General features: G+C 35.9%; 1 protein-coding gene and 2 non-coding genes across 3 annotated transcripts; 1 reads left to right on the top strand and 2 right to left on the bottom strand.

Annotated features, from left to right (window-relative positions):
* Window positions 1–24,270: 24,270 nt before the first annotated feature.
* Window positions 24,271–24,377, bottom strand: LOC121173504 (small nucleolar RNA R71). Its single transcript, XR_005888531.1, has one exon. It is a non-coding gene; the product is annotated as a small nucleolar RNA R71 (small nucleolar RNA).
* Window positions 24,378–37,477: 13,100 nt separating this feature from the next.
* LOC112999483 (small nucleolar RNA R71) lies at window positions 37,478–37,584 on the top strand. Its single transcript, XR_003264669.1, has one exon. It is a non-coding gene; the product is annotated as a small nucleolar RNA R71 (small nucleolar RNA).
* A 14,795-nt stretch (window positions 37,585–52,379) lies between these two features.
* On the bottom strand, window positions 52,380–55,444 carry LOC100170724 (BURP domain-containing protein). Its single transcript, NM_001251387.1, is given in 4 exon segments — window positions 52,380–53,080; window positions 53,761–54,194; window positions 55,001–55,109; window positions 55,329–55,444. Coding segments are annotated over 4 exon segments (1,104 nt in total). The 5' UTR covers window positions 55,368–55,444; the 3' UTR covers window positions 52,380–52,558.
* Window positions 55,445–72,089: the final 16,645 nt, after the last annotated feature.

Raw genomic sequence — 72,089 nt, 5'->3', positions numbered from 1 at the left:
TTAAAAGTTATGTCCAAGAAAACTTTCAAAGACGATTATTTGCTACTAACTGTCTTTGAATGTCATGTCTACCAAAGCTTTTAAAGACGGCTATTTGGTATTAACCGTCTTTGAAAGTCATGTCTGCCAAAGTTTTTTAAGACGGTTATTTGTTATTTACCGTCTTCAAACGCGTTAGAAAGCAAATTTATATGGACTGCATGTATTAATATTAATTATTAATCCCTACTTTTTTCCTTTATGTTATATGCACTTAAATATCAAAAAAATAATATAAATAAGAAATATTGGATTGGATATTTTATTCATGTTACAAAATGACATTAAAGCATGTTTACAAAATAAAATAAATGCATGTATAAATTGGTAAAAATTATGAATAAGATCTTCTATCCTTTTCTGTGGACCTAGTAATATAAATTGGTAAAAATTATGAAAAGGAATAACATATAACCTAAATTACAAGAACACTAAAGAAAGAGGTGATAAGCATACACATATGACCAGTATAATATCCACATATAGCATTCATAGACCAACTTCTAAACGGTCACAAGAAATTAGCATCTATAGTAGGTCATACCAAGCCAAAAAGACATAGTATCCTCCAAACATGACAAGCATAAACACGGATGCAATGAGAATTCATCCATTTTTTGAGTAGGACAGGTTTATAGCAAGTTTCCTACAAGTTAAGCAGCGCATTTTATAAAAATATAGCAATTATAAGTTCCAAATAGCACACACATAATGTTAAATGTAGTAGCCCATTTTCATTTTAACAAAATTACAGCATATAATTATATAACACAAATCAGCAGTCTGTATATAAAATTGCTCCACTTATCAAGCCAAAATCTACTTAAATTTTTAGGTACAACATGTAGCACCAGTTTGGATGGCTTTGACTGAGACAACTATATAATTGAAACTACATTGTGATGGATAAAATGTCAACACACACTTGGACTGTTCATTACTTGTATGAGCTTCTACCAACATTTCAATCGAGCAAATGCCGCTTTCTTTTTCTAGAACATCATGATGTCTAATGCCATAGGCACAATGTGGAATTTATTAAGGAAGACTACCCTTTTTTACTTTCCAACCAGTGTTGATAAAAGTTAAATGCTCTAACTGGTTCCTCCAATTTGCAGTACTTATTAAAAAGAATCTGAACTAGAACATGATCATTCAACAAACCAGATTTTAGTATTTTGGCATAGAGCTCTTCTACCTCTTTCATCTTACCTCTAATACAGAACCCCCTAACAAGTTCAATATAAGTTATTAAATCTAGTTCACACGCCCTCTACACCATCTCATTATGTAATTGAAGCGCAAAATCAGGTCGTCCTATTTACAGGCACCCCTAATCCAAAATCACAAGAATGTAACATGAAATTTCCTAATGAAAACAAAGTTTGAACAACTCAAATTCAAATTTACATAACTTTGGCAAATCTGAACAAACCTTTGAAAACATTCATACATCCAATCAGCAGAATTCGCTGAAGACAAAATTTAGATTGAGATTCTTGAAGAATCTAGGGCGTAAATTCAGTAATCAATTGGAACCAGGTCAATAACAAGCTAGCAACTCTTAGGCAGCACCTACTGAAGTGTTGTTCTGCACAATCAGCAAGAGGAACGATGTTTTAGAAAGGCACAAGTAAAATAATAGGATTTTTCAAAACCAACCACATTAGATGATATTTCTTTGACAAAGAGCAATGTTTGTTATCACTTCAAACAATATTTGAGTTATCAGAAACAACAATCCCTACATTACTTGAAACAAAACAAAACTATATTTCCTTAGTTTTATTTTGAATAAATTGAATATTTGCGTTATCACTTGTTCTCTGTTTGCCTATACGTAGAACTGCAGTGCTACATTGGAGACAGGACAATTTAATAATATAAATAGCAACATGGATCAACATTTGAAGGAGCTTATGAAGAACTTGTTTGAACTTATTATAAAAATAGCTTATAACTTCCATAAGAGCTTTTTAACTTATTTCAAGTAAGCTTGTTAGTGTAGCTTATAAAAAAATAATTTAACTTATTCCCATAAGGTTTCAAATCAAATTTATGGCATAAACCCTTGTCTGATAAGAGCTTAATTGAAGTGTATATTCAATTGCAACTTTAGCAACATGGATTAAATTGAATTTAACATAAATGAATAAAAAAAGAAAGAAAGAATTTGCTTTCCCAAAACACTACCTGAGAGATATATTCCTTAACCCTGTCGCTCATGGGTCCATCTAAAGCTCTCTCGGCAAGCTCATAATATATAGTATTGCCTTAAGGACCATTAACTTTGTCTTTCTGTAAATACCTATAAAGAAAAATATGAACGAAGAATCACTTCATTGCTTCTCACTAGCAATTGGAGGTGCCACAAAATGCAAACAATTTTGTAATTTTAAATCCATCACATTAAAAAACTCTTACCTTTGCTGAACAAGAAGTTCCAATGCTTGCTTAACATTTCCAAGGACAAGATGACTTGCCTCAGTTTCACCCAAACCCATCCTCCTCATTTGACTCCATAGATTTTCTACAATAGTCTCACCAGGATTTCCATTGTGTTAAAAAGACAGGATTAGAATTGCACTTGAAACTTTCAGTGAAGTTTTAAGCCAATAACAAGCAAAATGTAAAATGCTAAAGCTTTTTATTTATGACATTTGTCAAGAGACCTTAAAGAAGTACCATTGACTTCCATAAGTTTACTAGGTACATATGCATATATGTACATATATAATTTTAGCATCATGACACTAAATTAGCAATCATATCTTCTAGAATTTTGCCACCAGCAAGATATACAATACTAATTGTCACAAAAGTGAATCAAGATAGATGCGCAGTATTAACATCCACAACATATTTTTCATATACATTAGGAGGAAGTTGACTTATGAGAATATATGATTTCGAATCCGCAACACCTGAAAACAACAACTAAAATATTGTTGGAAAATCTTAGGAATACAAACATATTTGAACAACAAAAGAGTAATTCAGTCTATATTTATTTGTTTCCTCTTAATGTATATGCACAACACTTTTAAAGATAGAAAAAAACAATGTTAAATGAACCCTGAGGATTTTGTAGTCTTTATGGGTTCCTAGGTAAAAGTATTACAAAGGAAAAGTTCTTCAAAGTTTAAATGATACTAAACATACTACCAACTCAACCACAAAGCCAGATCAATCATCAATTTTGAACTCATTGGACATACTAGAGTGTAGGATGATTATAAAGGTAGGAAACAGAGTTTTAAAAAATAGTCTGCGACAATGATTTTTGCCACAGCATCAAGTTTTTTAGGGTGTCTACAACTGCAATGCCACTGCAATGGTGGTCACAGGTGTCTGCAATATCAAGAAAGGCGACACAATTTGTACTTGACAATAATATACAGGTGACCCAATTAAAATTAACAACGGCTATGTACAATTACCTTTTCCTGGATGCCTCAATTGAGTCTGAACCTGGTAAAGGCTCACTTTCCAGACTGTATCCATCATCATTAGAAGCATCATATCTTCCATAGAGCATTCAATGAAATATTGAAGCGATAGGGTCAATGATCGTTCTACAAGGTAGCAAAAAGATAAAAAAAATAGTTTGTTAAAATGTAGAAAGACAATACTACAACTAGTCACTTATTTTTTATGCAAATTAAAAGCTGAAATTACCTTAAAAATTCTAGGAAAAATGTGGAGAAATCAAAATCTTAACCCATGTCACCTCTATGTTTAGTTTCTGGTTTCCTCTTCCTATTTTTAAGATAAATCCAACTTATATACATGGCATATATAATGGTTGGAAGATATGTTGTAGCCTCTAGTGTCCAAAAGCTAATACCAATGGAAAGCAATAGAGTCATAGATGGCAATCACTTAAGAAATGTAGGTGGTAAAAAATTTATGGCATTTGCATATAAACCTATTGTCGCTAATAAGTGACGATAAGAGTATCAAACCTTTGTTTTTATCTTAATGAAAGGAAGCTCTTGATCTGGTATAATTTGCTTGATGCCAACCAAATATAGGAGGAAGATCATTGTAGCTAAGGACCTAAATTGTAGTTATCTTTTGTTGCTCTTGTAGCAAGTGCCATGTGATATTTTGGACCACCCAGTTCCATTCCCCACTTGACTTCAGTTTCCTAAACAACAAACACAAAATGGTTATAAAAGGTGAGAACAACATTGGTCCATGTAACATAAATATCAACTTACATGGGTCTCAAAATGCATGAAGCTTCACATGTTTTTCCATGTAACTTCAAATTTCCTGCAAAAAGAAGATTGGACCCACAAAAAAGCAAAACATGCTCATAATGGAAGTTTGTATTGCAAGTACAATGGAATTTTTTAACACATTTGGTGTAGGGACAAGGAAAGACAGAATTTCATAAATATATTCCCAAATAAATACAAGCCAATCTTTATACATTTGTCTCTGTAATGTTCACAATAACCAACAAATTCATAAAAATGCAATGTCCTATGTCAACTACGGCTTTCTACATTGATTGCTTTGAACTATAAGAAAATATGTTGCCCATTTCTCGCGAACCGTTGTAATTGTTTCCATGTCTAATGACGTTCCATCAACAAACCACTACAAAATAGGAAGAATACAAATGGTGTATTTAACGTACATGTAAAATCAATCAAAATATTACTTAAATAGTAATTTAAAGTTGTTGAAGCAAACATACCATGCTCCAATCATTCTTTAAATAAAGATTCTGATTTGTGGGACTGTTTTGTCATTAAACTATAATGTTCAAATACCAATTTAACATTAACTTGTATTTTTTCGAGAACTAATTTAATTTTAAGTTGTAAAGTTTAAGGACTAATTTTTTATTAAGTTGTATGCGGAATGTAATTATCACATTTTTTATACATTTAAGGGTTAAATTAGAATTTTTATTTTTTAAGAGACTAAAATGTTATCCATTTACACATTATCAAAATAATTATTTGTCCAAGATATAAATTACATGGTCAATACACCAATTAGAAAAGGAATAATGAATACTATCCTATTTACTCTTAAACCTAGTCCTAAATATGACCTTGATCAAATCTAAAACTCCAATGAAATCAAAAGAAACATTTTAGAACACAATATTGTTGCAAATCCTCCAAGTAGATCAAATCACTATGTTAACCATCTTCTATTGTAAAGATGATAATGTTTCATTACCAAATTGGTTTGCTAGTGGTTTTTGCTTTTTGAATTGTACAAAATTGTTAAAATCATACAAGCAAGGGGGAAATAACGAGTGAATTGTGAGAGCAAAAGTTTTGGAATTTTATGAGATAATAACATAAAGGACACTGGAAAGTATGTTTCTTACCAATTTTATAATGACAATGTACATGTCCATTTAACACTACTACATAGTTCAGCTTTGCAACAGAAAAAGATAAGTGTTTATTCACATCAGTGAAATTACTAGAATTGGATATTTATTATAAAAAAAATAGAATTTGATATTTGGATTTTTGCCACGGTTTAAAGCCTTTTCAGCAACTAACCCACAACTGCTGCATGAATTTAAAAAATGGATTTTTGTTCTCTGTTTTGTTATATCAATTACACAAATATGCATGGTTGAGAAAGGCATACAAGGACGTCATTAAGCTCAATGAACAAACTGATAAATTGTTTATAGTTTACAAAGTGAGGAAATTGTGTTACTTTACCATGATAAATATGTAGTTTTTTATTTAATATTTTTTACTAAATATATTAAGGGAATATCAATTAAAATGTTTTAGGAAGGTATGTAACAAAACTAAAATATATATATTGACATGCATATCCATTGACATCTATATATGATTCGAATTTTTTTTAGATCATTGATTAGTTTTTCACAAGACGAGTTTCTTACTTACAATGCTAGTTTTTTTATTCTTTCCAAATCTGAAATGAACATTGCAATAAACTATTGGATTTAGAGATCTCATATAGCAAACTTGAGGACAGGGAGATAAAGAGACAAATGGCATAACAAGGACCATTTTTTGGATCACATTAATTAAAGATCAAATAATTGAGTTGGGTACTGTCGGACCAATCATGGTAAACAAACTTTAAAAGAAAAGGAAAAATATGAAACAAAAAAAGGATTAAAAGATACATATTCATACACACCATCTCCTTTTTTTGCCCCCTTAAACTAAGTGCAAAATTGATTATACATTTTTGGTGCAGAAACAACACTATCCTAAACTTGTTTAGCCTTGGGCTAAAGTCTTTTACTAACCTCTATTATCAGGAACCACATTGATTAAAATAAGGAACAATGACTTTTTTTGGTAAACTATGGATTTTATCAGACTTCATAAAAATTTAAGATTTTTAGGTAAGCTTTTAGTTTTGGGTGCTACTCCACAAGTTCAACAAGACAACATCTTCTATTCATCACTAGCTTCATCTCCTATAAATCTTAAACATCCACCATTTTTTTATCCGTTAAAACATCCACATTTATGTTCACACTTCACAGCCTCTAGAAGGAAAAAAAAAAATAGAACTTGCGGCTTTTTCCCCCCAGCAAAAATAGCAATATACCATCTATTTTCTCAAATAATATTCAGAAACAAGAGAGCAAAAAGCAAAAGACTTATTTTCCATTTTAAAAAGAAAAATAAAGAAGTGACACTTTTAATCAATTTATAGAGAAATAAAATCAGGATCTTTGGGAACTCAATTTAGCTCCTCTTCGTTTTATCCAAAGAAAAAAAGATAATTAAAACTAGACCTTCAGTTTTCACTTCACATGATACAATACAATTGAAATCTGGTGAAAAAATATACCTTATAATATGTCTTCAAATTTCTAATAAACTATATGTAATTATACTGGTGAACAAGAAGTTTGAGTTACTCGTCAGAAATGCATATCATCTCAATTCTCAACTAACATACAACTATAAATCAGCAAAGGAAACAAATGACATTAGCATATACAACAATCATCACCCCAACAGTGGTTAATCACAGTAGCAGTGGATAATCCAGGCAAACTTTAGTTGCACTGTTAGGGGTTCAAATCCTAGACTCACCACTACAGGGAAGACACCTAACCCCCACCCTTGGCTTAAGGGTTAATCCCACAACATTGTTAGTGAGTATTCCCAGCCAACAACCAAAAGAGTACATAACAAATTGTCAAGTAGTAACACTTGAACATGAAAACACTAAATGCCAGAAAATATGCATAGGAACATATTACTAATGTAACACTCTACTAACAGAAAGTCACATACATATGCTGCAACTTTTCATACCCCTTTAACACAACCCTTCCTATTTGAGAAACCATATCAACCCGCAATTTCTCATTTTTCGGGTTTACTAATAAACCAAAAGTGAGGCCATGTACTTTTACCAGCAACATACGTTAGTCCTGTGGTCTCCTTAAACAAGATTTTATATTCGAGTCTTGTGAATGAAAAAACATGATTGGGAAGAGAAATTCAATTAAAGGAGACCAATTGGATTACTTGATGGAAATTAATCATCAGCAAAATTGGTGGATATTCCATATCATAATGACAAAAAAAATCTTTTAATTTTCTTTTTCTGTACAAACTTTTTAGCTGTTAAAGCTTGTTCATCTAGCTCTCTTATCACATTATATAGAGTCACAGCAAGAATAATATTTTTGTTACTTATCCTTTGACCTTGGTTCTAGACTATCCTACAGAGATTAAATGGTAAACTAGAGTTGTGGATAGAAGCTTTGAAAACACATGGTTTCTCATATAGAATGCCAATTCCAATCAATTTCAGTGGCTTCTTGAAATGTGATGTAGAATGATAGGCCTACAGTACTCCCCTAGGGTAGAGTATTCCTTGGATCAGATTTCAAATACTCTATGAGGAAAAACAAAATCTCAGTATTGTTATTATGCAGAAAGTTTTGAATAACGTAAGACATCTAAGAGGTATTATTAAGCTATAACCCAAAAATAATGAAAACCCTAGATAATCCTAATCAAATATAATATTCCTAAAAAAATGTAAAATCAAATAGGAAATCTTAACATTATAATATATTTTCCTATGAATGCATAACTTGTCCATAAATGTAATAAACCTGTCCAAAATATTATCTCATGTCAAAACTTTCTTTTCTGCTTAATATGATATTTTGTTAATTTTCCTCATAAACATGAAATTTTCATTTGAATAGCTTGTAGAGAACAAATGTCTATAAAAATGGAAGCATAACAAGGTTGTTTAAGGTTTCAGGATGAATGCATTTAGAATTTAGTGTTTGTTCCTCAAATTTTTTAACTAATTTCTCTGCAGGTTGTTGGAACGGATATTAATCCAAGACTACAAACTTTTCTATATTGGTAAGCTATTTTAATCTCACCGTTCTGAATCCCTTCATATAGATACATGTTATGAAGTAAAATGGTCAACTAAGAATATCTATATGCAGTGCCAAACGACTTAAGCATATAGAACCGACATGAACCAGACAAAAATAAGAAATAGCCACTGACCCGTTTGCAGCCTAGTCAACAAGGTATCAGCTTGTTCACCAACAACTCATTAATGACGTACGCACGTCTTCCCTGCAACCACCAATAGCAAACATCAACAGTAAAAAAACTTTTATGAAACCCGTGACCTCTCTTCAACAGTACACAAACCTTATTCACTGGGTTTCTAAGAAGCTTAACCTAAAAGAAGCTTAAAATAAGCTTAACCTAACAAAGTTAGTAACTCACTAACCTCGTTTCTTCCAAATGAGACCAATCTCTTTCTTCACGAAGCCAGTTCGAGCCAGGAAGTTGGAGCCGTGGAGTCGACCTCCTCCACTTAAATGGAAGAAGAACAGGGTAGGGTGTTACTGTCAAAGAGGTTAAATGGAAGGTGTACGGGGCACTTGAATGTCAAAGAGGCTAGGGTTCATAACAATGAACAGGCTAGGGGTGCAAATATGTGAAAGAGGCTAGCTAGGGTTCATAACCAAAGAAAAGAACAAGAAGGTGAACACGCGCGGTTTAATTTGCTTTTTTTACAATTACGACGGTTTTTTTACTAAAAACCCGCGTAAATTTTATAACACATAACATTCTAAGGCGGTTTAGAAAGTGCATCGTAAAATGCAATTTCTTTCACAATAATTACAAAATTTCCACCATACTACTTTCTAAAGCGGTTCCCTGTACAAAGGCTTTTTTTTAGTAGTGAAAGTTTTCTGAAAGCAAACTTGTGTGTTTAAGTGTGTCAATACACGCACAAGAGAATACAAGTTGATAAGCTTAGAAGCAAAGTAGAAACACTTTAAGTTTACACTGGTTCACTCAATTTGAGTTACATTTAGCTCTCTTTCACAATCCAGTGAAGGATTCTACTAACTAAAACTTGATTACAAACAAGTATTCTATCATGTCACTCTTGGCTACAACAGTATTTTCAAGGCCACTTTTGGCGTGTCCTTAAACTCCTCCTGAATTTAAGAACACCCAACTATTGTTTAACACTAAATCATTTATGACTTTCACAAACAACATAGGTTTGATAATGAATACATAAATTCAAAAACTCTCAAATAATTGATAGACACTTAAGTGCGAATACAATCAAATGACTTTGCTAAGCAAAGAATGACACTCTTAGGCACAAGAATATATCATCCAATGTATTGGCAGAGTTTCAGAACTTCAATGTATCTTTTGCTTGTTTTCTCTTCTCGTCATGATTGAAGAGCTTGAGTTTCCTTTTATAGACTTTAGTGAAGAGACCTGTTACGGGATTTGAGCCTACCTTGAAGTGACCATTATCTTACAGCTGGTTGCATTGTGTTGCTTCTTGAGAAGAGAGAAATAGTACAAACAAATGCATTCTGCAGTTTGTACTATAACCGTTTTGAAGAATATTCTCTTTTATTCTAACCTTGCATACTTAAAATTCACATGTTATAAATTCAAATAGGAGAGTGAATTTGTAGTTGTCGCAACCTACCCTTCGGCGGGAGGGCGACGCGAGACTCGCGGGATGCGTGTTCCACGAAAGGAATACGTGCGGAGTCGCCACCAACGTTTATTTGAGGAAAACGTCGGAAAAACCGGAAAAGACGCGATCTACGAACTTTTTAGTGAAAGGTTCGGGAGTTGTATTTACGCACGGGGAAGGTATTAGCACCCCACACGCCCGTCCCAAGGGACGGCAGCCTTTAATCGAATGTGCAAACATGACTTTGATTTTTATGTTCCCTTTTATGTTCTTATATCCTTTATACCCTTTTTATATTTTCTCTTTTTGTGGTCGACAAGGGTGTTTCCCTTTGCTCCTACGTATTCCTCAATTTGGGATGAGAAAATCAGACCTACGTAGTTCTTTCTTATCAAGTGATTCTTTTTTACTTTAAGAGGTGATCATTTTAAGGCGTTGGACCTTAAAAATGATCCATTTTACTTAGTGAGAAAATGAAATGACAAACTTCAAAAGCCTATTTTTGTGGACGAGCTTGACTAGGCGAATTGATTTTAGCCTTTAGTTTCACTTTAGTTATTAATCAATTCGATTAAGAATGAGAAATCCCAAAGAGAAAACGTCCGATTGATTTTCCGCTTTATTTTACTAAAAGATGTCTTTTTGATTTTTATATTATTTTTTACCTCTTTTTGATTTCCAACGTGGTTACGGCACGACCGAACGGTCGGAATTTATTTTAACCGAAGTTAATGGATAATACAATTCAAACGTTCGGTGGAAATTTATTTTATTTTTAAGTTAAACGAGAAATGACTTAAGTAAAATGGCTTAAGCACGTCAACAGGGGGTATAAAAAGTAAACAAAACGAGAATAAAAAATGCACGAAACACAATGTGGACCACTACGGGCACATAGAATGAATCGAAAAGCTTGGTTCGAGGTACTTACCCGTTGAAGATCGAAGAACGATGAAGAACGAAATGAAGAACGTCGAAGAACGGTTGAAATCTTTGCGAAATTCCTCACGGAAAACGTTACGGAAACGTTTCGGAAGCGCCTTGGCTTAGATTTTCTTCACGGAAACAATTTTTCCAAGCAAATTCGAAAGAGAGAGAAGTGCCTAAGGGGCTGTCCCCTTCCTTCTTGCCTTCCTCCCCTATTTATAGCAAAATAGGGGAGGTGGTTGCTGCCCAGCTCGCCCAGGCGAGCTCAGCTCGCCCAGGCGAGCAGGGTTGCTTCCTCCAGAAGCAACCGCCTTCTGGAGGAATATTCCGGAGGGCCCAAGTGGGCCTGGGTGCTATTTGCACCCCCATTTTTACTAAGTACACCCCCCTCTGCTGTTTTTTGGTGATTCTTTTTTCGTAAAGTTACGGAAACTTACGAATTTCGTAACGATACTTGTTTTCTTTCCGTAATGTTACGGAACCTTGCGGATTACATAATCATCCCCTTTTTGACTTACGGAATGTTACGGAACCTCACTTAATTATGCAACGATGCTTCCATTTGATTTCCGGTGTGTCACGGAAACTTACAGATTGTGCATCAATATTTTTTTGGTTTTTCGGCATGTCCTGGAATTTCACAAATTGCCTAATGATGGGTGCCAAGCACCTCACGAGGACCAAAGAATGGTCGCACGTCATCGAGCAAAGGTCCCCGGACGAAATTAGGGTATGACAGTAGTAATGTTGGACATCACTTATGCTTAATTTAAAGTGATTTGTGTAAGTGAACAAGTCCTTTGGATGCATATAGAAGGACACAGTGTATATGTAATTCCCTGCAAATTACGACTCATATTATAGAAAGTTCTATTTGTGTGAATTCACTTTGTGTAGATTACATTGTGCAAAATTACATTATGCAAGATTAGATAGTGTGAATTCACTTTGTGTAGATTTACTTTGTGCGTGATTAATTGTGATTACCCTTGAGCTATGTAATTAGCACCATTACCCATGTTCATTAGCTAGAGATTTACTTCAATAGGTAAAAGAAAATTTTCCTTTTATGTCTAAATCCTACTTTAGCCCTTTATAGTAAAAAATTCAAAAGTGAAACCTCCTAAAAAAGGCTTGTTGTTTCTTGTATACGGTGTGATTACCCTTGTAAATTGTTGTTGTTTCTTATATTTGGTGTGGGAAAACATGTTTGAGATGTTTGGGATCCTATTTGTGTTGATTTGGAAGTCATTGAAAGTGAAAAGCTCCTTTTTTGAAATCCTGCAAACTCATGGTGCTCAATGTAACGCTCACCTCATCATTATAATATCACTACTCTAAAATGAGAAATTTCAATTTTAAATAAAGTTCTATTAATTTGATTATGAAAATAGTAGTAAATTTTTCACGATATACATTCACCAAATAACGCATAAATATATATATATATATATATATATATATATATATATATATATATATATATATATGTATGTATGTATGTATGTATAGACAAATAGGAAGTAAGAATGATGCAGTATGATGGATAAATAAGATGCAGTTTTCAAAAACAGTTATCAAGGACACACCTTTGCAGGCTTACAAATCCCAGGTTTTTATAAACAAAGAAACCGAAGCGGCAGCAGAGCCGCACAAGATTGGAAAACAGGGAGAAGGGAGATGATAGAAAACTTCAAATTTACTTGAATTCAAAATGAAAGAAGGGCTTACAAAGTGGTCCTAAGCAGAGCACCTCTCTCTAAAACTTCATAAATGGCTATATGAAAGGGTGCCTCACATTATGGACGAGGACTCCTTTTATAGCCGAAAATTTTACTGTTTGCTACAATATTGATTGCTTAACCGGAACTATTACAAAAAACAAACAACCGGTTATTTGACTGATAATACAAATAACAAAATACAAGTGGTTATGTGACCGCTAATACAATTAAAACTTTTAAACATCATTTAAAGAGATACCAAAACAATCATCTTCGTTTTGGTAGAAAAGGGTCTTCCTCTTCTTCAGATGAACTTGCCTCTTCCTTCTTTGACGAAGAGCATTCTTCTTCTTCCTTTTGTAGCATTTGAAGAACTTCTTTAAGACTCTTGGCCAAACTCTCTTTTGATTTAGAGTCGGCTAGAAATGCAGCTAATTAGGACTTCTGGTTGAGGAAGACTGAAGTCTCTGGGTCAGCCACTTTGAGAAATTCTGGATGGGATTGAAACCAAAGCTTAACTTGTTCTGTGTCAGCCTTGGATGAATCAAATTGAGTCCACCACTTCAAAAAGGCATGCCTCTATAGGGATGGGAATTGGTTTGTTTTTTCAGTCTTACTATAGCGATATTGCCATGAAAAAAATCCTTGAGAAAGCAAAACATCAAAAATATTTAAGGTCTGGTGGAATTCGTGATTCTTGGGAATTAAATTGTTTTTTAAATTGAGCAAATCCTTGTTGAACCTGCTCTGGGAAAATCTCCGGAATTGGACCAATGAAATCCCACCATTGTAAGAACCAATTTGGGAAGTTATAGACTGTGTTGGTCTTAAAATATATGAGTCACGAATGCTTATAGAGGGTGTTCTGATGCCATAATACTTTGGTCCAAGAATCAACATAATCCCAATAGGTATAACCTACAGGATCAAAAGGCACCAATAATTCCCTTTGTTTAAGTCTGAGCCAAAATGTCTTGGCTGAAGAACTTTTAATATTTGAATTTTTGAGTGAGTGTTCAACGATTGATCTTTTGGGTCCTTGAAATTAGGGGTGGGTAAGCGGGCTGGCCCGTCTCGCATAAGGCCCACTCGCTTAAGCCCGTATTGGCAGCGGACCGGGCCAGCCCATCCCGCATTCTTACACGAACCAAATAAATTGGTCTGCCCTCGCCCCGCGGACCCCGCAGGTCAAACGAGCCGATTCGCAGGCCTAGTTTTAAAAGAATTTCAATTTCAATAAAAATACAACACAATCAAATTAAGTTCAATACAAATCTAAATAAAATCTTTACAATTAGTCAATTACATCAATAAAATAAATAATGTCTTAACAAAAGAAAATCCAAGCAATAAATCTAAATTATGAAACTTAACAATCTCCAACAACAAATGATTCCATATTTGAAGCAATAAAATCCTAATGCGGACAACTGATCGAGGCCGTACCCAAATCAAATAAACATTAAAAATGCAGTATCTAGGAAGTGATCCTAGGTCGTCTCCCAACAAGCAATGGTCAACCAACGTTCATAATAGATAGTGATAAAATAGTAACGACTTGGGGGGGGGGGGTTGTTTGTTTTTGTAATTTAAACAGCAAGCAAATTTTAATTGGAAAATAACAGAATTAAAACATGTTGTTTCCCCTTGATTCACAAGCAAGTCTCTTATCCTAGGTTACAAGGATTTATCCCTAACCAGTTCAACCACTTAATCCAACCCTAAATTAAATTACTAAGCAAAAATTAACATAAGGCTATCATTATGTGATTAAGCAACACATACACCAATTAATCATGAACGAAACTGATCATTAAGCATGAACGTAAAATTAAGCACAGAGACAATTAATCAAGCACTAAGCATGCATGGATTAATAGCAACAAATACAGAGTAATTGGTGAAGAGGAAAAACTGATCAGAATTCAATAGTAATAACAAAACCTCAAAGAGAGTTGTGCTTGATCCTCAAGAGAAAACAACGCTGGAGACTTAGCCTTCCATTAATCAGTAGAAAACGAAATTGTAGATTGAAGCAAAACGAAATTGCAGAAAAGAATTTTATTCTACGTGAACAGTGGCATGAACAGTAAAAATGGAATTCAAAACCTAAATTATTCTCCTCTCCAAAAAACTCCTAAACTAAAACCTGGTGCTGTTATATAGGTCTCAGCCCCAAAGCTTACAAATCTTTTTAAGTCCAAGCCCATAAATAAAATAAAATCTGGACAAGATAAGATAAGATTGATGAAATAAAATCTAGAAATAAAATCTAGATGAAATAAAATCTGGATAAGATAAGATTTGATAAAATAAAATTGTTGCTCTCTTCAAGTCCAAGCCCAATTCCGATTCAAGCCCAATTGCTTATAATTCTCCTGAAATTAAATTAAAAACACAAAATTAGTCAAGTAGGCCCAAATGATAAAACTGCATAATTAATTTGACAATTAAGGCTAATCAGTAATTAAAATGGTGACAAAAAGGTTAAGAAATAGGAGAAAATAATGACACATCAAATCCCCCACACTTAGCCTTTTGCACTCCTGGGCAAAATCAAAAAGCAAAGCAAGGAACAAATCTAGAGACGTTAAAGAGAAACAAACAAACACAAAATAATTACATATTTCTCAATGAATCTCAAGGAATGAAAGGAATGGGCAACATCCAACACGTAGAGAGTTAAAGAATCAAGACAGTCATGAAAATCATCCAAGCATCTCAAACATGGCAAGATAGTCAATCAGCTCAAAGAATGAAAAGTGATAAAGCCTCACAAGATATGCACTATATCTCTCAAGTGTCTAGGCTACTGTTTACTCTCAGAGACCCATGAAAACAAACACCACATAGACTTGGCAAGACTCTAAAATTGACAACCACATCACAAACACATGCACATGAGGATCAAAAGGTCTTTTAAGGTTGTAATGGGGCCAAGGAAAGGTAGAGGAAAGTATGGGATAAGTAGCTAAAACCCAAAGGAATAGAGGAGCAATGGGGAATAAGTGGAAGTAAGAAAAAGTAGTAAACCCCAAAACCAAAATTAAAAATTAAGCATAAAAAGTAAACCCAAAACAAAATCAACCAAGTCCTCAAACCAATCCAAGTCTTCAAACCAAGACCTCATTTATTCAACTTCATTCTTTTTTTTTTTTTTTTTTTTTGTTTTTTTTGAACGTGAACAGTAGCATTGAAAGCATTTGAAAATAAAGCAACAATTAGGCAATATATGTATATACATCAAGCATGGCCAACAAAAACATATCATCCAATGAAACATACCCCCCCCACACTTATTCCCAAAACAATTCCAAAGCTCCAAAATTCCTTAAGGGTAGGGTGAGATCTGGTTTTTCACTTAAGGCTTGTAATGAGCTTCAAAACAAAGAAAGGGGAACATAGGCTCAAAGGGGCTATCAAGGAATTAATTCAAGGTAGGCTCATTTGGCTAGAGGCTTATAAAACAAAATGCCTAAATCATCTCCCAACATGCATGTGAAGCAAGAAGTATGACAAAGTCAAGCCAAGGCTATTGTGCAAGCAATCAATGGGGCAAAACACACCGAATAAAATAGATGATGATGGCTCAAATTCTCACCAAGGGTAAATCTATCACTTCCAATTTGAACTTTCAAAACTAACTTGACATGCAGAGAAAAACAAGGATTTCAATTCACAAAATGCCAAGAAACTCCTATTTCAAAAAAATTTACCCATTACCTGTACATAACCTATAATTCAAAGAGAAACATGCAATGTTGTACAAAAACATAAAACCAAAATAACAAAATTAACCTAGAAAACCTCAAAATTAAACTAGAAAACTCAACAAAATTAATCTAGAATACCCAACAAAATCAACAAAATTAAAGAACAATCTCCCCCCCCCCCCCCATATTGTCCTCAATGTAGCACAATCACAAGATCAAGATCAATCAAAACAATCAATAAAATTGGACAAGTGCAATAAAAGTAAAGAAGGAGACAGAAAACAAAAACTCCCTAAGTCATGGCGGAAGAGAAGTAGGGTGAAGTAAGGAGGTCTCCTCCACCACTACATCCACTAAGGAGGGATTTGTGAGGAATGGTTTCAGCCGGTGTCCATTGACCTTGAAGCTCTTATCTGTGGATTCACTTTTGATCTCAACTGTACCATAAGGAAAAACATTAGTCACCACAAAAGGACCAATCCACTTTGACCTCAACTTACCACTCATAGTCTGAGCCTAGAGTTATACAATAAAACTTTCTGTCCAACCACGAAGTCCTTCTTAGCTATCAAGCTGTCATGGAACTTCTTGGTCTTGTCCTTGTAGAATTTGGAATTCTCATAGGCTTTAAACGGATCTCGTCTAGCTCACTTAGTTGCAACTTCCTTTCCTCTCCAGCCTAATCAATAGAGAAGTTGCAGGTCTTTACAGCCTAGTAGGCTTTGTGCTCTATCTCTACAGGAAGATGGCATGTCTTGCCAAAGACAACCCGATAAGGCGACATTTCTATGGGTGCTTTGTAGGCAGTCCTATGCGCCCAAAGAGCATCATCCAACCTAGTGCTCCAATCCTTTTTGTTCGGCTGCACAATCTTCTATAAGATCCTTTTTATCTCCCTGTTTGAAATCTCAGCCTGCCTATTAGTTTGGGGTGGTAAGGTGTGGAAATTCTGTGCACACCCCATACTTTTTGAGCAAGGCATACATGGATCTGTTACAAAAATGGGTGCCTTGATCACTAACGATGGCTCTAGGGACTCCAAATCTGCAAAACAGATTAGATCTAACAAAATCCACAACAACCTTAGCATCGTTAGTTCTGGTGGGTTTGGCTTCCACCCATTTTGAAACATAATCAACAACAAGGAGAATATAAACAAAACCAAAAGAGACAGGGAAAGGCCCCATAGAATCTATACCCCAGACATCAAACACTTCACAGAATAACATGGGTTGTTAAGGCATCTGTTGTCTCCATGAAAGTGAGCCGCCTGCTCTCTGACAAGGCTCACAAGTGCTACAAATTCTCCATGCATCCTTGAAGATGGTGGGCCAATAGAAACCGCAGTCAAGTACCTTGCGAGTTGTCCTCTATATGCCATGATGGCCACCTAGTGCGGAAGAATGACAGAATTGCAGGACCGAGTCGATGTCATGGTCTAGAATGCATCTCCTAATAACCTGGTCACTGCACAACTTTCACAAATAGGGGTAATCCCAAATATAATGCTTAGCATCGCTCTTAATTTTATCATTTTGAGCTTTATATGCTAAGGGAGGAAAAATAGAAGCAACCAAATAATTCACAATATTAGCAAACCAAGGAGTGGGGAAGGAATCAAAAATACTATACAGAATGTACAAGTGGTCATCCGGAAAATCATCCTGAATGGGTGAGTCCTCAGACGCACGCTCCATCCTACTCAGGTGGTCAGCCACAAGGTTCTGTGCACCGCTCCGATCACAGATCTCCAAATCAAACTCTTGGAGCCAAAGCATCCACCTTATCAATCTAGGCTTTGATTCAACCTTCTTCAACAGGTACTTCAGAGCTGCATGGTCAGTATAAACAATAACACGAGTACCAAGTAAATATGAACGAAATTTCTCAAGAGCAAAAACTATCGCTAATAACCAAATTTGATCGAGGTCGTACCCGAATCAAATAAACATTAAAAATGCAGTACCTAGGAAGTGATCCTAGGTCGTCTCCCAACAAGCAATGGTCAACCAACGTTCATAATAGATAGTGATAAAACAATAATGAATTGGGGGAGGGGGGTTGTTTGTTTTTGAAATTTAAACAGCAAGCAAATTTTAATTGGAAAATAACAGAATTAAAACATGTTGTTTCCCCTTGATTCACAAGCAAGTCTCTTAACATAAATCTGTCATTATGTGATTAAGCAACACATATACCAATTAATCATGAACGAAACTGATCATTAAGCATGAACGTAAATTAAGTGCAGAGACAATTAATCAAGCACTAAGCATGCATGGATTAACAGCAACAAATACAGAGTAATTGGTGAAGAGCAAAAACTGATCAGAATTCAATAGTAATAACAAAACCTCAAAGAGAGTTGTGCTTGATCCTCAAGAGAAAACAACGCTGGAGACTTAGCCTTCCATTAATCAGTAGAAAACGAAATTGTAGAGTGAAGCATAAACAAAATTGTAGAAAATGAATTTTATTCTATGTGAACATTGCGCATGAACAGTAAAAAAAACTGGAATTGCAAAACCCTAAAATTATTCTCCTCTCCAAAAAGACTCCTAAAAAAATGGAATTGCAAAACCCTAAAATTATTCTCCTCAGCCCCAAAGCTTACAAATTTATTTTAAGTCCAAGCCCATAAACGAAATAAAATAAAATTTGGACAAGATAAGATAAGATTGGATGAAATAAAATCTGGATGAATTAAAATCTAGATGAAATAAAATCTGGATAAGATAAGATTTGATAAAATAAAATTGTCTGCTCTCTTCAAGTCCAAGCCCAATTTTGAATTTATAATTCTCCTGAAATTAAATTAAAAACACAAAATTAGTCAAGTAGGGCCAAATGATAAAACTGCATAATTAATTTGACAATTAAGGCTAATCAGTAATTAAAATGGTGACAAAAAGGGTTAAGAAATAGGAGAAAATAATGACACATCAGCAACCCCCGAACCCTGCGGGCCAAACCCACATAGTCTGTGAGTTAAGTAGGACGGGTCCAAAAATATGGCATAACCATGGACTGTTGAAAAAAATTGGTCTGTTACCCGTGCGGACCACGGGCCCCGCAGGCTAGTCCATGGACCTGGGCCCGTTTACCCACCCCAACTTGAAATGTTTGATAGACACTGAGTCTGAGTCTATCAAAATAAGTTCATAGAAGGTTCTGGTCTTGTTGACGGCAGTTGGTTTGAAATGAAGACTTGACAGGATTGCCTTGGCAATCGCCTTAAATGGGTTTTTGTCCCAAAATTCAGGTTCCATCTGCAAAACAGTTGAAAATTTATTTTTGTAAACATAACTATTAGTCTGCTTGGTGGATGGTGTTTGGATTTGGACAAGGGTTTGTTTCCTATTGGAATTAAGAATGGTTTTGGAAATTTTTTATCCTGGATGATGTTCTGAAGGTTTGTTTCAGAATCATCATATGATTCTGAGGCAATATCAGCCCAGGTTTTCTTGATCAACATTGGGATTTTAGTCAGACCTATTTCTTAGAGGGCCTGAAGTGTTTTGATTGACCAAGCATAGTCAGTCGATGTTTGTTTGGCGGTTTCCGATTTGGGAGGTTCCTGAGCGAATGACTCAGGTTTGACTGAGATGATTTGGGTCGACGACCCTTCTTTTTTAATTTTCTGGGTAGAAGACCTAAGCTGGATTGGTGAGTCAGAAGAGTTTGTTTTTGTGTTTGGCTCTGTTAGAGCCAACTTGAGACTTCTACTTGGATTCCAACCACCCCTTAGGGAGGTCCCCGTTGCCTTAGGGGGCATTGCCACTTTTCTGTAAGAATTCATGGGTAAGGTTGTCCGGTAGAGAGTTTGAGGTGCCCTTGATATACTCTATATCAAAATAAAAAACGCTTAAAATTGCTTGCCATCTTGCAAAAAATTGTTTTGAGGCAAGGTTTTTAACATCTTTTTATGAAATATCTTTGGCTGATTTACAATCAACCCTAATTAAAAACTTTTGATTTAATAAATCTGATTGAAATTTGGAAATGCACAAAAAAATTGCTAAAACTTCTTTTTTAACATTTGAATAATTTAATTGTGCTGGATTCCAATGCTTTGATGTGTATGCAATGACATGCTCTTGGCTATTGACTCTTTGTTTAAGGATGTCACCATAACCTATGACAGATGCATCCATTTCGACAATTTTGAATGCCTGTGGAATAAGGAGATACAAACATTTTATTGATTGGACTTTGAGTTTGATATCTTTGACTGTTTGAGTATGGAGGTCAGACCACGAAGGCGGATTTTTCTTCAGCCAATCATGTAATGGTTTGACGATGTTGTTTAAGTAAGGGACAAACTCTCCTACATAATTTAGACAACTGAGGAATCTTTGTAACTGGGTTTTGTCTAAGATTTGGTTGGGGAATTTGCTGGAAAATTCTATTGGAATGATTGTACCTTGATATATGTTATGACCAAGGAACCGGATTCAAGTTTGGAAAAGATTTATCTTTGATTTGGAGACTGCCAAACCATTTTGTTTGATGATATGAATGAAAGTCTGAATGTGTTAGAAGTGTTGGTCAATGTTTTAGGAAAAGATTAAAACATCATCTATGTAGATATACATATATATATATATATATATATATATATATATATATTAAACCACTATATTTCATTCACATGTCAAGGTATAATTTAGTTTTTACACGTATCTAAACCTGAAATTTACATGCCCAATCAAAAAATCAAGGAACCAACTAAGGAAGAGTTTGATAACAAAACACAACTCTCCCAAGACAAAATCCAAGGTTATCACATCGGCTTGGAGGCTCCAACAAAAGACCTCCCTCCAAAGACAACTACTACTACTCATTTGCTCCCACAAACAAAAGTTCGAGATCATCACAGACACCAACTACACGATACAAAATGCAAGGGTGAGTGTATTGTAAAAGATTAACGAATATCAGATGACAATGACTAGAAATAAAACAATAACAAATAATCACAATTATCAATAACCTATCAGTTCAACATACACTTAACAAACTAGTCATCAACTTTTCAACAATTCAAATCAATTATGCTCGAAATGATGCATGCACCTGACTCAAATCTAAAATGCAATGTGGTACCATTCGAAAGAAAATAGTCTAAGCGTGTCCCCATGACACTCTCACATAGGAGAACTTGACAACAACTATTGAGGTCACCAAATCATGCACAGGCTGCTCCCCCCCCCCCCCCCCCCCCCCCCCCCCCCCCCCACCTCCCATGTTGATCAACATGAGTGATGCAATCTTAGCCCCCCAAGGGCATTGGATAGAAGACTATAAGAAGATTCGGCTGGAGATGCAAGAGAAGGCCTTAGAGTTCTCATGAGCCTTAGGGTAGATTTCGGGCCCATAGGCTAAGTGATGTGCCATTATTTTCTCCTATTTCTTAACCTTTTTTGCACCATTTTAAGTACTGATTAATCTTAATTGTCAAATTAATTAAGCAGTTTTATTATTTGGGCCCATTCAGCTAATTTGATGTTTTTAATCTAATTTCAAGAATTAATGAAGCATTGGGCTTGAATCCAGAATTGGGCTTGGACTTGAAGAGGGTAGACTATTTTATTCTACAAAATTAGATCTTATCTTATCTTTATCTTATCTAGATATTATTCAGATTTGATCTCATCTAGATATTATTTAATCTAGATCTTATCTTATCTTATCTAGATTTGAATTTAATTTATTTATGGGCTTGGATTTAAAACAGATTTGTAAGCTTTGGGGCTGGAAAACTATATAACAACACCAAGGTTCAAGTTTAGGTTCTCTCTCTTCTCTCCCTCTCTTCTCTTTCTCCTTTTTTTTTGTTTTTGCAATTCTAGTTCCAACTTTTCATTTTAGCAATAAAATTTTGTTCTTCAATCTATAATTTCGTTCTCTACTGATTAATGGAAGGCTAAGTCCCCAGTGTTGTTTTCTCTTGAGGATCAAGTACAGTTCTCTTTGAGGTTCTATTATTACTGTTAAATTTTGTTCAGTTTTTCCTCTTCACTAATTACTCTGAATTTGTTGCTATTAATTCATGCATTCTTAGTGCTTGATTAATTGTCTCTGCGCTTAATTTACGTTCATGCTTAATGATCGTTTATGAGTAATTGGTGTATGTGTTGCTTAATCACATAATGAATATCTTATGTTAAATTTCGCTTAGTAATTTAATTTAGGGTTGGATTAAGTGGTTAAACTGATAAAGGATAAATTCTCACAACCTAGGATAAAAGACTTGCTTGTGAATCAAGGGGAAGCAACATATTTTAATTCTGATATTTTCTAATTCAATTTTACTCGCTGTTTAATTTACAAAAGCAAACACCCCCCCTCCCCCTAATTTGTTACTATTTTCTACTATCTGTTATGAACATTTGGTTTATCATTGCTCGTTGGGAGATGACCTAGGATCACTTCCTAGTTACTACATTTTAATGTTTATTTGATTTTGGTACGGCCTCGATCAAATTTGGCGCCGTTGCCGGGGAGCAGTGTCCAAAGGTTCATAATAACTAGTGTCGTGTTAGTGTTTAATTCTTTCGTGTTTTATGTTTAATTGTTAGTGTTGTGTTAGTGTTGTTTAGTGTCTTGGTATTTTGTTTAGTGTGTGTTCTGTTTTAGTTTTTCTGTTTAGCGCTTCTCCTGTTTCAGTTTTGGGTGTTTTGCTATGAAAAGTGTTTTGCGAAGGATTTAGCGACCATTTTTGCTTGCGGAAAAACAGAGTAGTAGTGGAAATCATGTAGCCACGGATTTTAGCGACCACCCTTGCTGAATTATTTGGGATTTTTTTGTTTTAGTAGCTAGAGTTCTTATTTTTGGCTGAATTTTTTTGTGGTAACATCTTTTAATCCATATTTTGTGGGAAAAATAGCTAGAGCCTTTAGTTTCGTCAGATTTGAAAGTTCCAAAAAAGTAGCAAATTTTATTTTTGTCAAAACTTCAAATGGCCATAACTTTTGCTCCGGGTATCAGAATGACTATTATTATATATGTATTTTGGGTAGAAAAAAATTTCCCATGCCGTGATTATCCACCACAGGCCGGCTGAGGTCTCCTTCTTCCCAAAATTGCAATTCTGTCAAAAGTTTTTTATTTTCCAAGTATTATTTTCTTATTTTTCTTAACTTATCATTTTTAGCTTATATAGTTAGACTTCGAATTTTCATTTGAAATTTTTTGTGCTATCTTCTCATCATTTTATAAGGTTGCTCACAAAATATCAAGTCATTTGTATATCATTTAATGGTGGTTGTAGTTCAAACCTACATTGTTACTTGCATAAGAAGGCAACTAGTTTTGCATGCTGAATGTAGTGTATGACTAGAGGCAATCCATCTGACTTACAACCCTTTGATCCTGACATAGATAGGACATTTCATAGATTAGTTAGACAACATTTAGTACCTTTTGAGCATCCTGAGCATTCTGTTATTGGTGACTTTGAGCATTATAATTTTGAACATTCAAATTTTGCACATTCTGAGAACATGGCACAACCTCCACCCCGTGAGAGGACTCTAAGGGAAATGGCTGCACCTGATTTCACCTACAAAAGCTTGTGCATCCAATACCCTGATGAGGATGTCCCATATGTTCTTAAAACTGGACTGATCCATTTGCTTCCAAAGTTTCATGGCCTTGCAGGTGAAGACCCACACAAGCATCTGAAAGAATTCCATATTGTCTGCTCCACCATGAAACCACCAGATGTCCAGGAGGATCATATATTTCTGAAGGCCTTTCCACATTCTTTAGAGGGAGTGGGAAAGGACTGGCTATATTACCTTGCTCCAAGGTTTATCACGAGCTGGGATGACCTCAAGAGAGTATTCTTAGAAAAAATTTTCCCTGCTTCCAGGACCACGACCATCAGAAAGGATATTTCAGGCATTAGGCAGCTCAGTGGAGAGAGCCTATATGAATACTGGGAGAGATTTAAAAAATTATGTGCCAGTTGCCCTCACCACCAGATTTCAGAGCAGCTTCTTCTCCAATATTGGAGAGAAGTATGATAGATGCTGTCAGTGGTGGAGCACTTGGAGACATGACCCCTGCTGAAGCCAGAAATTTAATTGAGAAGATGGCTTCCAACTCCCAGCAATTTAGTGCCAGAAGTGATGCTATTGTCATTAGAGGAGTGCATGAAGTAGCCATGAATTCATCTTCATCAGCTGAGACTAAGAAGCTTGAAGGTAAACTAGATGCCTTGGTTAACGTGGTAACCCAACTGGCCGTGAATCAAAAATCTGCACCTCTCGCCAGACTCTGTGGTTTATGCTCCTCTGCCGACCACCACACAAACCTTTGCCCTTCTATGCAACAATCTGAAGCAATTGAACAACCTGAAGCTTATGCTACAAACATCTACAACAGACCTCCTCAACCTCAGCAGCAAAATCAGCCACAACAGAATAATTATGACCTCTCCAACAACAAGTACAATCCCGGGTGGAGGAATCATCCCAACCTTAGATGGTCGAATCCTTCACAACAGCAGTAACAACAACCTTATTTTCAAAATGTTGCTGGCCCTAGCATACCATACGTTCCTCCACCAATACAGCAGCAACAACAGCCCCAGAAATAGCAAACAGTTGAGGCCCCTCGGCAACCTTCCCATGAAGAACTTATGAGGCAAATGACTATGCAAAACATGCAGTTTCAACAAGAGACTAGAGCCTCCATTTAGAGCTTAACTAATCAGATGGGACAGTTGGCTACTCAGTTAAATCAACAACAGTCCCAGAATTCTGATAGATTACCTTCTCAATCTATCCAGAATCCCAAAAATGTGAGTGCCATTACATTGAGGTCAGGAAAGCAGTGTCAGGGACCTCAACCAGTAGCATCTTCTTCATCTGCCAATGAACCTGCCTAACCTCACTCTACTCCAAAAACAGATGATGACAAAAATTTAAAGAGTAAGTTACCTAACAATTTCTATGCATGTGAATCTAAAGAAAAGCAGTATATCCCTCTTCCATTCCCTCCAAGAGCAATTTCCAACAAAAAAATGGAAGAGGCAGAGAAGGAGATCTTGGAAACATTTAGGAAAGTAGAGGTAAACATACCTCTACTGGATGCTATAAAGCAAATTCCAAGATATGCTAAATTCTTGAAGGATTTGTGCACTAATAAGCAGAAGCTTAAAGGAAGTGAAAGAATTAGTATGGGCAGAAATGTCTCCGCATTGATTGGTAAATCTGTTCCCCAAATCCCTGAAAAATGTAAAGATCCAGGTACATTCAGCATACCTTGTATTATAGGGAACAATAAGTTTGACAATGCCATGCTAGATTTAGGAGCTTCTATTAGCATTATGCCTCTATCTATTTTTAATTCTCTATCTCTAGGTCCTTTGCAGTCAACTGATGTGGTAATTCATTTAGCTAATAGAAGTGTTGCCTATCCTGCTGGTTTCATAGAGGATGTCTTAGTTAGAGTTGGTGAGCTGATTTTCCCTGTTGATTTTTATATTTTGAATATGGAGGAAGGATTTTCTCAAGGATCAGTTCCCATCATTCTAGCCAGACCTGTTATGAAAACTACTAGAACTAAGATAGATGTTTATGCAGGCACACTATCTATGGAGTTTGGTGATATAACTGTTCATTTTAATATTCTTGATGCTATGAAACACCCATCTGAAGATCTTTCTGTATTTCGTGTTGAAATAATTGACCATATTGTTGATGAATACATGATTGATCTTCATTCTAATCTGCATGCATGTCACTCTTCATGCATTGAATCTGAATTTGTACTTGATCATATGTCTGAATTTGATGCTGAGAATGAATCTGAATTTGATATTGATTACATGTCTGGTGATGTTTTACCTCTTGAGATTGATTTTCTAGAGTCAGATAGAACTAACCATGTTTCAGGAAGTACACATACCTCTGACTTTCTTTATGAGGTACAGGCTGAGAAACCATCTCTTTCTACCATTATCCAGCTGCCCACACCAGAATTGAAGCCTCTGCCATCAAATTTAAAATATGCTTATTTGGATGATAGCAAAAGTTTCCCAGTAATTATATCTGCCTCCCTTGCTGATGAGCAAGAGGAGAAGTTGTTATCAGTTCTCAAGAAGCATAATAAGGCTATAGGATGGACCCTGGCGGACATTCCTGGTATTAGTCCATCCACATGTATGCATCGAATAAATTTAGAGGATGGGGCTAAACCAGTAAGACAGCCACAAAGAAGACTCAACCCAGTGATTCTTGATGTAGTGAAGAAAGAGGTAACCAAGCTTTTGCAAGCTGGCATCATTTATCCTATCTCCGATAGCCAATGGGTGAGTCCCGTCCAGGTAGTTCCAAAGAAAACCGGCCTCACCGTGATCAAAAATGAGAAGAAGGAGCTGATTCCTACTCGGGTGCAGAACAGTTGGAGAGTATGCATCGACTATAGGAGGTTGAACCAGGTTACCAAAAAGGACCATTTTCCACTGCCATTCATTGACCAGATGCTTGAACGCCTGGCAGGTAAATCTCACTATTGTTTCCTTGATGGTTTTCCTGGTTATATGCAAATCACTATTGCTCCTGAGGATCAGGAAAAGACCACATTCACCTGCCCCTTCGGCACTTTTGCCTATAGAAGGATGCCTTTTGGCCTGTGCAATGCCCCTGGTACCTTCCAGCGGTGCATGATTAGTATTTTCAGTGATTTTTTAGAAAATTGCGTAGAGGTGTTTATGGATGATTTCATTGTATATGGATCCTCTTTTGATGTTTGTTTGGACAGTTTGGAAAAAGTTTTTAATAGATGCACTGAAACTAACCTTGTTCTAAATTTTGAAAAATGTCATTCTATGGTTAAGCAAGGTATAGTTTTAGGCCACATTATTTCCAATAAGGGCATTAAAGTAGATCCTGCAAAAATTTCTGTTATTTCACAATTGCCATACCCCTCTTGCGTGTGAGAGGTGCGATCTTTTCTTGGTCATGCAGGATTCTACAGGCACTTTATAAGAGATTTTAGCAAAGTAGCCCTTCCACTATCCAACTTGTTGCAAAAGGAGGTGGAGTTTGACTTTAATGATAAATGCAAAGAGGCTTTTGATTGCCTCAAGTGTGCGGTGACTACCACGTCTATCATTCAGCCACCTGATTGGATAGTCCCATTTGAGCTAATGCGCGATGCATCCAATTACACATTGGGGGTTGTCCTTGCTCAAATGATCTCCTTACTTCAGCTTACTTCTTTTTCACCATGACTTAGGGAGTTTTTCTTTTCCTATCTCCTTCTTTACTTTTACTACATTTGTTCGATTCTATTTGATGGTTTAAATTGCTTTTAATCTTTTAATTATGCTACATTGAGGACAATATGTTGTTTAAGTATGGGGGGAAGTGTTCTTGGGTTTTGGTTTCGCTAGTTTTGTTAGTTTTGTTTGTGTTAAATTTATTAGTTTTGTTAGTTTTGTTGGGTTTCTAATTTAATATTTTAGGTCAATTTTGTTTGCATGTACAACTTTGCATATTTTTCTTTGAATTATAGGATATGTTCAAGAAATGGGTAATTGTTCTGAAAATAAAAGTCTCTTGACATTTTGTGATTTGAAATCCTTATTTTTCCTCTACATGTCATGATAGTTTTGAAAGCTCAATTTGAAAGTGATAAGTTTACCTTTGTGAGAATTTGAGCCATCCATCATCATAATCTTTTGGTGTGTTTTGCCCCATTGATTGCTTGCACAATAGCCTTGGCTTGATTCTTGTTGATGCTTCCTAATTCACATGCATATTTGGAAATGATTTAGGCAATTTTGTTCTTATAAGCTTGTAGCCAAATGGACTTACCTTGAATTAATTCCTTTGATAGCCCCTTTGAGCCTATGTTCCCCTTTTTTTGTTTTGAAGCTCATTACAAGCCTTAAGTGAAAAACCATGATATCCCCTTACCCTTAAGGAATTTGGGAGTTTGGGAATTTTTTTGGGAATAAGTGTTTTTGTGGGGGGGGGGGGGGTATGTTTCATTGGAAGATATGATTTTTTGGCCATGCTTAATGTTTTATTTTGGCCATGCTTGATGTATATATATATTGTCTGGTTCTTGCTTTAATCTTCAATTTCGTACTGTTCAATCAAAAAAAATTATCAAAAAAAAATTTAAGTTGCTGCAAATTCGTACTATTCAAAAAAAAAAGAAAAAAAAGGAAAAAAAAAAAAGAAGTGAAGTTGAATAAATAAGGTCTTGATATGAGAACTTGATTTGGGAGCCTTGGTTGATTTTGTTGATATTAGAGGGTTTGGGTTTACTACTTGTGCTTAATTTCCACTTATTCCCCATTGCTCCTCTATTCCTTTGGGATTTAGCTACTTATTCCATATTTTTCCCTACCTTGTCCTTGTCCCCATTACAACCTTTAAAGACCTTTTGATCCTCATGTGCATGTGTTTGTCAAGTTGTTTGTCAATTTTATAATTTTTCCAAGTCTATGTAGTGTTTGTTTTCATGGGTGCTTCGTGAGTAAACAGTAGCCTAGACACTTGAGAGATAGAGTGTATATCTTGTGAGGCTTTATGACTTTTCATTATTGAGCTAATTAACTATTTTGCCATGATTGGGTTGCTTGGATGATTTTCACGAATGTCTTGACTCTTTGGATCTCTTCATGTTAGATGTTACCCATTCCTTGATGTTCATTTAGAAATATGTAAATGTTTTGTTTGTCTCTCTTTGATATCCTTGGATTTTGTTCTTTATTTCATTTTGCCCAGGAGTGCAATAGGCTAAGTATGGGGGGTTTTGATGTGCCATTATTTTCTCCTATTTCTTAACCCTTTTTGCACCATTTTAAGTACTGATTAATCTTAATTGTCAAATTAATTAGGCAGTTTTATTATTTGGGCCCATTTAGCTAATTTGATGTTTTTAGTCTAATTTCAGGAATTAATGAAGCATTGGGCTTGAATCCATAATTGGGCTTGGACTTGAAGAGGACAAACTATTTTATTCTACAAAATTAGATCTTATCTTATCTTTATCTTATCTAGATACTATTCAGATTTGTTCTCATCTAGATATTATTTAATCTAGATTTTATCTTATCTTATCTAGATTTGAATTTAATTTATTTATGGGCTTGGATTTAAAACAGATTTGTAAGCTTTGGGGCTGGAAAACTATATAACAGCACCAAGGTTCTGACTTTTCGTTTTAGCAATAAAATTTTGTTCTTCAATCTATAATTTCGTTCTCTATTGATTAATGGAAGGCTAAGTCCTCAGCGTTGTCTTCTCTTGGGGATCAAGTACAATACTCTTTGAGGTTCTACTATTATTGTTAAATTTTGTTCAGTTTTTCCTCTTCACTAATTACTCTGAATTTGTTGCTATTAATTCATGCATGCTTAGTGCTTGATTAATTGTCTCTGCGCTTAATTTACATTCATGCTTAATGATCGTTTATGAGTGATCGAGGCCGTACCCGAATCAAATAAACATGAAAATGCAGTAACTAGGAAGTGATCCTAGGTCGTTTCCCAACGAGCAGTGACAAACCAAATGTTCATAATATACTTGCAGTAACAGTAACAGTAACGATTGGGGGGGTTTGTTTGTTTTGTGATTAAAGAGCAGAACAAGTAAACTGGAATACGAAACTACTAATATTAAAAACGGGTTGTTTCCTCTGATTCAGAAGCCATTCTCTTATCCTGGGTTATGGAGAATTCGTCCCTAACAGTCAACCACTTAATCCAACCCTATTTCAACTTACTAAGCGAAAATCAACTTAGGGTTTTCAATACGTGATTAGGCACCACATACACCAGTTAGCCCTTCATCCATTAAGCATGAACGCAAGTTAGGCTCAGAGGCAATTAATCGAACACGAAGCGTGCACCGATTAATATTCACGAATTTGGGATACTGGTGAAGGGAGAACTGCCAGGAAACCACATTACAAGCGAAACCTCAAAGAGAGTTGGGCTTCGTCCTCAAAAGGAAACAACACCAGAAAATCTAGCCTTCCATGGATTCAAACAGAAAACGCAATTGAAACATGAAGCAGAAACGTAAATGAACGGAAACGTAAATGAACAGAAACGTAAATGAGAGTAGAAGAAGAAGCAAGAACGAAATTGTAATTAGAAGCAGAAAACGTAAAATTGCATTACGAACTCCGAAGCATCAAAACAGAAAAACGAAAACCCTAAAACAAAGCTCTGAATAATGAATAGCATAACAGAATGCCTTGCACGAATCCCAAGGCTACTATTTAAAAAGAGTCACTCAAAGTCACTGGGCCCTATTTACAATACTCTGGCCCAAAACGAAATAAACACTGAACAACATAAAATAAAATTGCGAAATTTCCTAATTAGAAATTAACTAAGGTAAGCGTTGCTTTATTTGCCCTCTTCAAGTCCATAACCAAAATCCGGATTAAGCCCAATGTTTCATTAATTCCTGAAATTAAATTAAAAACATCAAATTAGCTAAATGAGCCCAAATAATAAAATTGTCTGATTAATTGACAATTAAGACCAATCAGTAATTAAAATGGTGCAAAAAGGGTTTAGAAAATAGAAGAAAATGATGGCACATCAAAACCCCCCATACGTAGCCTTTTGCACTCCTGGGCAAAATGAAACAAAGAACAAAATCCAAGGATATCAAAGGGAGACAAAGAAAAACATTCACATATTTCTCAATGAACATCAAGGAATGAAAGGAATGGGTAACATCTAACATAAGGAGATCCAAAAAGTCAAGACATTCATGAAAATCTTACAAGCAACCCAATCATGGCAAAATAGTTAATCAGCTCAAGAATGAAAAGTGATAAAGCCTCACAAGATATACACTCTATCTCTCAAGTGTTTAGGCTACTATTTACCCTCAAAGCACCCATGAAAGCAAACACCACATAAACTTGGCAAGATTCTAAAATTGACAATCAACCCATAAACACAAGCACATGAGGATCAAAAGGTCTTTTAAGGTTGTAATGGGGCCAAGGACAAGGTATGGAAAAATATGGAATAAGTGGCTAAATCCCAAAGGGATAGAGGAGCAATGGGGAATAAGTGCATATTAAGAAAAATAAGAAAATAAAAAGAAGTAAAGATAAAATTTGAACATAAAGAGTATAACCAAGAGTTTCATCATTCTTGTGCCATTTAAGATCTTATTCACTCAACTTTATTGCTTTTCTTTTTCTCTTTTTTTTTTCTTTTTTTCGATTTTTTTTTTTTACTCTATAGCCTTTGAGAAACAACATTTCATTCAGCATGTCCAACATTTAACCAATATGCAGTGTACATCAAGTATGGCCCAAAATACATCATGAAGCATAGCCAACAAAACAAGTTATCCAATGAAACAACCCCCCCCCCCCCCCCCCCCCCCCTCCACACTTATTCCCAAAACAATTCCAAAGCTCCAAAATTCCTTAAGGATATGGTGATATCATGGTTTTTCACTTAAGGCTTGTAGTGAGCTTCAAAACAAGGAAAGGGAAACAAGGCTCAAAAGGGCTATCAAAGGAATTAATTCAAGGTAAGTTCATTTGGCTAGAAGCTTATAAGAACAAAATTGCCTCAATCATTTCCAAATATGCATGTGAATTAGGACGCATCAACAAGAATCAAGCCAAGGCTATTGTGCAAGCAATCAATGGGGCAAAACACACCAAATGATTATGATGATGGATGGCTCAAATTCTCACAAAGGTAAACTCATCACTTTCAAATTGAGCTTTCAAAACTATCATGACATGTAGAGAAGAATCAAGGATTTCAAGTCACAAAATGTCAAGAACTTTTATTTTCAAAACAATTACCCATTTCTTGAACATATCCTATAATTCAAAGAAAAACATGCAAAGTCGTACATGCACACAAAATGGACCCAAAATATTAAACTAAAAATCCGACGAAACTAACAACATTAACAAATTAACACGACTAACAAATTAACAAAACCAACAAAACTAGCAAAACCAAAGAACACTCCCCCCCATACTTAAACAACACATTGTCCTCAATGTAGCACAATTAAAAGATTAAAAACAATTAAATCATCAAAGAGAATCGGACAAGTGTAATAAAAGCAAGGAAGGAGATAGGAAAAGAAAAACTCCCTAAGTCATGGTGGAGGAAGAGTAGGGTGGAGTAAAGAAGTCTCTACCACCACTACGTCCACTAAAGAAGGGTTCGTGAGGAATGGCTTAAGTCGATGTCCGTTGACCTTGAAGCTCTTGTTTGTGGAGTCGCTTTTGATCTCAACTGTACCATAAGGAAAAACATTAGTAACAACAAAAGGACCAATCCACTTAGACCTCAACTTACCACTCATGAGTCCAAGCCTAGAATTATACAATAACACTTTTTGCCCAACCACGAAGTCTTTTTTAACTATCATGCTATCATGGAACTTCTTGGTCTTTTCTTTGTAGAACTTGGCATTCTCGTAGGCTTCTAGGCGGATTTCATCTAAGTCACTCAGTTGCAACTTTCTTTCCTCACCAGCTTGATCCATAGAGAAGTTGCAAGTCTTCACTGCCCAGTAAGCTTTGTGCTCAATTTCCACTGGAAGTTGACATGCCTTTCCAAAGACAACCCGATAAGGAGACATTCCTATGGGTGCTTTGTAGGCAGTCCGATGTGCCCAGAGAGCATCATCAAGCCTGGTACTCCAATCTTTCCTGCTTGGCTGCACAATCTTCTCTAAAATTCGCTTGATTTCTCGGTTAGAAATTTCTTCCTGTCCATTGGTCTGGGGGTGGTATGGTGTGGATACCCTGTGTACCACCCCGTACTTTTTAAGCAGGGCATGCATTGTCATGTTGCAAAAATGGGTTCCTTGATCACTAACAATTGCTTTAGGTACTCCAAACCTGCAAAACAGATTAGACCTGACAAAGTCTGCGACAACTTTAGCATCATTAGTTCTAGTGGGCTTCGCTTCCACCCATTTTGAAACATAGTCAACTGCAAGGAGAATGTAAACATAACCAAAAGAGACAGGAAAAGGACCCATGAAATCTATACCCCAGACATCAAACACCTCACAGAATAGCATAGGTTGCTGAGGCATTTGTTGTCGCCATGTAAGTGTATTTCCTGCTCTCTAACACTGCTCACAAGTGCTGCAGATCTTCCACGCATCTTTAAAGATGGTGGGCCAATAAAAACCACAATCAAGCACTTTGCGAGCTGTCCTTTGAACACCCAGATGACCTCCCGGTGCGGAAGAATGACAGAACTGCAGGACTGAGTCAGTCTCATGATCTGGAATGCACCGTCTAATGACCTGATCACTGCATAATTTCCACAAGTAGGGGTCATCCAAAATAAAATGCTTAGCATCACTTTTAATTTTATCTTTTTGGGCCTTAGATGCTAAGGGAGGAAAAACAGAAGCAACTAAATAGTTGACAATATTAGCAAACCAGGGAGTAGAAAGAGAGTCAGAAATATTGTACAGTATATACAAATGATCATCCGGGAAATCATCCCGAATAGGTGAATCTGCATCAGATATACGTTCAATCCGACTCAAATGATCAACAACTAGATTTTGTGCTCTGCTCCTATCACGGATCTCTAAGTCAAACTCTTGGAGCCAGAGCATCCATCGGATCAACCTAGGCTTAGAATCAGCCTTCTTCAACAAGTACTTTAGAGCTGCATGGTCAGTATAAACAATAATGCGGGTACCAAGCAAATAAGATCGAAATTTTTCAAGAGCAAAAACTATGGCTAGAAGCTCTTTCTCAGTAGTAGTATAATTCGCTTGGGCAGCATCTAAAGTCCTAGAAGCATAATATATCACCCTGGGCAATTTATCAATTTTCTGAGCAAGGACAGCCCCCAATGCATAATTTGATGCATCACACATAAGCTCAAAAGGGGTTGTCCAATCGGGTGCCTGGATGATGGGGGTGGTAGTCAACGCTCTTTTGAGGCAATCAAAAGCCTCTTTGCATCTGTCATTAAAGTCAAACTCCATCTCCTTTTGCAACAAGTTGGATAGTGGAAGGGCTACTTTGCTAAAATCCCTTATAAAGCGCCTGTAGAATCCTGCATGACCAAGAAAAGATCGCACCTCTCGCACACAAGAGGGGTTAAGGCAATTGTGAAATAACAGAAATTTTTGCAGGATCTACTTCAATACCCTTATTGAAAATAATGTGGCCTAAAACTATACCTTGCTCAACCATAAAATGACATTTTTCAAAATTTAGAACAAGGTTAGTTTCAATGCATCTATTCAAAACCTTTTCCAAACTATTCAAACAACCATCAAAAGAGGATCCATATACAGTGAAATCATCCATAAACACCTCTATGCAATTTTCTAAAAAATCACTGAAAATACTAATCATGCACCGCTGGAAGGTACCAGGGGCATTGCACAAGCCGAAAGGCATCCTCCTGTAGGCAAAAGTGCCGAAGGGGCAGGTGAATGTGGTCTTTTCCTGATCCTCAGGAGCAATAGTAATTTGCATATAACCAGAAAAACCATCAAGGAAACAGTAGTGGGATTTACCTGCTAGGCGTTCAAGCATCTGGTCAATGAATGGCAGGGGAAAATGGTCCTTTTTGGTAACCTGGTTCAGCCTCCTATAGTCAATGCAGACTCTCCAACTGTTCTGCACCCGAGTAGGAATCAGCTCCTCCTTCTCATTTCTAATCACTGTGAGGCCAGTCTTTTTCGGGACTACCTGGACGGGACTCACCCATTGGCTGTCGGAGATAGGATAAATGATTCCAGCTTGCAAAAGCTTGGTTATTTCCTTCTTCACTACATCAAGAATCACCGGGTTGAGTCTTCTCTGTGGCTGTCTTACTGGTTTAGCTCCATCCTCTAAATTTATTCGATGCATACATGTGGATGGGCTAATACCCGGAATGTCCGCCAGGGTCCAGCCTATAGCCTTCTTATGCTTCTTGAGAACTGACAACAACTTTTCCTCTTGCTCATCAGCAAGGGAGGCAGATATAATCACTGGAAAACTCTTGCTATCATCCAAGTAAGCGTATTTTAAATTTGATGGCAGAGGCTTCAATTCTGGTGTGGTCGGCTGGACAGTGGTAGAAGGAGATGGTTTCTCAGCCTTTACCTCATAAAGAAAGTCAGAGGTATGTGTACTTCCTGAAACATGGTTAGTCCTATCTGACTCTATAAAATCAATCTCGAGAGGTAAAACACCACCACCAGACATGCAATCAATATCACTCTCAGATTCACTCTCAGCATCAAATTCAGACATATGATCAAGTACAATTTCAGACTCAATGCATGAAGAGTGAGAGGCATGCAGATTAGAATAAAGATCAGTCATGTATTCATCAACAACATGGTCAATTATTTTAGCACGAAATACAGAAAGATCTTCAGATGGGTATTTCATAGCATCCAGAATATTAAAATGAACAGTTATGTCACCAAATTCCATAGACAGTGTGCCTGCATAAACATCTATCTTAGTTCTAGCAGTTTTCATAAAGGGTCTGCCTAGAATGATGGGAACTGATCCTTGAGAAAATCCATCTTCCATATTCAAGATATAAAAATCAACAGGGAAAATCAGTTCACCAACTCTAACTAAGACATCTTCTATGAAACCAACAGGATAGGCAACACTTCTATTAGCAAAATGAATTACCACATCAGTTGACTGCAAGGGACCTAGAGATAGAGAATTAAAATCGATAGAGGCATAACACTCACAGAGGCTCCTAAATCTAGCATGGCATTGTCAAACTTATTATTCCCTATAATACAAGGTATGCTGAATGTACCTGGATCTTTGCATTTTTCAGGAATTTGAGGAACAGATTTACCAATCAGTGCGGAGACATTTCTGCCCATGCTAATTTGTTCACTTCCTTTAAGCTTCCGCTTATTAGTGCACAACTCCTTCAAGAATTTGGCATATCTTGGAATTTGCTTTATTGCATCCAACAGAGGTATGTTTACCTCTACTTTTCTAAACGTTTCCAAGATCTCTTTCTCTGCCTCTTCCATTTTTTTGTTGGAAATTGCTCTTGGAGGGAATGGAAGAGGGGGAATGTGCTGCTTCTGCAAATCAGAATTACCTGTGGAAGAAGATTCACCTGCACAGAAATTGTTAGGTAAATTTTTGTCATCACCTTTTTCTGGAGTATAGTGAAGTTTGGCAGGTTCATTTGCAGATGAGGAAGGTGCTACGGGTTGAGGTCCTTGACACTGCTTTCCCGACCTCAATGAAATGGCACTGACATTTTTGGGATTTTGGACAGCTTGAGAAGGCAGCTTGTCAGAATTCTGGGACTGTTGTTGATTCAATTGGGTAGCCAATTGTCCCATCTAATTGGTTAAGCTCTGAATGGAGGCTCTGGTCTCTTGCTGAAACTGCATGTTCTGCATAGTCATTTGCCTCACAAGTTCTTCGAGGGAAGGTTGTGGAGGGGCCTCAACTGTTGGCTGTTTCTGGGGTTGTTGCTGTTGTTGGATTGGTGGAGGAATGTATGGTCTGCTTGGGCCAGCAGCATTTTGGAAGGAAGGAGCAGGCTGCTGTTGTTGTTGCTGAGGGCTGGACCATCTGAGGTTAGGGTGATTCCTCCATCCAGGGTTATATTTGTTGCTGGAGAGGTCATAATTGTTCTGCTGTGGTTGATTTTGCTGCAGAGGTTGAGGAGGTCTATTGTAAATATTTACAGCATAAGCTTCAGGCTGCTCAATTGCTCCAGGTTGCTGCATGGAGGGGCAAAGGTCTGTATGGTGGTCAGCAGAGGAACACAAACCACAAACCCTTGCAACAGGTACAAATTTCTGATTCAAGGCCAGCTGGGTTACCAAGTTAACCAATGCATCCAGTTTGCCTTCAAGCTTCTTAGTTTCAGATGATGCAGATGGGTTTGTAGCTACCTCATGCACTCCTCTAATGACTATGGCATCATTTCTAGCGCTAAACTGCTGGGAGTTGGAAGCCATCTTCTCAATTAAATTTCTAGCTTCAACAGGAGTCATGTCTCCAAGGGCTCCACCACTGGCAGCATCTATCATACTTCTCTCCATATTACTGAGTCCTTCATAAAAATATTGGAGAAGAAGCTGTTCTGAAATCTGATGGTGGGGGCAACTGGCACATAGTTTCTTAAATCTCTCCCAGTACTCATACAGGCTCTCTCCACTGAGTTGTCTAATACCTGAGATATCCTTCCTGATGGCTGTGGTCCTGGAAGCAGGGAAAAATTTTTCTAAGAATACTCTCTTAAGGTCATCCCAGCTCGTGATGGACCTTGGAGCAAGGTAATACAACCAGTCATTTGCCACTCCTTCTAATGAATGAGGAAAAGCCTTCAGAAATATGTGATCCTCTTGGACATCTGGGGGTTTTATGGTGGAACAGACAATATGAAATTCCTTCAAATGTTTGTGCGGGTCTTCACCTGCAAGGCCATGAAACTTTGGAAGCAAATGAATCAGTCCAGTTTTAAGAACATATGGGACATCCTCATCGGGGTATTGGATGCACAAGCTTTTGTAGGTGAAATCAGGTGCAGCCATTTCCCTTAGAGTCCTCTCACGGGGTGGAGGTTGTGCCATGTTCTTAGAATGTGCAAAATCAGAATGCTCAAAATTATAATGCTCAAGATCAGGATGTTCAAAATCACCAATAACAGAATACACATATTCACCAGTAATGGAATGCTCAGAATGATCAAAAGGTATAAAATGATGCCTAACTAATATATGAAATGTCCTATCTATCTCAGGATCAAAGGGTTGTAAGTCAGATGGATTGCCTCTAGTCATACACTACATTCAGCATGCACACAACTAGTTGCCTTATCATGTAAATAAAGGTGTAGGTTTGAACTACAGCTACCCTTAAATGATATCCAAATGACTTGAAATTTTGTGAGCAACCTTATAAAATGATGGGAAGATAGCACAAAAAATTTCAGACAAAAATTCAAAGTCTAACTATGAAAGCTAAAAATGGTAAGTTAAGAAAAATAAGTGAATAAAACTAGAAAAATAAAAAACTTTTGACAGAATCGCTTTTTTTGGATGATGGAGACCTCAGCCAGCCTACGGCAGGCTGCCACGGTGTAGGAAATTTTTTTCTACACCAAATGCATATATAATAATTGCGATTCTGATAACCGGAGCAAAAGTTATGGCCGTTTGAAGTTTTGACAAACACAAAATTTGCTAGTTTTTTGGAACTTTCAAATCTGACCAAACTAAAGGCTCTAGCTATTTTTCTCACAAAATATGGATTAAAAGAAGTTACCACAAAAAAATTCAGCCAAAAATAACAACCCTAGCTACTAAAACAAAAAATCTCAAATAATTCAGCATGGGTGGTCGCTAAAATCCGTCTCTAATTGATTTCTACTACTACTCTGTTTTTGCCGCAAGCACAATCTTCACAGCAAAACACCCAAGACTGAAACAGGGGAAACGCTTAATGGGAAAACTAAAACAGAACACACATTAAACAAAATACCAGGACACCAAACAACACTAACACACATACTAACACAATACTAACAATTAAACATAAAACACGAAAGGATTAAACACACAACACTAGCTAGCTATTATGAACCTTTGGACACTGCTCCCCAGCAACGGCACCAAATTTGATCAAGGCCGTACCCGAATCAAATAAACATGAAAATGCAATAACTAGGAAGTGATCCTAGGTCGTTTCCCAACGAGCAGTGACAAACCAAATGTTCATAATATACTTGCAGTAACAGTAACAGTAACGATTGGGGGGGTTTGTTTGTTTTGTGATTAAAGAGCAGAACAAGTAAACTGGAATACGAAACTACTAATATTAAAAACAGGTTGTTTCCTCTGATTCAGAAGCCATTCTCTTATCCTGGGTTATGGAGAATTCGTCCCTAACAGTCAACCACTTAATCCAACCCTATTTCAACTTACTAAGCGAAAATCAACTTAGGGTTTTCAATACGTGATTAGGCACCACATACACCAGTTAGCCCTTCGTCCATTAAGCATGAACGCAAGTTAGGCTTAGAGGCAATTAATCGAACACGAAGCGTGCACCGATTAATATTCACGAATTTGGGATACTGGTGAAGGGAGAACTGCCAGGAAACCACATTACAAGCGAAACCTCAAAGAGAGTTGGGCTTCGTCCTCAAAAGGAAACAACACCAGAAAATCTAGCCTTCCATGGATTCAAACAGAAAACGCAATTGAAACATGAAGCAGAAACGTAAATGAATGGAAACGTAAATGAGAGTAGAAGAAGAAGCAAGAACGAAATTGTAATTAGAAGCAGAAAACGTAAAATTTCATTACGAACTCCGAAGCATCAAAACAGAAAAACGAAAACCCTAAAACAAAGCTCTGAATAATGAATACCATAACAGAATGCCTTGCACGAATCCCAAGGCTACTATTTAAAAAGAGTCACTCAAAGTCACTGGGCCCTATTTACAATACTCTGGCCCAAAACGAAATAAACACTGAACAACATAAAATAAAATTGCGAAATTTCCTAATTAGAAATTAACTAAGGTAAGCGTTGCTTTATTTGCCCTCTTCAAGTCCATAACCAAAATCTGGATTAAGCCCAATGTTTCATTAATTCCTGAAATTAGATTAAAAACATCAAATTAGCTAAATGAGCCCAAATAATAAAATTGCCTGATTAATTGACAATTAAGACCAATCAGTAATTAAAATGGTGCAAAAAGGGTTTAGAAAATAGAAGAAATTGGTGTATGTGTTGCTTAATCACATAATGAATGCCTTATGTTAAATTTCGCTTAGTAATTTAATTTAGGGTTCGATTAAGTGGTTAAACTGATAAAGGATAAATTCTCGCAACCTAGGATAAGAGACTTGCTTGTGAATCAAGGGGAAGTAACTTATTTTAATTCTGATATTTTCTAATTCAATTTTACTCGCTGTTTAATTTACAAAAGCAAACAACCCCCCCCCCCCCATTTGTTACTATTTCCTATTATCTGTTATGAACATTTGGTTTATCATTGCTCGTTGGGAGACGACCTAGGATCTCTTCCTAGTTACTACATTTTAATGTTTATTTTATTCGGGTACGGCCTCGATCACTAAGTATGAGCCCACTTATCTTTGTACATATTAGATTAAGGTTTCATTATTTTTGGACCTTGTATTTAGGGCTCCATAATGTAGGTAGGGTACCCTAAAAATGTAGGATTTTTCAGCCCTTGTATTTTAGGGCACCTACACTAGTTTTTGTATTAGGGGTAGTTTTGTAATTTTGCATGCATTAAGTAAATATTTGATGTGTGCGTTGGAAAATAAATTTAATTGAATTGGGAGAAGCCCAATCCAATTAAATTTTAGAGGGGGGGTGAGCATTTGCTTGCTACACCCCATTGTCACATCATATAGTCACACTTTGTGCATGTCCTTCATGCTTTACATGCCTCATGACACCTAAGCACACTTAGTGGAGAATCTTTGACTTGATCTTGGATTAGTGGGCTAAACCATAGCTAAAATTCACTAATCATAATTAGAGAAATTTTGGCTCCATAAATTCAATTTCAAATTCAAGTAAAATTTGAATAGAAATTCAAATTTTCCTCCAATTTTGTGTGACACTTAGGCTATAAATAGAGGCCATGTGTGTGCATTTTTGGGAACATTGATCATTTGAGAATTAAACTTCAAATTTCAGACCTCTTTTGAGGCACAAAATTGTGTGCTCCTTCTCTCCCTCTCCCTCCATTCATCTTCTCCTACCTTCAAGCCCTTATCCATGGCTTCCTATCGTGGTGAATATCTTCTAGACTCATCTTCTCCGTGAAGTGGTGTCTCCTCTCAACTCTTCTTCTTCTCCATTCCACTGACATTAAAATTCAAGAAGCAAAGGACTCCATTGATGAAGAAGATCCAAGGACTCCAAGCTCCAATGGAGCTACATCATGTTTCCCTCCCCCTTGAAAAGGATTTGACCTCAAATCCAGAGGTTCTTGAAACTCAGGGATTCTTTCCTCAACACCTATAACAAGAATTAAAACATATGTATTAGTGATGTTGGGTATGTTAGAGTAGGGTAAGGACTGAAAATCCCTTTCCTGACCATCTTCCCATGAGAGAACATAGTTCCTCACCAACTCAATGAGTGGTGCTACAAGTATAGAAAAATATGGGACAAACCTTTTGTAAAATTTTGTTAAGTCATTGAAGGCCCAAATTTCCCTTATACTTGGTGGAGTAGGCCACTTAGGAATAACCTTTATTCTTGTAGGGTCCATGGGAAGCCCTTGATCACTATTTAAAAAGTTAAGGAAAGTAATGGAATAAAACATACCTTTTTCTTTATTTTCATGTTGATCATTCCTACAAAAAATTACGACAAACCTAAGGTGTCCCATATGAGCACCTAGGTTTGTATTGAAACTAAAAATAAGAACAAACCTACCTAATGAGTCTCTATGTACACAAATCATGAAGATGTTGGGTGCATGAGTGATTTTACAAAAGAGGGTTGCACCACTCAACATATTCATCATACCATCTATCATAGGGATTTAGTGCCTCATAATACCTATTTTGGGCACCAACAAAGCGCAAGGATTTAAGCTCTTATGAACAAAACCCTCATTAAACAACTCCTTTACTTGAGGAATAATCTCAAGCTCAAGAGGTATGGTTGTGCTAAGGGATGTTTCCCTTAATAGGAGAAGATAGAAAGATTGTTTAAGAATGAGTTCTCTTTTGATATCACATTTTGTTGCAATCTTCTTGGAGGAATCCTTTTCCTCTTTTTCCTTCCCCTTGGCCTTTGTAGACAAGGCCTTACTATCCTTATTTTTCTTTTGGTTTTCTAGTTTTTCTTCCTCATCCCTCTTATCTTTCATAGTTAGTTGATCTTTGGCCACCTGTGAAGGTGTTTGAGGATGCAATACAAATTTAGTGCCAAGATGGGTGAGGGTAACCTCATTAGTTAGGCCATTGTAAATGATATTCCTGTCGAATTGTCATGGCCTTCCTAAAAGAATATGCCCTGCCTCCATGGGAACTATATCACAATTAACTTCATCCTTATATGTCGCAATGGAGAAAGGTACCTTCACTTGTCAGTTAACTATCATTCCCCCTTGTTCATTGATCCATTGAAGTTTATAAGGTTTTGGGTGCGAAATGAGAGTGAAATTCAACTTAGAAACTAATCTTGTGCTACAACAATTGCAACAAGATCCACTATCCACAATGAGAGAACAAGTTTTATCTAAAATTTTACATATTGTATGAAAGATGTTCTCTCTTTGGGATTGAGATAGATCATAAGATTGACCTCCAAGGAGCCTTCTAACCATTAGGAGGTCACCTTCTTTATGGGGGTAGACTTCCTCACTAGACTCTTCACCCCTTACTTCATCTTCACTTCCACTAGAGGAAGAGGAAGAACTAGTCTCCTCTTGACTACTATAAATGTCTTGACCCCTCATAATCATTGTTTTCTTTGTGGGGCATTGAGAGGCAATGTGACCTCTTGATATGATCCTGACTAGGAGCGGATTGCTTGATACAGGCTACAGAAAATTGGATGATGCCATTTTCAGTGAAGGAAGATAAGTCGGGTAGATGCCACAAGGATTACCTTGATAAGTCTGAGATTGGTTCAACAAGGAACCCAGAGAGAAGCTCTCACCAAATTTTATGAAAATGCAAAAAGTTTTTTTTATTGAAAACAAAAACCAATACTTATAGTGTATTTGAACAAAAAGATAAAAATAGACATGGGCCTTCAAAACAGTTTGGGCCAAAAAAATTATAAATAAAAAAATAGAACATATTTATTATGGGCCTTCAAATTAATCTAGGCCTTCAGCAACAATTAATAGTCTTTATAGTGTCTCTGCCTCTGGGCCTTCATCCTTCTCCACTCGAGGGCTTTGTCCTTCTCCACTTGGGCCTTCGTCCTTCTCCACTTAGGCCTTTAGCCTGTATTTGGCCAGTTTCAGAATTCTCATCAGCTCTCCCAAGACATTTGAAGCATTTAATGTTGCTAGTCCTTTCTTGGGAACTAGTCTTAGGGGTTAATTTCTCTATGGTCTTACCCTTATCTTCCTTGGGTTTTGAAGGTGCAGCCCCCAAAATTCCTTGGGCTTGGTCCTTCCTTGGATAAGAGTGAAAGCCATAAGATTTTGAAGAAGGCTTTCTTTTATGTTGTTGCTCCACTCTTATACTAAGTTGGACTAGCTCATTTAGGTCCCTATATGGAACGAGTTCAACCTTATCCCTCACTTCCATATTAAGCCCACTAAGGAACCTAGCTATGCTTGTTCTTTCCTCCTCCCTAAGTCCAACTCTTAAAAGGAGTAGTTAATTTTTTGTCTATATTCTTCAATACTCCCTTGTCTAAGCCTTTGGAGCTTGTCCATAAGCTCCCTTTCATAGTAGGAGGGAATGTAACTCTTCCTAAGGGCACTCTTAAGATCATTCCAATACTCTACTAGAGGATCCCCATGAATCCTTCATTCCCTAACAAGGGAAGTCCACCAATAGAGGGCATACCCTTGAAAGCTAAGGGTAGCCAATGGAACTTTTCTCTCTTCGCTAATATGATGGCAAGCAAAGAGTTGTTCAACCTTCATTTCCCAATCTAAGTAGACCTCAACATTATCTTTTCCATGGAAATATGGGAGGCTAATGGTAACCTCTTGAGGCCTTCTATCCTTTTCTCTTCTTTGGGAGTGATGTTTAGTATGTGAACTATGGTGCCCTTTATAATAGTTGCTAAGTTCTTCACTTAAACTCTTGCAAGAGTCATGGCTACTATAGGAGGCATGTTTTTCTCTTTTCATTTCTTTCATTATTTTTCTTCTTTCTTCCTCTCTTATTTTCTCTCTTTCATCTTGACTTATTTCTTCCACTCTTTTTTTTCCTTTTTCTTTTCTCTCTTGTTTTTCTTTCCATAACTTAAGGGATCTCAACTCATCTAATATCTTATACAAGGGGTCCTTAGGAGTAAAACCCTCACCATTAACACTAGATGAAGAATAAAGACTCATGTTGGTTCCTAAGTTGTGGTTCTTTCTTGTTGGGGGTTTGAAAACAAAAGGTAAAAGAAACTATGGTTGAAACTAGCCAAAATAAACACTAAAAGAGGTGTGAAAGATAAGGTAAAAACTAATTGGTAAAAGGCAAGCTATCTAGGCGGTTTGACAAGGAAAGGTAAATGAAATAAGCTATGAAAGTAAGCAAGAAATGTAAACTAGGTGAATCCTAAGAGTGTTTGGATGACCACATTTAAGGTTCTCAACAAAATACTCATAATCCTAAGGGAAAAATTTCCTAAAATTATTACACACAAATTGAAGTAGGGTGACCTATTGGAGGCTCCCAACTTATTTCCAATGAAAGTCCTTTTTGTTACAAAATTTGAAAGCAATGAAAGTAAGTAAATTGTCAATTACAAAATTACAAAAAGGTCCTCAATTTTGGTGGTTGTTCTCTCTTTGGTGATTCACTCAATTTGGAGTGCTTCTTAGTCCAATAGCTCTTAAGGTGGCTTTCCCCTTGCTTCTTGACTCAAATTCTTCAAGGGATAGCACCAATCCTTCTTTCCAATTCCCGATATGGCAATTCACAAACAAGGAAACAAAGAGACAAGATATAACCAAAGACCAAAAAAATGAAATGAAACCTAAACCAATATAGTTTTAACAAGACAAATTTTCCAGGATTATTCAACAATTAAAGCAATGAAAAGCACATAAAAGCAAGCTAGGACTCAAAGAGAAACTTAGAATGGCTCTAGAGTAGAGTAAAAAAAACTATAAAAAAAGACTCAAGAAACCTCTAGTTTTGGAACTTTTTTTCACACTAATTTTCAATTGACATTTCAGAACTAAGATTGGTATAAATTAACTACCAATTATAGAACAAATTTCAAGCCAAAACAACAAGCACACTTCCCTTTCACTTTTTTTTCCTGGACACTGATTTTTTTGACACCTTGTGTGATTTTTATTATTTTTTCCTTTAATTTAAATCGGTTGGTTCTTTTTTTATTATTTTGGTCCAGATGTCTAGAAAATTTAGTAAAAATTTCAGCTCAAAACACGTAGTTACCAATTCTCAGTAGTTTATACAAGTTCGTATGTTCAAGCTACCAGCACCAGCGATTTCAACCTAGAAATCAAGAGTAGTGTTTATGTTGCTTAAGGCTTGGATAGTTATCATTTGTGTTTGCTTATGCTTAAGAGAGCTTAAGACTTATTTGATTCACAAATCCAGCCACAACTCAGCACCAGTAATTTATACAAGTTCATATGTTCAAGCTGTCAGCACCAGCGATTTCAACTACTTCTAGGAATTGATTTAGAACATGTTATGAACTAAATAACATGCATGAATTAGACTCAAAATTCAAAAGATAGGCTAAGAATGATAAGAATACAAGAACAAATGTATCTAGAATTCAATCACCAAAGTAAAAATTCAACACAAGCTTAGAACATAATGTGACAATTATTATGACTAAACATGACTCTAAGACAATAAGGATTAAGTGATTTACACTTAGATTTTTGTGTTTTTTTTACTAATCAATATTTTGGAAGAAAATTTAGATCTAAAGGTTCAGCACAAGAAGATTATGACTGAAAAATGATAGAACCTAAAATCAACACAAAAACATGATTCAAGAGTAGATCTATAAAATTTGAACCATAGAAATGCAAGAACAAGTGTAGATCTACGATTTTATTGGTTTATTTTTTTTTTTTTTTTGAATCTACTCTAAACAGCACCAAACCATAAGATAATGGAGGATATACATGGAGAATAAGATTAATAACAAGGAATTAAAGTGAATTGACCGGAAAAAAAGATAGAGGAAGAAAAAGAACATCACCGAGATGAAGATGCTCTGATACCACATGATGTAGCTCTATTGGAGCTTGGAGTCCTTGGATCTTCTTCATCAATGGAGTCCTTTGCTTCTTGAATTTTAATGGCAGCGGAATGGAGAAGAAGAGTTGAGAGGAGATGTCACTTCAAGGAGAAGATGAGTCTAGAAGAAGCTCACCACCATAGGAAGCCGTGGATAAGAGCTTAAAGGTAGGAGAAGATGAATGGAGGGAGAGGGAGAGAAGGAGCACAAAATTTTATGCCTCAAAAGAGGTCTGAACTTTGAAGTTTAATTCTCAAATGATCAAAGTTCCCAAAAATGCACACACATGGCCTCTATTTATAGCCTAAGTGTCACACAAAATTGGAGGGAAATTTAAATTTCTATTCAAATTTTACTTGAATTTGAAATTGAATTTGTGGAGCCAAATTTTCACTAATTACGATTAGTTAATTTTAGCTATGGTTCAACCCACTAATCCAAGATCAAGTCAAAGATTCTCCACTAAGTGTGCTTAGGTGTCATGAGGCATGTAAAACATGAAGGACATGCACAAAGTGTGACTATATGATGTGACAATGGGGTGTAGCAAGAAAATTCTCACCTCCCCCTCTAAAATTTAATTAGATTGGGCTTATACCAATTAAATTAAATTTATTTTCCAATGCACACATCAAATATTCACTTAATGCATGTGAAATTACAAAACTACCCCTGATACAAAAACTAGTCTAGGTGCCCTAAAATACAAGGGCTGGAAAATCCTACATTTCTAGGGTACCCTACCTACATTATGGAGCCCTAAATACAAGGCCCAAAAATAATGAAACCTTAATCTAATATGTACAAAGATAAGTGGGCTCATACTTAGCCCATGGGCCCGAAATCTACCTTAAGGCTCATGAGAACCCTAAGGCCTTCTCTTGCATCTCTGGCTCAATCTTCTTGTAGTCTTCTATCCAATTCCCTTGGAGGGGTAGGATTGCATCAATGAGTCTCAAGGAAGTTCCAAACCGAGTGAAATACCCCCAAGCACCAGGATTTTTCCTCATGAAGAACCACATGTACTTACTAACAAGTTTACACTCTTTTGGGATATTCAGACAGGGTCACTACACCCTCATGTACATACACAACATGCATTCATCTCAATGACATCATAAACATCAACATCATCTCATCTCAATGTCATCAACATCACAAGCAATCACATTCCACATAAATACATATAAACTAATGCCTAAGATTCACATTCTGTAGGTATTCGGACAACATAAATCACATATAATAATAATTCGTAATATAACTAGACTAGTATTTTAGGGAAAATTCTAAATTAAAGAACAAAACTATAGTATACAAAGCAAACTCTTAAGCCTATTTAAAATTTAATAAATGAAGTAGTACAGAGGACATATATAAAAATTTGTGCATAGCCTCTTCTGTAGTTAAGACTTTTTTTCAAAAATTTCAATCAATACAACAACATCATTCACAACTATATTCATCAAATAAATATATCACATCCCATCAATTTAAAACACAATTTGTCCTTGAAAACTAGCACGCAACAGGGACAAACATACAACCCCATAATTGGGTCCCCAAACCCTAACTATGGCATCGAAAGCTATAAAAAAGCCATTAACACCCTTCACCTATCTATGTCTCCTCGTTATCTCCTTGTAGCGTAGTTTTGAGATCTCTTAGGTTCACATCTGTTGGTCCAAGCTTGGATCTCTATATACCAAAACGAAGACAATTTCTTATAGTTTTCAAAGACAAGGTCAATTTTAACATTCAAGGTCAAATACCCATTCAATTTTAAATGGGGCTAAAATGGTGTTTTTGGGGTCCACATCAAAGAGACATCATTTTGAAATTCCAATCATGCCAATGTGATCGGGGTTCAACAAAGGTCACAAAAATGAAATCAGTTTTATAAAAAGTAACTTTTACAACATCTCATTTTCAAGGTTTTTTCAAAGGAAATGTAAAAACATCCAATAATGGTAACCAAATCACAAGTGATACAATGATAGGCTTAATCTAACTAGGAGAAGGCATAGAAATCGTGGTTACCTTGAAGAAACCGCAAAGGGGGGGTCGGGGATCCATTCTCTATCAAATCCACAAGTTAGGTTTTGAAGGTTCTGCTTTGATTAAAGGGTTCCACTCCTTGCGGTGGTCGGGCGACAAGTGGTGGTGGCTCATGGTGGTCACCGATGGCCGTAGGTGGAGGAGGAGGGGGGTTTAGGGGTTAGGTGAGTGTTTGGGGAGAAGAGGGGTACAAAAATCATGTTTTTCTCTTTGTTGGATGTATTTCTAACCTGCAAGACTTGCCTAGGAGAAATTTCACTCGCCTACGTGAGCTGGCCCAACTTAAACTCGCATAAGGTTGCCATTAAGCGAGACATTCGCGCTAAGGGCAATTTCTCCTTTGACTGGAATTGCATTTAGCAAGCTGGTGTCGCTAAGCGAATTATTTCATTTGGATTGAAATGCATTTAGCAAGCTGGTGTTGCTAAGCGAGCCGCTCAACAAATCTCGAAGGTGCTCCAATTCAACTCCTTGTAGCTTCCTCCTTCCTTGCCTTTGATAAGTAGTCCATCCTTGATTCTCTTAGCCATCTCTTCTTGTAGAAGCTTGGCTTTGGACCTTGTCATTGGACCCTTCAACTCATGAAATCCTTATAGGTCCTTATGCTCTTTGGATAGCCCTCTATCAATAACATCAACACCAAGCAGTTGCATAAGGATAATTCACACAACACTTCAACTAATCCAAATTAATCAAGTAATCAAATAATACAAGAAATACATGAAACATCTATTTTTAGTTATCTAAATTTCAGGGCATTACACTTAACAAAGAGCTACTTGCGCTTAAGCAAAATGACCTGGAAGGAAAAATGGGTTGGTGGTTTTCAAGCTTAAGCATGGTTAGAACCAAGATTAAGCGTAGGCTGAACCAAACTTAAACGAGATGACCTACAAAGGAAGTTGAGCTATTGGATTTCAAGCTTAAGCGTGGGTTGAGCCAAGCTTAAGGGTAGGTCGAGCCAAGCCTAAGCATGGAACCTTGTAGAATGTGTATGAATGACTTTCAAATGATTTTCAATTGAAATTTTCTTAGTGTATGAGAACCTTGAGAAGCATAAACAGGTTTTAATATTAGGTTAGGAGAATCTACTTTTACTAAGTATCTATTAATTGAGAGTTGAATTGATTTAAGTATGAATTTCTTGCACCTTAATTGTTATTATTGAATTGTTATTGGCTGAATTGGAAACCGAGAGGACTTGTGATCCACAAGAAAATTGTATGATGACTTTGAAAATTATTGGTGTGGCTAAGGATTATGAAATTCTTGAGGGGGGAACAAATGGACTCAACGCATGAGTTCATTTCTAGATATTAGAATTCAACCCTCATGAACAATGAATAAAGACTTAACAAGAGTGTGAATCTAATGAATCATTTGGACTTAGTAAGCATTAGATACCTTTGCACATTGGAGTACATTATTTTGAAGTAGACATAGAATGAGCCTTAAGCCCTTTGCTTGGAGAACATGAATTATGATGAACCCTATATAATGTTGAGAGAAGAAAAAATTGCATAAAACTTAATAAAATGTGAAACATGGGGTGAGTTTATGCATCTCAAGGTGCCAACTTGGCAATCCTAACAAATGCGAGCCATAACCGTGTTGGTAAGAATCTTGTCATTACTTTGTGACAAGGGGTGCATTCCCAATAGTCATCCAACTTAAATTGTACAAGACCACTGAGTTCTGAAAGTTCTAATGGTAGTAGGTTTGTAATGTGATAATTTAAGAATCTATTAGAAACGTGAATAAGATTACGAGTTAGACTGAGAGGATCACTTCGTGGTGGTTAGTATGTATTTTTATGACCGTAAGATCATTTGTTTGTAGTTTTAGAGGAGATGGGTGATTCACTCCATAAGTCCTTTGTTTTTAAGAGAAAGATGGAGAATTTGATGCCAACAATGAAGATCGGATGGAAAAGCTAAGATGAACACCAAATGGGTTATTATACTTGTTCGAGAAGAAGAAGGATTTGCTGATGATGCCTTCTAAGTTATTAAGTGGTATATAAGGGTTAGATTTTGTTTGAGTCATTGCTCTTGTTAGTGCTTAGCTCTACGGAGTTTTAAAAGATTGGCTAAGATTTTGTTAAAACATAAGCACTTAGACAATGAAGGAAAGCTGGAGTTGCTGCACATGATGTCCAACGTTATGTCAAGGAATAAGATCGGGCTGCACAATGCACAAGGCAAGATAAAATGTCAAATGAAGAATTGAAGTTGCAGGATCCACGATGTCGGATACAATGTCCTGACATCCTGCCCGAAAATACTGGAGTTGCTGCACAATGCATAAGTCAAGATAAAATGTCAAATGAAGCATTGAAGCTGCAGGATCCACGATGTCGGATACGATGTCCTGACATCTTGCCCGAAAATACTGGACACATAAATCTGTTATATCTTTAACAGATTATTGTGCAGTTAGCAAGAGATTAGATGATCTATCTTTAGGAACGAATTAAAAGATAATTAAAGTTCGAATTTTAAAGTAGAAGAGTTCGTTCAGGGATTAAAGATTAAAGATAAAAACTAAAAGATCAAACTGTATCTTTTAGATCTTTAAGTGCAGATTTTCAGGAAGAATGATAGATCTCCTCCAGCACAAGCTGTTGCAGCCCAGATACGCACACTGCTATATAACCATGGAGGCTGCACGAGTTTTGTACCAAGTCCGGGATTGAAGAGTTATTTTGTGAGTTTGGGACTTGAGTGTTTTGTGAGCCACCTTGATGGTACCCTAACATCAAGTGTTGGACCTGAGTGTGTAGAGTTGATCTCTAGTGTGTAGAGTTGATCTCTAGTGTGTAGGGTTGATCTCTTTTGTTCAGAGTTGATCTCTGGTGTGTCTTTGATTTATTTGTAAACACGGGAGTGTGGTTGAGAGGGAGTGAGCGGGGTTCTCATATCTAAGAGTGGCTCTTAGGTAGAGATTGCACGGGTAGTGGTTAGGTGAGAAGGTTGTAAACAGTGGCTGTTAGACCTTGAACTAACACTATTTTAGTGGATTTCCTCCCTGGCTTGGTAGCCCCCAGATGTAGGTGAGGTTGCACCGAACTGGGTTAACAATTCTCTTGTGTTATTTACTTGTTTAATATGTTCATACGGACACATATAATCTGCATGTTCTGAAGCGTGATGTCGTGACATCCTGTACGACATCTGTCCCCAGTATCAGAATTTCAGCTCTCAGTCTCGGTCTTGTCTTGTACAAAAGAGGATATATTAGGTTTTAATTTTATGTTGCTATCATTCTCCAAATGTGACTCGGATGTAATAAGTATATGACTTCAAGAATGTAAACATGTGTTATAATTGTATATTGTAATTGTTTAACGAGGTATTATTGAGAATGTACAAATAAACTTTTATTATTTTGTATTGGTTTAATGGAAATAAAGTATTTTATAAATTAAATTATTTCTTATTAAAAATATGATGTTGACGGACACCTAATTTTACGTATTAGCAAGTATTATCTTAATATGATTTATTGTTTTGAAATGTCTTCTATATTAACATTTTTTTAAGCAATGGCAAAAAGTTATTCATTATTTTAAGAAGGCTGTTGGACAATTCGTTTTAAATTAATTTTTTTCCTTCATAATTTCACAAATAAATTAAGAGAAATCATAATAATAACTAAAAGTGTTCCAGTATACACACTAATTTTCACAAATGATTGAACGTTTGTTTATAACAGTGTTGAATGTTGGATAGTACTTAAAAAAACAAAAACAATTAAAAGTTCTTGTGATCATCGGATGATTACTAAAAAAAAACAATAAGATAGGTAGGATCTTTTTACCATGTGAGCTCATATATAGTAAATTCTATTTCACTTAAGAATAAATGATTAGTCTATCAATAATTTATATCATTGTTATCATAAAAACATTGGACATTAATGGATCGTCTAGTTATAACATATTGGATCGATTTAGCAACAACAATAATCAAATCAGAGAGAATGAGAGAAAGCCTCAATATAGCATATATTATTATGTTTAAATTAAACATACATGCATGGTGCTAATGCATCATGGGCACATGCAACTTAAATTGACCATGTTAAAAACATACAATATTGTTGCTAGATCCAACTATGTTGACATATATGAAGTGTTATTATAAAATCAAGGTATGAAGCATGAGCTATAATAATTATTTTGGGACGGAACAAACATTTCTACTTGGGAACAAAGACAACATGATCCTGAGGCAGGAAGTGGCAGATAGGAACAGTTCCTGGATGAACCTTAAGCACTTGAAACGCCAAATGCTTGGGATTCCACTTTGATGTGTCAGTATGGCACACTGCAACTGCTTTGACCCTGCTTCCATCAGCACCCTCCAATGGGACAGAATAGGCTTTTGTGGTTTCTGATTTGTGGCAATAAAACACTGCATAAGGGTAATTCTCCTTGTGACACACAACACTAGCCTTGTCCTCACCCAACCTCTTAACCCCTGGTGCCATTGTATACTGTTGTAACTCATTATCTTTTTTTGTCACTTCTGTGGAAACAGCATCAACATCGTTGCTCCCGAGCTTGGTAGTGGCGAAATCAACCATGGACTCAAGTGAAGTCACGCAACGCTTTTCCTCTCCCTTAATGCCAGGCACTTCACACTCACTGATGGTGTTCTTCACAGTTTGAGCCTCATCTGACCCTTCCTTGATGGAGAACTTGTTTAACACTTCATTCACCTATTAAAATAATTGTTGTGAATTAGTATCAATAAATAATTATATATTATTTTTTATATCATCAATTATCATAGATAGATTACAGATATTTGGATGAAATTATGATAAGATTGACCAAGTGATGGATTTGACCAATTATTAGTAAATTGAGAGAGCTCTATCTATAGTTAAGAAATTGTAAATTTATTATTCCATAAATTACGAAAATTTACATATTCACATTCTCTTTAACAATTCCTTAGAATGAGCATAAAGCTCTCAAAGAGGAATTGACTATTTTTTCTACCAAGCTACTCTCATGAATATGAGTACAAATTCAAGTTAGTGTTTGATAGCCTTTTAGGTATTATGGTTATACTCACATGCTATAATCTTGTATTTATGTACATTGTTTTATTATTTTTGTCTTAAATATATTTTTAGTTACTCAAATTTAGGGATTTATGTTTTCTGATCTCTCAAATTAAAATTTATATTTTTTTAATTTTTAAAATTCAAAAAATACTTTTTTAGTTCTTTTTATTGTCAAAAATCAGTCAAGAGTAATTAAAAAAGATATTTTGCGAATTAAATGAATTAAAAAATAGAAATTTTAATTCAGAAAGCTAGAATAAAGAGACAAATATAAAATTTAAAAGAACTAAAAACATATTTAATTTATTATTTTTTTCGATCATCACCTTGTTTGATGAAAAGGGTATGGAATCAGCAACTGATCGAGGCAAGAACGAGGCATCAACACTTGAGGTGAAGTAGCGAGTGAAGTGAAGGTTCAACTTTGTTCCGTAGTGCAAGTCCTTTTCCAAGAAGAAGAGTGCCACGTTGGGGTCATCGTGCCACTGGGTTTCGCTGGCTGCGTAATTGTAATCAAATGGAGAATGTGGGCCCACTCCAACGTGCACTGGCTTACCCTTCTTTGGTCCTGTGTTTACGTTCACTCCACCTTTGCCTACGTTCACTGATGTGCCTTTGTTGGGCTTTCCTTTCCCTGTGTTCACGTTCACTCCTCCTTTTCCTACGTTCACTGATGTGCCTCCTGGCTTTGTTTTCCCTGCGTTAACGTTTACGCCCCCCTTTCCTACGGCCACAGAGGTGCTTTTGTCTTCTGCCAAATCTGCGTATATTCAGATTGTTAATGCCAGAATTTGATTGTGCAGTTGCTGAAGAGTAGTCATATTCTTGGAGATATAAAATTAATTTGGTGGGAGGAAAGAATGACTTGGGGTTAAGAGAGAATAGAAGAAGGGAGAAGTCCGGGTTCGAATCTCTTACAGACATTTCTGACAAAGTTAATAAACTAATATTTGCCTATATCTATTTCTATTCTATGTCTCTACTTTTATTATTTTTTCATGTAATGTTGCTTAATTTTAAGCAATTAATAAAGCACCTGCGTTGGATATGCTCATCACTGATAATTATTAATTAAAATATCAGGTGTTTAGATTTTCCTTTGTCTAAGATCATGTGCAAGATTTTTTCTATCATTATCAGGTGTTTAGATTTTCTTTTGTCTAAGATCACGTGCGTGAAAGGTTTTCCTTTTTTGTTAGGAGATGATAAATCTTGTAACATATTATATCTAACACTCTTTTCTAATATATTTTATACTATTAATTGAAATTTAGAAGCAGATCTACTAGTACTGATTAAGAAATAAAACTCACATATTCAATAGATTCACATAAATTTCATTCAATAACAGAATAATGAGAAAGAGTATTAAAGATGTGTTACTGTAACAAACCAGTCAGTGTTTGAAAACAATTGCTTTAGTCACAAAGTCATTCCAAATAGTACTATTTTTTTTTTTTTTTTACTAATGATGTTAGGACTCAGAATGTAACGTATGAAAATGGTATGAAATTCAAAAACAACTTCAACTTCTCTAATTAAAAAATAGCTACTAAATGAATTGACCTGGGTGAAGGATATCTGTAATGGCTTTCGGCATTGGAGTGGTGGGAAGCTTCGACTTCCAGTAAACTTCAGGGGGCAAGGTTTCTGCATGGGTTGCCACCACTGCAAGCTGCAAATTAAATACAAAACCTTCATTAGCATAAAGGCCACGTAAACATTACTATTATCTAATATGGAAACATGTTTGAAATAATTAGTATCACAAGATATATCAAAGCTTTAGGGGTTCATGAATATTGAATAAAAAGGAACCACAACTTGAAGACAAAGTGGGAAAAATAACAAGCACGTGCTAATTCAATATTATAGTTTGGAAAGTGAAGCTCACATTGAGTAAAGCAAAGATAGATAGGAGAGGAAACACCATATTGGAAATTAACCAAAGCTGCAACCAAAAGTGCTTGGTGAAGTAGACAGAGAATTTAGAGAAGCTGAAAAAAGTGAGACTTGAGATAGGAATGAGGATCCTTATGTGCCTCACGCAGCATTTATATAGCCGAGATATAATCACGCGAATCCAAAATTCAGGTTAAGGATATGGGTCACAAATAATTACACTTCAACATTCATAATTGTATACCTTTTATATATTAAAGATATCTTTAATCAGTTTTTATTTTCAGAAATTAATTTCATTGATAGATCACCAAAATGAATACAACTTCTCTAAGAAACTCAATTGTATAGGACTTTATTGATACACGTAGTTATGATAACAAATTATATAACTACCTAAATTTTTAAAGGGAAAATTAAATGTGTATATAACTTCTCTTAAAATCTGTCCTTGGATATAATGATTATAATGTTAAAAAATATAATTTTAAATTCCCTTATAACTTTTTTCTAGTAATGTTTTCTTAATCGCTTTTGAATAAAAACATATTACATGTTTCTAATTTTTTATAATATTTCATATATTTATTTATATGTAATATTTTTTATTGACATTATAAAATTACTAAAATAAATATTCTAGAAAGAATGGTTTCCTGATAAGGTCGGTCGAAAGTTCAAATAGCATCCGATCGATCGACTACCAAATTTGTCATACATTTTTAATAACTTCAACTGTCGCTGCTTCGACGACTTTAATTTGTCATAAGTACTTTTGGACAGATGGGCAACGAGGGTAAAATTATATTTCTTTCAATATAGATGTATTATTAATAATTTCTTTTAACTTAATCGATAATATTTTATTGATATAATATTTACATTGATATTATTTATTTTAAATAAATTCATTAAATATATGAATTTAATTAGATGGGAGTACAAGGTTTTTTTTCTTACAATGTCATCTTATGACAAATTTTCACGTAAAGTATATTTATTGAGTTTTATAATAATTCTTTCAAAAATATATATTTTTTTAGTTGATTGTGTAAATTTTTTTATTGATAGTAGATAAAAATTAAACTCTTAAAATATATTTTAATTTTAGTTATATGTGTTTTAATATTATAATTTATATAGTACTACCCTCAAACTTTTTAAAGCATGTCTCAGTTTTTATTGTATTGATATGATTTAACAGGATAATTCTTTGCATCAAATAACAAACAACTACTCAAATTTATTAGGGGCAGAACGACAGTTGTTAGTCATTTTCAAAGGTAAACAAGCAGGCCATTAAAGAGTTTAGACTCTCTTTTTTTAATGTATACTACATGTAACTTTTTATAGGAATTAATTTTAATTTGTTCAACTCCAATAAATCACTATGGGAGGAAAATTTTAAAGGTACTCATCTGAACGTGGAAAATATACGAGATTAATATTAGTTGTTAATCTAAAGTATAAATTTTTTTATAATATATCTCAATATTATTCTATCGAATATTAATATGTTTCGATAAAAATTTACAATTTTTTTATTCTATTATTATTTATTAATAGTAATGAGATCTATTTTATTATAAATGTAAATATTATATTAAAAATCCAACATTATGTGACAAATCAGCCTGACACAGAGATAACTGAAGTAAGTTTTATCTTTTTTAATAAATTTTTTTTCTTACACACGGTTAGAGAATTAAATGCTTATCAGTATTCTTAAGAAATTAAAATATCTACCAGTTATGTTGGAGTTTGTCGGAAACAATAAATAAATTTTAAAAAATTATATATATCCTTAAACTAATTTTAAGTTGATCTGAAACTTTTAAAATGAGTTCAATTTGAAACAAAATTAAAAAACAAATCTAAATTTTAAAAACTAAAAACAGCTTCTTGTTTTTAAAAATTTTAAAACTTACAACTATTTAAAAATCTCCCCAAAAATGTCAAGTTATTCATTAATTGTTTTCTGGAAACAGTACATATGCATGCATTTCATTAGTTAGGCAACGCTCCTTGTTCTTCTTACATGCACGCACTGAATAATTTTATTGTTGACAATAGAAAGCTAGAATTTTATTAGAATAAAAGGAATCAGATAGAAATCTTTGGCAATATGAATGCCCAGTTGGGATGGAGATTCATCCAACCAGCTCATATCCTGAAAACCAAAGGCTAAACCCGCTCTCTAAGGCCCGTTTGGGATATGGTTTCTCGTTTTGTAGTTTCCAAAGTTTTAAAAAATAAAATCAATTTAAGTTGAGTTTTAAATTTCATTTTATACTTTTTTTTTAGTTTTTAAAAAGATGTTTCAAATTGAAGATAAATAAACAAGTCAATCATATTATCTTATATATCTTGATGTATTATGAAATAATGGCGGTGGCTGAGTAGCAGGCTGGGAGTGACGACAATGATATTGGTGGTTATAGTCGTGGTGGGGGTGAAATAGTGGTGGTCACAATGGTAACAACGGTGATAGTGGTGATAACAATGGTGAAACAGTGGTGCTAGCGGCAACAATATGTTGGAAAGGAAAATGTTATGGAAAGTATTTGAGAGAAATGGAGAGAATATTTGAAAAATGATAGTTTTTATGACTTGAGAAATGCTTTTGTTTTGACTTTTTTGGCTTTACTTACAAATGACAATCTCCCCCCTTTTTATAGGCTCCAAGAGAGATTTCTATATACATCAACAAAGATTCCACACGCTTCAAGGGAGAGTTCTACACACTTGTCCCAACTACTTAGTTCTACACGCTTCTTCCAATTAAATATTACTTCTACTTAACTCTACACTTCTCTATAATTTTCTTTGGAATAGTACCATAAACTTAAATGGGCCTAACACTTGATTAATGGGCTAAATCAAGTTTATATTATTCAACACCCCCCCCCCCCCTTTTAAACTTGATTTACCTTTCCAAGTAAGCTTCTTAACTTGATAAAGTCTTCTTGCTTGAGCGGCTTGGTGAAGATGTTAGCTACTTGGTCTCGAGACTTCACATATTCTGGATGTACATCCTTTCTTGCTATGCACTATCTTATGTAGTGGTAACGAGTGTCAATATGTTTGCTTCGATCATGGAACACTGGGTTCTTTACTAGAGCAATGGTTGACTTATTATCCACAAAGGTCTTGGTCTGCTCGTCTTGTGACATGTCCAACTCTTTTAACAAATTCCTAAGCCAGACTACAGGACAAACGCATGAAGTAGCTGCTACGTATTCTGCCTCACAAGTCAAAAGAGTGACTATCGAGTACTTTTTTACATCCAAGTGAAGGTCGTATTCCCCATGAAAAACACAAATCCACTAATACTTTTTTGATCATCTTCATTTCTAGCCCAATCATCGTCACTATAACCTACAAGCTTATAGTCATTACTTGTTGAGAACTATAACCCAAAGTCAATTGTTCCTTGGATATAGCGAAGAATTCATTTTGCAGCCTTGAGATGAGTAGTGGTTGGAGTTTCCATGTATCGACTGATGAGTCCAGTAGCATATAGAATGTCTAGTCTTGTGCACATCAAATATCACAAACTATGTACCAAACTCTTGAAATTTGTAGCATCCACCTTTTTTGCTTCGTCGAACTTTGATAACTTCATTTAGCACTCCACTTGTGTACCAACTGGCTTGGAGCTATCCATCTTGAATTTTTTGAGCATCTCCTTTGCATATTTTTGTTGTGAAATGAAGATTTCATCTTTCTTCTGCTTTACCTCAATGTCGACATAGTATGACATTAGTCTAATAGTGGTCATCTCGAACTCTTTGATCATTGTTTTCTTGAACTCTTCAAACATACTTCGATTACTTCCCATAAAGATCAAGTCATCCACATATATGCACATGATCAAGATATCTCCATCTTTGATCGTGACATAAAGGGCATGCTCGTGTGGGCACTTTGTGAAGATATTTTCTTGGAAGTACTTGTCAATGCGACTGTACCATACTCTTGGTGCTTGTTTTAGTCCATAAAGTGCCTTCTTTAGCTTGAGAACTTTGTCTTCTTCTCCTTTCACCTTGTATCCCAATGGTTGTTCGATGTACACTTATTCAGCGCTACTGTCGGCTTAATGGCTCTCATAATCCTTCAGGTAATTTGGCCTCTGAGTGATTCTCCTTGGTCGAGTCTGGTATTCTTCATCAATACTCGCTGCTTGCAAAGACACCTTGTCCTCAAGGTGGAAATTTTCACGTAACGCGTCCCACTGTTCCCACAATGTTTTTTTCGGTGGTAGCCTGTGTAATTAAACCAAGACCAACAAAGAATGTGGGACATGTGTAGTGTCCCATTTTGTGTCTAGTATGCGTAGTGGTTCAATCAGAGGATGGTTGTCGTTGGCATGAGGAGGTAGAGGGTCTGTTGTGGAAGCAATGCCTTCCAAGGTTATTTTGATGATGCCACAGAATCAAGAGTTAAGCAAAATCCAAAGATTCAAGAATCAAGTTTTCAAGAATCAAGATTCAAGAATCAAGTTTCAAGAATCAAGATTCAAGGATGATCAAGATCAAGATTCAAGACTCAAGACTCAAGAATCAAGAGAAGACTTAATCAAGATAAGTCTTAAAAAGTTTTTCAAAACATTGAGTAGCACAAGAAGTTTTCACAAAATCATTACCAAAGAGTTTTACTCTCTGGTAATCGATTACCAGTGTTTTAAAATGTTAAGATTTCAAATTTCAAGAGTTATAACTTGTGTTTAAACATTTTCAAATCATTTTAAACTTGTGTAATCGATTACACAATACTTGTAATCGATTACCAGAGCTTCTAAACATTTTAATTTTCAAAATTTAAAATGAAGAGTCACATCTGTTGATGTGTAATCGATTACACCTTAATGATAATTGATTACCAATGACTAATTTCAAAAAATAAATTTTCAAAAGTCACAATTCTTCAAGTGACTTGTTTCTGAAGATTTTTTCAAAAGTCACGACTTTTTAAGTGACTAGTTTTTAAAGAAATTGTCAAGAGTCACAAACTTTGACTTGAGTCATCAAGAGATTATAAATATGTGACCATGGCATGAATTTCAAAAATAATCTATCTTGATAACATCCTCTTTTAACATCCTTCATTCAATCTTTCAATATCTTCTTTCATCTTTTTCAACACTTTCAACAGAATTTTCTAATTCATTTCTCTTCATCTTTCTAAAAGTTTTTGTTCAATATTTTCTCTTTCAAGAAAATTTCTTTGATAAAAAACTTGTGTTATTCATCTTTTTCATTCTCTTCTCCCTTTGCCAAAAGAACAAAAGGACTAACCGCCTAAATTATTTTGTGTCTTTCTTCTCCCTTACAAAAGATTCAAAGGACTAACCGCCTAAGAATTCTTTTGATTCTTCCCTTCCCCTTAAGCAAAAGATTTCAAAGGACTAACCGCCTGAGATATCTTTTGTTTCCCCTTTACAAAGATTCAAAGGACTAATCGTCTGAGATATCTTTTGTTTCCCCTTTACAAAGATTCAAAGGACCAACCGCCTGAGAATTCTTTGTCCCAACACATTGGAGGGTACATCCTTTGTGGTACAAGTAGAGGGTACATCTACTTGGGGATTGTTATACTGAGAACAAGAGAGGGTACATCTCTTGTGGATCAGTTCAAGTGGAGGGTACATCCACTTGGTTATTCAAAGAGAACAAGGGAGGGTACATCCCTTGTGGATCTTTGGCTTGTAAAGGATTTTACAAGGTTGAAAGAAATCTCAACAATCGCAGGTTGCTTAGGGACTGGATGTAGGCACGATTTATGGTCGAACCAGTATAAATCTTGTGTTTGTCTTCTTCTTCCCTACACTCTTTAATTTCCGTTGTGTACTTTTAATTATCGCTTTTACTTTTGGTTAAGTTTCTATTTCTGTTCTTTACTTTCCTAACTTAGTAGTAAAAGCCTAATTGAATCTAGTAACATTAAGAAGGATAGATTTTTAATTAGACAAGACACGTTCATAATTAATTCAACCCTCCCTCCCCCCCCCCCCCCCTTCTTAATTATTCCGAGGCCACTTGATCCAACAAGTGGTATCAGAGCAGGTATCTTGTAGAAAGTTTTACAACTTCAAGATTCATGGCCTCCTCAAATTCTCTATTTCCTGAAGGAAACTCCATCCACAGGCCACCTATCTTTAATGGTGAGGGTTACCACTATTGGAAAACCCGAATGCAAATCTTTATTGAAGCCATAGATTTAAACATTTGGGAAGCAATAAAAATAGGACCTTACATACCTACCATAGTAGATGCAAGCACTAGCACCACAACACAAAAACCTAGAGATAAGTGGACTGATGAGGATAGAAGAAGAATCCAATATAATCTTAAAGCCAAAAACATTATCACTTCAGCCCTAGGAATAGATGAGTATTTTAGAGTGTCAAACTGTTCAAATGCAAAGGAGATGTGGGATACTCTCCAACTTACACATGAAGGCACCATTGATGTGAAAAGATCTAGAGTCAATACCCTTACACATGAATATGAATTATTTAGGATGAACCCTAATGAGAACATCCAAAGTATGCAGAAAAGATTCACACACATAGTCAACCATCTTGCCTCCTTAGGAAAAATCTTCCCTAATGAAGATTTAATTAATAAAGTTTTAAGATGTTTAAGTAGGGAATGACAACCCAAGGTAACTCATATTTCTGAAAGTAAAGATCTTTCCTCTATGTCTCTTGCCACTTTGTTTGACAAATTGCAGGAACATGAAATGGAACTCCAACGTCTCAACCAAAATGAAGAGACCGACAAAAGGAAAAGAAGCATAGCACTCAAAGCCTCCTCCTCAATGCAAGAAGAAGAAGAAGAAGAAGAAGAAGAAGAAGAATCTGATGATGAAGAGGACTTCTCACTCTTGGTGAAGAAGTTTCATAAATTCGTCAAAAATAGAAGAATGGAGAGAAGCCATAACTTCAACAATGGGAAGAGATCTCAAGAAGTTTCTCCTACACTTAAATGCTACAAGTGTAATCAACCGGGTCACATAAAGGCAAATTGTCCCTCAAATGAGTCATGGTCTGAGAAGAATGAGAAGAAAAGCTATAAAGAAAGAAGATCCAAGAAGGTGTATATTTCTTGGGATGACAATGACTCATCCAATGATTCGGAGAAGGAAATCAACCTTTTATCCAAGGACTATGAAAGTGATGAGAACATATCTCAAGAAGATTAAGCAAAAAGCAAAAGTCTGATTTCCGTCTTTAAAGATCTAGGCACGTGAATCATGAAAAAGGTAACATCAAAACCATTTTCTTTTAAATTTAGTTTATTGAAATTTTTCTTTCAATTAACTTGTTTATATGATGACTAACAATTTTTTTTTCTTGATTGATTGCTATGTGCTTATATGATTGATTGAGTTATTTTCTTTCTTGAAGCATGAAGTTTATTATTAAAAACAAATAGTTGATAGTACATATGATTCTTGCATGATTTTTTTTATGATATGTGAATTACTTGCTTAAAAGTCATTCATACAAGTTATTTTTTAATCTATTATGTTATATATATTTATTTTCATATAAGAGTTTTTAGATATAAAATATTTTGACCCCTTTTCAAATCCTTTCACTCTGAGAATTCATTCAGAACTTAGTTTTCCCAAAAAGCTCTCTAGTAATCGATTACTATAATACTGTAATCGATTACAGCAAGTCAGGAAGAGTGTAATCAATTACCAAATGTTGTAATCGATTACAACGCGTCCCTGCTCCTATAAATTCAGATTTCGAAATCAGAAACCTCCAGTTTCTCTCGCGAAACCCTCGTTCCCAATTCTTCTTTCTGCCATAACTCACTCATTTCTTATCCAAATCACTCCCCACAAAGCCCAAAATTCATCTTTTTTTCATTCTCTTTCATTTCAACCGATTGAAATTTCGAAAGAGTCTCTCAAATGGCGGAACCATCAAAGAAGCACAAAGGTTCTTCAAGTAGAAGTCAAAGGCATTCTGAGGTTCAGGATACTCCAATTCCTTCCTCCATTTCATCCTCCTCATTGTTCTCATCTGAAGAACAACATATACGGTACACAAACCTTTTCTCCTCTCCTTCTATCATAGATCCTAAGTTCATAGATATGGATTTCTTTTCTGATGAGAGTTTTGAATGCATTCAAGCATTTCAAAACTCAAATCTCATTCCCTTTATGTCTTTAAAATTTCCTGTGTATTCTAAATTGGTAAAAGCTTTTTATTCTAATCTTGAAATTCAAGAAACTACCTCGATGTACACTTATTCAGCACTACTGTCGACTTAATGGCTCTCATAATCCTTCAGGTAATTTGGCCTCTAAGTGATTCTCCTTGGTCGAGTCTGGTATTCTTCATCAATACCAGCTACTTGCAAAGACACCTTGTCCTCAAGGTGGAAATTTTCACGTAATGCGTCCCACTGTTCCCACAATGTTTCTTCCGGTGGTATCCCGTGTCATTAAACCAAGACCAGCAAAGAATGTAGGACACATGTAGTGTCCCATTTTGTGTCTAGTATGTGTAGTGGTTCAATCAGATGATGGTTGTCGTTGGCATGAGGAGGTAGAGGGTCTATGACTTGTGTGACAGGGTCGTGATGTGGTTTGAGGATGGAACAGTGAAATACATTGTGAATTTTGGAAGAAACTGGGAGAGTCAAACGATAAGCCACGACACCAATAGCTTCAGTGATCTGGAAGGGCCCATAATATTGTTTGGAAAGCTTGTGGAAAGTGGTCCTGGACAAGGATGTTTGGCGGTTAGGGCAAAGCTTAACATATACCCAATCACCAACGTTGTATGTAACATCACGACGTTTGCTGTCAGCTTGAGTTTTCATGGCCTGTTATGCCTTTTGGAAGCGAGCTATTAATAAGGTCCAAAGGTCTTGGCGTGTGGTTAGCATGTTGTCGATGGCTTCTACCTGTGACGATCCTGGAATGTATGTGGTAATGGAAAGTGGAGCCTTGCCATAGGTGGCTTCGAAGGGCGTCATGCCCGTGGTTGAAGGAACGAATGTGTTGTAGCACCATTCGGCAAGAGGCAGGTATAAGAACCATTTGGTCAGGGCATCATGTACAAAGCAACTAAGATATTGTTCTAATGTATGATTTAGAACTTCGGTTTGCCCATCTATTTCTAGAGGATAGGAAATGCTCATGCATAATTCTGTGCCAGATATGGTGAATAGTTCACACCAGAAGCGTCCAACAAAGATGGGATCGCGGTCTGAAACTAAACTTTGAGGGAAGCCATAAAGCTTGCAGACCATGTTGAGAAAAAAAAGTAGCGACCTTGTGTGCTATATAAGTGGGTGCTAATGCTCCGAAATGAGATCCTTTAGTGAAGTGATCCACCACTACAAGTATGGTAGTGTATCCTTGCGACGGAGGGAGGCCACTAATGAAATCGAGAGATAGATCCTCCCATGGTGAGGCCGGTATTGGCAGGGGTTGAAGCAGACCCGCAGGACGTTTAGGTTCGTATTTAATTTGTTGGCAATTGGAGCATTGGCGAATGAATTTGCGAACGTCACTGTGCATGTTAGACCAGTGGAAGTTGGCCTAAAGTCGGTGTAGAGTCTTAGCGAATCCTATATGGCCGCCGATGGGGGTGGAATGGAACTCCTCTATTTGTGAAGTACGAAATAGGTGGTCTGGGTCCAGCCAGATTTTGTTCTTGAAAAAAAGTAGCCTGCCATGAAACTTGAAATCAGCGACAACATTTTCCATGCCAAACTTGTATTGTACGAAATTGGTGGATGATGTCACCTTGTGAATGTGGTCCTGGACCGAAGTGTGGGTGCGGATGTAAGCACGTATTGCATCAAGGAATAGGGGATGAGGCATGGACAAGATTAAACATTGCCCACTGGAATATTGAGGAAGTCGTGATAGAGCATTAGCGACAACAATTGCCTTGCCAAACTTGTATTGTATCGAGTAGTCATATCTAAGCAGCTTGGACAAGTAAACTTGCTTTTTCGACGTTTGGATAACTTGGTTCATAAGTTTGTACAAGCTCTTATGGTCTGTAAGGATAATGAATGGGTGCCCTAACAAGTATTGGCACCACTTACGTATGGCGGTGGTGATTGCATGGAGTTCCCGGACGTACGTGGAGGCGCATTGCAATCTTGGGCAAAAGAAATTGCTAAAACATGCTAAGGGGTGGCCATGTTGCATGAGGACGGCACCCATGGCTAAGCCAAAAGCATCTGTTTCAAGCGTAAATGGCACTGAAAAATCCAAAAGGGCCAGAATTGGGGCCTGAGTTATGGCATGCTTGAGGTTATCGAAAGCGGTCTGTGCGGCGTCGCTCCAGTGAAATTTCTCCTTCTGTAACAGAGAAGTCAAGGGGGTGGTGATGGAAGCATAGCCCTTGATGAAGTTGCTATAGAACCTCGTTAGACCCAAAAAGTCGCAAAAGGAATGAGTGTTGGTTGGCATGGGCCAGTGTACCATAGCTTGGATTTTTGCTGGGTCGGGGGCAACACCTGCATTGGAGACGATATGCCCCAAGTATTCAAGTTTTCGCTGTGCGAGTAAACACTTCGATTCCTTGAGGTAGAATTGGCCCTGTGTTAGACACTCAAATACCTATGTGAGGTGGCGAAGGTGATCCTCGAAGGATGGGCGATAAACGAGGGTATCACCGAAGAACACAATGATGAAATGGAGGATGAAGGGCTTAAGTATCTCATTCATAGTGGCCTGGAACATTAAAGGGGCATTACACAGGCCGAATGGCATGACTTTGTATTCGTAGTTCCCCAAGTGCATGCGGAAAGCTGTGTTCACGATGTCTTGTTCCACCATTAAAGTTTGGTGGAAGCCTTGCCGGAGATCCAGTTTAGAGAACCAGGAAGCATTGCTCAACTCGTCTAGGAGCTCATCGATCATGGGCATGAGAAAACAATCTTTCACGATCAAGGAGTTGAGGGCTCGGTAGTCGACACAAAAGCACCAGCTTCCATCCTTCTTCTTCACCAGCAGTACTGACGACGAGAATGGACTATGACTGAGTTGGATGAGGCCTGCAGTCAACATTTCATTCACCTGTCGCTCAATTTCGATCTTCTGGCGTATATTCACAGGGTCGAAGTTAGGGAGTAGATGTATTTGGTGGGATATCGGGCGGGGTGGTGGTAAAGATGTGGGGGTCTAGAAAAGGTGGGAGTATTTTAGGAGGAGTAAGTGGATATCAGGAAGTGGATGATGTAAGGGAGGGGTGGTTTCATTCGAGGGGGGATGAGAAATGGAGATATGGAAGAAAGCTGAGGCAGAATGGGTCTGTATAAGGCGACGAAGTTGGAGGGATGATGCGTCTGTCGGGGTGGTCGGAGCATCCGCCTGAAGTGTAACAGAACTGCCGACATGGTGGAACTGCATGGTCAGTGTGTCGTAGTTGGTGATGACAGGCCCGAGTTGTTTCAACCATTGATGGGAAGTACATGGAGGTCAACGGCGAATGAACAACCCTATAAAAGCAGTGGAGTCTGGTAACAGATGTGGTCACAAGGGAGGATGGTGTTATTACCGATGGTGACCTGAAGAGGTATGGTTGATATCATGGGCAATTGAAGGTACTTCGCCACTCTGGACTGGACGAAATTATGTGTGCTCCTGCCGTCAATGAGCACCGTTAGTCAATGATGGTGAATAGACCCGTACCGGTGAAGGGCTTCAGGGGTAGTGGTACCGGAAAGGGTGTTGAAACTTATGAGGGCATGGGTTGGGTCAAAAGAAGGTGGGATAGGTGGTTTGGTAACATAGGTTTCGAGTGGGATAGTGGTGCTAGGATTGTCGGCAATCAACAAAAAGAAATGAGCGCGACAACGATGGTTGGGCCCTTATTTGTCGTCACAGTTATAGCATAGGCCTTGTTCGCGTTTGCGGGCCATTTCTTCTGGGGTTAGATGTTTAACTTGGGGTTTGGAATGGGAAGGGGTGGAGGCCAGGTTGGGTGGTGAAGGTAAGAGAGGTGGGTGTGGTAGTGGAGTGGTGGTGATGGGTGTGTGACGAGGTCGGTAAGGGCGGCAATGGTCCTCCAACTTATCCTCCTGGAGTTTGGCAAGAGAGAAGGCCTGCGGAAGAGATATGGGTTGCAAAGCTTGTACTTCACAGCAGAGCTCCGGCGTTAAGCCTGAAACAAATCAACTTACTAAAAATGAGGGTGGTAGATCGACGATGCGGTTGGCAAGCCTTTCAAACTTGTGTAAGAACTCATTGACTAAGCCTCTTTGGGTGAGTTTGAATAGTGCGCCCTTTGGATCATCATAAAACGTGGGAGCGAAACGAGTCTCCAGCGCATGGAGTAGTGAGGGCCATGAAGTGATCAGACCGTTTCGATGCATCCACTGAAACTAGCTTAGTGCCGGACCATCCATGTAAAAAGAGGCCACGGTAATGCATTCCTCGTCCGGGGTATGGTGGTAGTTGAAGAATTGGGAGATCTTAAAGATCCACCCCATGGCTATGGATCATGCATTGTTTTGATGATGTCGAAAAGAAATCACTTGATTGCCGTCATCAAAATGGGGGAGAATGTGAATGTATGTATACATGATTTTGATGATGCCAAAGATAAGCGCTTCTCAAGTTTGATCCAAGTCAAGAATTCAGAAATTCAGAAAATAACACCCAAGAGTCACAACTCTTCAAAAAATAACTCCTGAGAGTCACATCTGTTCAAGAGATTTTTGAATGGTCATCAAAGGCCTATAAATAGGTGACTTAGGACACAAAATGTATGAGAGAGATATTCCAAGAGAACTTCATTGCCAAATGCTCTCTCAAAAGAAACTCTTGGGCAAACACTTGCAAATCCATTAAGAGTTTCTCCATGGACTTCAATTGTAATATCTTTCTCTTCAAGAGAGAATTCTTTTTTCTTTCTTCTCATTCAAAGAGATTGATTAAGGGACTGAGGGTCTCTTAAGTTGTAAGGATTCCTGAACACAAGGGATGGGTTGTCCCTGTGTGGTTCAAACTTAGTAAACGGATTTTTACAAAGGGAGTGGAAAATCTCAAGTGGGTTGCTTGAGTACTGGACGTAGGCACGGACTTTGTCGAACCAGTATAAAACTGTGTTTGCATTCTCTCTTCCCTTATCTCATTTATTTTGTTGCAATCAATTTGTTCTTGCATGTTTAAAGAACATTATTAAATTGATTGTTGCTTCTTCTGCATTCTAAGCCTATCCCTCTTAAGTTATTGAGGCCGCTAGTCCAACAATGGCGTCTTGGCCGTCGAAGTGTGGTACTTCAAGCTTGAGGGAGTGTCTATAGGGATGGGTATGTGGGGTTGGTGTTGGGGAGGGTGGGGGTGACGGTGGGGGTGGGGGTGGGGGTGGGGGTGGGGGAAGGTGAAGCTGAAACTGGAGGAGTTGGTCTTGGATGGAGTCTAGGCGAAGGGTGAGATCATGGTGGGCATCTGTGAGGGTGGACTGGTTCTGGGTGAGGCAGGTGATAGCTTCTTCGAGGTGGTCTGTGGTCTTGGACTGAGTATTGTGCTCTGCCATGGATGCGGCGGCAGGTCGGACCAGTTTGTTAGGGGCGCGTCCTTGAATTCGAGACCAAGGAATAATCTCCGATAAGAAGAGAGAGAAAAGGGAAAAAGTTACTGAATATTTGCATGCTTCTTTCATTATGGAAATGATTATTTATAAGCTAATCATTGGCTACACCTAGAATCTTCCAACGCGTGACTCCCACTAAAGGACACTAACAACTTTTGCTAACAAACATGCAGGCGCGCAACACTACTAACCAACTGCACAACAACACGACTAACTGATTTATAATGCAATAATAATTAATTATTCAGCGCTACTGTCGGCTTAATGGCTCTCGTAATCCTTCAAGTAATTTGGCCTCTGAGTGATTCTCCTTGGCCAAGTCTGGTATTCTTCATCAGGCTGTTTGCATTCTCTACAAGTGTATTGATTTTTCTCTTTTGTAACTTTCTTTTGGCATCTCTTACATGCAACATAATTCCAACCAAACATATCGTCGATCTCATTGATTGTTGCATGAATTGTGAACACATTATTCTATTATTTTATATATGTTAAAACTAAGAAAAAAATAAAGTATTATTGAATATTATGAATATGAAGATCATGGTAGGTTAGCATATCGGTGACTCTCATACCCATTTCATGGATATCATATCTTACAAAGATCTTCTATTTTTTGACATTGTCTTGTCAAGATCAACGTGGGTAGAACTTGAAGAATATAGTTCTTTTATTTGATGTTTCTCCATTTTTTTCTACAAAGTAGTTATTTGGAATAAAATTTATAATTTTTTAACTATATTAATCAAAGAATTAGAATATACTAATAATTTTGTTTGTTAAATGTTACAAAATGTGTATAATAAAATAAAATAAAAGAAGGAAGTTCATTTTACTCTGTTTTGAACTTTACAAAATCAGGATTGTCTAAGTTGATATAGATCATTATACTCGAAGTTGAGTTGATTGAATACTCATATGAAAAACAATTATTAAAATATAATTGTTAGTAAATTAAAATTATTATAGTAAATAAAATATAAAAAAATTATTGTAAGCAAAAAGTATGAAATATGCTTAATTGAATTCAAACTATTTATTTATTAAATGACTTGAAATGCAAACAATAGTAAACAAACATCTCAAATAAATAAATAAATATCATATTAAATAAACATGCTAATATAAAAATAAAGGGATAGAAAATTATGGATCATTTTTTATTTAAATGTTATTTAAATATATATATATATATATATATATATATATATATATATATATATATATATATATATATATAACTTAATATAAAAATTAAATTTAGAAAAAATAATTTAAATTTCTCATTTCTCCAAATCATCAATTTTATTGACATGGTAGCGTAATAGTGAGGAATTCAGCTTTTATATATTATCTTTTGAATGTTTCTTTGATAGGGTTGTATACATCATTTGTTTTGACAATTCTTAAATTATGTATAATGTATAAGTTTTCCTCTCGTAAAATATGATTGAATTTTGAAATCATATTATCCCGTATCGCTACATCTAGTGGAGTTTCCTAGTGCAATATATTTAAAAGTGCTAATCGGATTAAAATTAAAAATACTAAATAAATTTAATCGATATAAAATTTGTTTAAAGTAATTTAATTTTAAAAAAATTACATGATATGTAATATTGGAGATAGTAAATAAATTTATATTTGTAATAGTTAAAGTTGATGTGAAATATATTTTTTTCCAGACTAATGTGAACAATAAATAAATTTCAACTTTGTTTAACCAACATATTTATTTTATAAATTAGTTTGAAAACTAATTTTAGATCATGAACTTTGTTGATGTGAAATGTTTATTTTTTATATTTATAGAGTAGAAAATATATTAGAATTTAAAAATTACTAATATGAAAAAGTTGAATGATATATAAAATATAAAAGAAAATGATTATAAAATGTAATCTAGAACATTGAAGAATGAGACTTGTGAACATGAGAAGCAGTTAGAGGTCACTAAGATTGAATTGAAATGTTTTGATATAGATTTTGTTATATTGTAAGTAACATTGAAGAAGGAAGAAGGGAAAGAGAAGTGATAGACACACAAGAAAAATTATCTTCTTTCTTCAAATCATGATTTTTGCTGACGTGGCAAAAAATAGTGAGGAGTAAGATTGAATTGAAATGTTTTGATATAGATTTTGTTATATTGCGAGTAACATTGAAAAAGAAAGAAGGAAAAGAGAAGTGATAGACACACAAGAAGAATGATCTTCATTTTTCAAATCATGAATTTTGCTGACGTGACAACGTAATAGTGAAGAGTAAGATTGAATTGAAATGTTTTGATATAAGTTTTGTTATGTTGTGAGTAACATTGAAGAAGAAAGAAGAAAAAGAGAAGTGATAGACACAAAAGAGAATATTCTCCTTTCTCCAAATCATCAATTTTACTTGCATGGCAGCATCACAGGAAGAAGTTCAACTTTTATATATTATAAATAGATAATTAGTTATATATCTCAGTTAAAAAAAAAATATTTGTCTGTGTATATATTAAGAAGAGAAACTCTTATTTGTTTGTTGATCATTTAACAATTATATTACCTATACTTTGTCTACTATATATTTGGCTAATAAATATTATATAATAGAATAATATTATATTATTTAGCTCTTAACTTTTTATTCTTAAAATTTTTATTCTTATTTTTAAATTATTGTCTTTATACTTTTATACTTTTTATTTTATTTTAATTTGTTAGATTATTTTTCAACACTATTTTTATGTTTGAAAAAAAAATCTAAAGTTAAACTTCTTAGCTCAGCTTTATGTTCTAAAACTACTTTTAAATTCTTTAAAGTTGATTACATATGCAATTTCTTTTCATTGGGTATATGATCTTTTACTTTTTATTAGTCTAAATTTTAAATGGTTAATAGTATAAATGTGTGTTTGGTTTCACCTTGTAAAATTTACTGAGTCTAGAATTAATTTTTACATATTTCATTTTATGTTGTAACAGATTTTAAAATTGATTTTGAATTTATAATTAATTATGAGTTAAAGTAACTTTGACTAACTTTTACCTTTGATCACAAAAATTTATTAATCAAAATTAATTTTACAAAATCAATTTTAACAACGTTGTTCTAAACACGCTAAGTTTATCATTGTTATTTTTGTTACTATGTGATGGATTATCGGCCACCTGGTAGTTTATTCTG

This window comes from Glycine max, chromosome 14 (assembly GCF_000004515.6).
Source record: "Glycine max cultivar Williams 82 chromosome 14, Glycine_max_v4.0, whole genome shotgun sequence".
Taxonomy (NCBI): domain Eukaryota; kingdom Viridiplantae; phylum Streptophyta; class Magnoliopsida; order Fabales; family Fabaceae; genus Glycine; species Glycine max.
This window is presented reverse-complemented; position numbering and strand designations above follow the sequence as displayed.